We start from the raw sequence: 70,984 nt of genomic DNA on the forward strand, positions 1-70,984 counted from the left end.
GAGAGCCCTTGCTAACCCCTCCTTTCGCCTTTTAAGTATATGGTATCGATATATTAACATGTTAATATCCTTACATGACATGACACGTTATTATGTTGATATCATATTATCAGAATGTATTACGTCAGCATTGATGTCATAATGTTTAACAGTAAAATTAAATGCGATTAAAAAAAATTAAATTAAAATAATTTTTAAAATTAAAAAATTAAATTATTTTGATTTTAAATATAGAAACTTGATAAGTATTTTGATTAAAATCTTTTCTAAAAAATAAATTATAACACGTGTTCTTTATCATTATACTTTTTTAATTAGTAATGAATTCATTGAGAAATTTTTTTATAAAAAAGGAGAGTTATCATTCAAATAATTATTGATTTTGAAATTTTTTATTTATGAATTGGGATAAATTAGTGGGATTATAAGTAGCTCGGTAGCCGTGTGAAGCAAGCTCTTCCGATTGGACAGACTTTATAAGATATAAACAAAACAAAGAAATTACCGAGATGCTGATGTAGGTGTTGAGGTGGCAAAGATGCGGGTTTCCCATGAAATCGACAGTGGCGATTTTAACGCGAGGGAAGGGTATCGAAGCCTGGAGCATTGATTCTGAAATCCAAAAAGAAAAGGAAAGAAAAGAAAAGAAAAGAACAGATAAGAAAAGAAAAAGAAAATGGGAGAGTATGAGAAGATGATGATGATGAACAACAACAAGGGCAAGGGAATTGCAGTGCGGACAAGAGCTAACCAGAATTACGGTGGCGAAGATGAAGACGACGGCAAGATTACGAGTCCCTCTGTCCCCTCTGCCAAATCCAGTCCTCGCAACGCATCCTCCAAATACGACTTCGTCAAGGTTCTCTCTCTCAAATCCATCCAGCAAATGAATTTTAAATAAAAGCTTCCATTTTTATGGTTATGCTTTTTTTTTTGGCGATGTAGGTGAAGGTCTGGTTGGGTGATAATGCCGATCACTATTATGTATTATCCAGATTCTTACTTAGCAGGATGTTAACTGTCACAAAGGTCTCTATTCCATTCTTTTTCGTTTTTTCTTTTTAAATTTTAAATTTTAAATTTTTCTTAACACATGCTAACTTGAAACGCTTAATTTTTTTTCACTTCTTATTATTTCTATGTTATATGATAATATCTTCAAAGTTTCTTTTTGTTTATTTATTTTTATCGCTATGACATGGCGGTTTCAGATTCCAAACCATGTAGCAATTAAAATCGCTCTGGAGCTCAAGAAGCTGCTTATAGACAACAGCCTTCTGGATGTGTATGATTCCCATTTTTTACTGTTTTGGTTGTTAGTTTCGTTATTTAGATTAGTAGTAGTTTTTTTTTTATTAATTCTATTCTTTTGCAGCTCGCAGTCTGATTTGGAAGCGAATCTTTTTAAGGTATGTCTTCATAACATTTATGCATATGTCATATTGGATGAAAAGTAGAGTGGAGAGCATTTTCAGACTTCCAGGAGATTGAATGTAGTTTTGATCATCAAACTTTCTAATCAGACTCTTTGTTCAGCTTATGGAGCGGCGAGGTTATGGGGAAGAGTATATCAATCGGTACAAGATGATGACCAGGTCAGTTTGCTTTTCAAGATGTTGCCAAACAATTTTCTGGTGCTTATTCTGGAACGAAATTTTCATTTCAACAACTTTATGAATGTTTAGCGGCATCAAAGCTAATTCACCTCTAGACAGTCTGCTAACTGTGTGATCGCAGTGGTTGCTTATTTTGTCTAACGAAATTTTTTCCCGTCTTATGTGTATCTTCAGTTTGTTACGCTAGATAATCTACTGGTATCACAGGTCTGGGTTCAATCCATGTCTTCACCCTAATTTAATGATCACAAAGACAAGAGTAATGTTAGAATAGCTTTTATTTTGATCATGCATGGAACCTTTATCAGTGACTCATTGCCTGCACCTGACTCAAAGTAGTAGAGAAAAAATATTATAGGGAACTTCTAAGTGTTGCTTCATTGTGCTAATACTATTTTTCTTGTTTATTACTTTTAGATTTCACCATCAAAGGGTTCCTTTGGTAATTCTTGTTTGTGGAACTGCCTGTGTTGGGAAGTCTACAATAGCTACACAACTTGCACAGAGGCTAAACTTGCCGAATGTCTTACAGGTTCAGCCTTCTGTTTTATCTGCTGAAATTTTTGAGATTTTCTTCTTCCATATTTCCTTGATGGCTCATTATGTTTTTGTGTTTGCTGGTGCAATTACATTTTTGTTTTCAATTGTTTCAGACAGATATGGTTTATGAGTTGCTACGCACATCAACTGAGTATGTCTAGAATCTATTTATTTTCTTCTCTTCTTATGTTATTTAGCTTTTTATTCCAATGTTGAAATTTGATGATCAAATCAAATCACTGCTTCAAGTAAATAAAAGGATGGGTATCAATAATGCATTTTCTGGCTTTAACCAAGGAGAACAGTTGATCTTACCAGTAATTGGTTGTTCTAGTCATATTTTAGGAGTTGGGAACATGGGATTTGTTTTAAACATCATAGGAAGGTTTTCCTAATTGAGTAGTGTTACCTCAGCTATGTATTGGTTACAATATTAGAAGTTTATTTCCCTAATCACTTGCTACTCTATATAAAGGTAGAAGAAAAGGCACTAACTTAAATTGAATAGTATGTCAGATTTAAACCTTTTTTTTTTTTTTATTTTAACATTGTTTCTCTCTATCCATCTGTGTTAGGAAAGCGAGATTGTTCTTAATAGAAACTTTACCTTTGAATGTGCAACTGATTGGCCTGACATCCCCTGCTTTTAACAGATTGTATAGCGTTTAATGTATATTTTTTATGGTGCACACAATGCTTACTTCTCTTTTTTGTTTCAGTGCGCCATTGGCATCCACTCCTGTATGGGCACGAGATTTCAGCTCCTCTGAGGAGTTAATTACTGAATTTTGCCGAGAATGCAGGATAGTTCGTAAAGGTAGTTTCTAAAACTCCCATTTAGCTACTGTGAAATTTCTTCTTTCTTTTATTTGTGTAAAGGTGGGAGACTGCAAAGAGAAATGTAACAACCTAATACATGTCATGGGTATTCTATCATCCTAGATATGAATTTTTTTATTGTATTTTAAACGTATATTTGTCATTGATTTGGTGTTGTGTTTTTTGGTTCCTAGGGTTGAATGGGGATCTAAAAAAAGCAATGAAAGATGGAAAGCCAATTATAATTGAGGTATGGTTTTTCAGTGGATTGCTAACTTCATTCTTTTGCCAACATCCTCCTTACCCTCCATCCTTGAGCCCTCCTTGCTTACTCTTCTCATTTTTTTCTCTTTTTCCGTGGTGCATGCCCATAGAGTGCATTATGTTTTGAGTGCTTGTGGTTCATATATAATTTTATTTGCATTGATTTGTTTACTTTTTAATAAGATTGTTGGTGCTATCTCGAAAACAAATTCAAACAGTTTTATGATGTGGTATAGCATTGCCATTAAGTAGTCTCATGTGTTGTCTGTCTTTGTAGCAGTGATCATGACAGGGTATGACACATGAATTTCTGAGCTTTTGCATTAAACTAAGCCTGGAGTCTGGCCGGTTATGGGCTTCTGTCCATGAATGATTAGATTGTACTGTACATGCTCTGTACTTGGTACTTTTGCTGCATTTTCAGCTATTTTGGCTCAAAATTGAACTTCCATCCTTAGGTTTCTGTTGATCTTCTTGGCTTATTGTTGTCCATAGTTTGATGAATTTAATGGTTAAAATAAGATGATATGGCCGTAATGGATGTTCTAGAGGAGCATGGTTACACGTCTTTGAATACACACGCCTGCCAGATGTGATTTGTTCATGGGGGCGAAGTTTGAGTTTGGATCTGCTACCATGTTACCCTGCAGACAACTGTTCTTTCTGGAATTTGTAGACTGCCTTTATATTTGTTTTTTTTTTTCTGGCTGCAAACATTAAGGAAGGCTATAATCTGCTAAGTATTGTGTTATATTTTTCCACCTGGTCATTGCATGAGATTGGGAAGCATTGGCATGTTCTTGTGCACTTTATGTGTGTCACTTTGAAGTTAGCTAGTTTTCCTCGTTTCTTATGACAATAACAGGGAATACATTTGGATCCAAGCATTTATTTAATGGAAGATGAGCATAAAATTCCAATCAGTGTGCCTGAAGGACATCAAGCAGCCCCACTGTCTAAGGCATCAAATGATAATTCTGCAGTGCAAATGGAAAATAATTCCACAAGTACATTTGGAAGTCATACTGAAGATAGCCAAAACTGTCCTGTGCATTTGAGTTTGGATGAATGTGTGTCTGCTGACCAGGTGAATAAAGTCTCGGAATATCTAGAGTCTATTGCTCTATCAACTGCTTCAGACGATAAAGGTAGACTTTTGCTGTCAATTCTTTGTGTGTGGTATGGCATCTAGCTCCATTTTATAAGCACCGTTTCATGTGCATGCATCAGTATTAGAAAATAAGTGGAGGTGCAAGATGACAGTTTATTAACAGAGTTGTGTTCCTGCAGGTGAAACTGTTAAGGTACCAGAAGTAAATGGAACTACTGCTAGAAAAGAAAAATCTGGCTCTGAACCAATAATAATACCAATAATTCTGAATATGGCTGAATTTGATCACAAGGTATGGTTGCTTTCTCTTTCCACTCTTATATTCCCAGCTTTAAATAGTAATGTGAAAAGATTGTGGGTGGGTTTTAGTTTGTTTTAGTAAATAGTAATATGTCATGCAAATTGCTAAACTGAGCATGTGGAGGAGACGCCACTTCAAAATTCACATTTAGTGAAGATCCAAATGTTGGTGTTCCTTCTGATTTCCCTTCTAAATCTCTCTTTTGATAGAACCTATACTATTAGAACCTTTATTTGTGAAAAAAGAAAAGCCCTATTTTTAAATTCTCAACAATATAGATGGTTCATTCAGTGGAGCATGGAGATTAGTTTCCATTATTCTTGTTGCGGGAAGAAGATGCCATTTGGTGGGAAGGCTAATGTAAATTTAAAAACAGATGAGTTCCTTTGACTGTTATATCCTGCATTAGTCTAAGCTAAGATACTGCTGCATGTTTTTGATGTTAAAAAGATGTAATCAGGTTCATGTGAAGTCATTCTTGATACATTTGTATGAAGGTGGCTACCTTTAATTAGGATTATATGTTACCTTCTCCCTCGTAATGTCTCTTCTCAATCTTGCATGATTTTCTAACCAATTTCATCTATATGCAGGCATTACTAGAAGAGTGGATCCTTACTCGGACATTTAGTGGTAATTGTCCAGTCAAGGTATTATAACAATTCTAGGTTCTCATTCCATACAAACTACATTGCTCACAATATATGTCAAGTAGCTATTGTCTCGGCAGAAAGATAATACCTTTTGACAATCAGCTTAGTGGGGACATTTCATGGAATTATCAAGGATTTTTAATTGGATCAGTGTTGTTAAGGTGCGCGCCTAGGCGCTAAGGCATAGCACCAGACAAGAAAAGTGCCTCAGATACTTTCGCATGGTGCACAAGCCTGGTGCACCTAGGTGTGCTTTTTTCTAAGGCGGTAGGTGCAAAAAAAGCCCACCTGATTGAAGTTCTCTTTAATTTCTTTAATTTTTATTTTTTTATTAGCCATACCTTTAATAGTAAAAAAGGGACATTATCAAACTCTCTAAATCTCAATTTTTGAGTATATAACAACAAACTTGGGACCAGAAGGAAATTATGCATGATGGCCAATAAAAGAAAGAGGAAATTTTGCATGTTTTGTAGGATAAAAATAGACTGCACTTTAAAGTTCATTATCAGAATTATATATCTAAAGCTTGTTTTACACGCAAATGCGCAAGCGCGCACACACAGATATTGCACCTTACTTCAGTCAGGCGAGTGCTTTTTTTGCGCCTTGCACCTCCAGCAATATAAGGGTTCTTGTGCCTAGAGTGCACCTTGCACTCTTGACAACACTTAATTTGATAGCTATGTTAATTTGAAGTGTGTTTTCTCAATCTTGAATGTTAATAATTGTTCTGTAACCAAGGACCCGTTAAGTTACTGAATTATATATGATGAATATAGAGTAACCCTGGCAACATTCAGTGTGTGGAAAGTGGATCCTGGAAAGCTGGTTGAAAGCAGCCCAATTCATTTGCTTTCTTCCCTTGAATATAGATGATTTTCTGTTAACAGTAGACTTTTTGAGCAGTTTTGTTAAAGCTTTACTTTTAGCTTGCCTAGAACATTGTGACATCTCAAGTACAGTGATAGGTTGCCTTATATCTGTGTTGGCAGTATTTTACTCCTTTTATTTCACTATGAAAATGGCTTGAATTTTAGCACATGGTAAATTGTTGAAAATTCTCATAAGCTGGAGAATTGTTGTGTTGTTTATATACCTTCGTCAACTAGGACTGTGTAATGAGGCACCATAAGGCATGAGATGATGCTTCCAACCGTGTCCATGTCTGCCAAATTTTTGCTTTGTTGTTTCTGGTTGAAAGTGCTCTTGCTGTTACCTTGATTTTTCTTTTGCTCACTCTCAGTTCCTTTTCTTCTCACTGATGTTTTTATTGTTTATTCATTTGATCAACTATTTACTTGAATGACTTTTCTGTTTCCTTTTGTGATGAATTTATAACAAAAATCAATTCTTTATTTTTTTATTTTTCATAACAGGATACAGATAGTCTAATAGCCAACTTGAAGACCATTCAAGACTATCTTTGCTCTTTCAAGTCACAGGTATGCTATCTCATGCCTGTTTCTATTGGTTGCTAGGATGAAATATTTGTTCCTATCCTCTTGTGTTTCTGTGCTATTTTATTTCAAAAGTTAATGTGTTGTAGTCTATGGCAATACAAAATCACATTGAGGTACTTTAGATTTGATATAAAACCAGTGTTAGTTGGAAAGGATATGTTTGTATGCCAGACTCCCTGTCTCTAGTCAGGTATGACTGTGGGGTATGAAGGCATAAGCATTAGATGCATCATATTTTGGGTGAACGCGCTCTTAGGTTGCTGATAAAGAAAGTGTACCATGTCTAAAATGTCCATTGGTATATATACAGGGGGCTTCTTGATTGTTTTATTCTAGCATTCTCCAAGATAATCTCATGGGTTTATCTTTGTAAGCAATACCATCTGATGTTGTATGCTTATGCTTCAAATTTCTTGGATTGCCCCATCATTTTAGGTATCTAAAATTTTTAATATGGTATGACGAGTGTGGAGTAATGACTTACCTTACTTTTAAGAGGAAGCAAATCGACAGGGGTTTTCAACTCTCACTTGTCATAATTTTAGAGGTGTAATTTGACTCAACTCTTTTAACTTTTATATGGCTGGTTGTTTCAAAATTGAAGTTTTGTGGACCTTCTGGCTTTTTGTTTTTCATGTATCTATGTCCCTTGGAACAGGGTTTAACAGTTGTCAATGTATCAGCGACCACATTTCCACAGACATTGGATTGGCTGCATGGATATCTTCTTCAGGTATACTTGTTATCTAGTTGTTAATAGTAAAATCCAGAACTGATTTGGCCACCAGACAGCCTCTACAACCTGGAAAACGCGGACGAGTTTGCAAGTTGCAGTCAAACACATTATTGGTACTCCATTATGTTTTCACTGGCCCTAAAGTCAAAGGATTCCTTTAGTTGGAAGATGGGAAAATATGCAACTTGATTTTTCACTTCAGCTAAACAGATTCTCTTATTAATACTAAAACTTAGATTTTGTGATTTATCTTCATTACTTGCTGTTTTCCCCACCACAAGCCAGACACCAAGGATCAATAACCATCGTTTGAAAGACAGCTAATAATTATTTACGGGATGGGTCTGGTGTGGAGTGTGATTGTTTATCTTTGATGGGAAAGAGAGTGGGCTCGTGGTGTATTAGCTTTACTGGTTGGTTGGGGTTTTACTTTCAGATCCTTTATGGTTCTTTGATCATGAAAAATATGGTTTTTATAGCTCTTTCATAATGCGTTTAGGGAGAAAACCTTTGAAGGAATTTTTCAATTTTCTTGGATTCTATGGGGTGTAGATTGGGTAATGGAATTCTTGCTTGTTGAGGAACAGCCACTTCACAGTATCTTTTTCCATATTTTATTTTCTTTTTCTCTTTTTGCAGAGACTTTCTCTTCTCTTTTTCTTGTTTCTTATACCAGATAAAGTTGTTTTGCTGGTTAGAAATATCAGCTACTGGGTTTGTCCTTTTCTCTCATTGCTGTTTTATGTGGCTAGTATTATCTGGTTGGCGTTTGCAGTTATGGTGATGTATCATTTCTGTTTGAAATAGGATGTGAGTTAATAGGAGTTTGTGGTGTTTAATAATAATGCTCTGCTTGTAAGATGGTAGGTGGATAATTATTTAATAAGAGCGGGCTAGAAGGTTGAAATTACCAGGCTTTTTTGGTAGGGTGGGGGAAGGAGGGGAAGAAATTCCAAAACTACAATTATTTGACTTGTCAACTCACTCTCTGTTATCCCTCTATTTTTTTTGTATTTCATATTTATCTTTCTTCCAAAGCTGGGTGTCATTTACAAGCATCATCAACTATCATAGGCATCCCTGTCATACAGTATCTTGAAATGATCTTGCACAATATTAGCACTAGTTGGCTTTCCTATATATCACGACCAGCATAAACTAATTTGTTGTACTCTCTTCTTCATAATGCTTTCTATAGTGCATTGAGCAAGGCATTTCATCAGTGTCCAATGAAAATGGTAGGCGGTCAGCGGAAAAATAGGTTACATGCAGTTTTTAGCTTGAGCAATCACAGGTACGAATGCCTTCTTAAATAATTTTGAAATTTTGTGCAACATAGATATAGAAGATAATGCTTTTTAATGTGTTATTTAAATATAAAACATTTATGTTAAACTGGAAAATTGTTTCAGTTGAGTCTAAACAGATATAGATTAAGATAAAAGGCTGAGCTAAAATCAAAGAAAAAAAAAAGAGAATAAGAAATGAGGAAGAAGATAGAGAATCTAACTGTCCTCAGCACCTGCCTGAATTTTAGGACGATTCACAGTAGTTACTTTGTTTCTTAGCCAAAGCTGATTTTTGTTTAATCTGCCATCTCCTGTTTGAGCTGTTTTATATGATCTGAAAGCCCATTTTTAAGTTTTTCCTTTTCTTATTGGTCCTCATGATGATCTGTTCAGAGCTGGGATGAGATGGATGCTGAAAGCAACTCCAAGGATATTAGGCTGCTGAACTTAGATGATCCAATTTCCGAAATCAAATTAAAGCAAGATTCTTGCAAATACTGGCCTGGAATGTCTTGGGTAATGGAGTTCTGGAAAACATTTGTCTTCCAGATAAGAACTTTTTGCAGGCGAGCCAATTCTCAAACCTCCTCTTCTTGCAAAGTCTGTACTATACTGATTCTGCATAATTTAGGTGATGAACTAATTCAAAATTTGGAGCTAGTTGGATCCTGAAAATTATCATCCTAGCTAGTTGAATGTTGTATTTAGAACAGGAACTCAAAAATCTTTGAAGTGATTGTGTAACGTGCTTAAACCGCATATTCATACTCTTGCTGTTCTCCCTGTATATTTTCTTCTACTTTTTTTTTTTTTTATGGCATTTTTGGTTCAACAGACAAAGATGCGAATACTACACTTGACCATAATCATGATGAATTGATGACAGTTCTGAAGTTGGCCGTTAAAACTCTCATGTCTAGTTCCCAAGTCCAACCCTGAAATCGGAGGAATTTTAGGCATGTATGATTGCGTGAAGGCAATGTGTCTTTTCAGGTATTACATGTCTCAAGCACCAACTCAGTTCAACGACATGTTAGTTTACCTTCCCTGTATCTAACATCTACCAAAGCAAGCACTGTGTCTAACATCTGCCAAGTGCTGAATGAGATTGCTGTTAAATTTTCTCATACGAACAATTCTATTCTTGAGAACTCTTTTTTTTTTTTTTTTTTTTAAAATAAAGATAAAAAAGATAAAGAGGACAAAAAATATAATCTCACAATATATTGGACGGATAGGGATACCTTCAATAGTTTAATTGGCTAAGCAGGATATGCATTGAAATTAAAGGATAAAACAGAGAGGGAAAAGGATATGCATTGAAATCAAATTTCGTAGTCCCATAGGTCTTCAAGAGTCTTGTATGGGCTTGTTGTATCATTAACGAGAAACTCTCCTCTCATCATCTTCCTCTCCTCCAACTTGTCAATCTCAAGCAGATCTTCGTCATCCAATTTGAGGTCGAAGGATGCCACGTTCTCCTTCAATCTATCCGGATTGAAACTCTTCACGATCACGCTTGCTCCCTTTGATAATCCCCAATTTAGAGCAACCTTCATATAAGGGATCAGGATTTCGTTAAAAATTATTTATGTTAACCGCCCCAAGTTGCAACTTGGGAGTAAATAACTACTTAACAACTCAGTGGAGATAGACAGAGTGATGTAAAAAACGAGACTGAAATCAGATTTACCTGAGCTGGAGTTGCTTGATGTTTGAGAGCAATGGATTTGATGAGTGGATTTTCAACGACAGCCGTGGATCCCCATGCATTCCCAGGCCCTCCCAGAGGTGAATAAGCACTCACATGGATCTTGTGGTCGGCGCAGATTTCTCGAAGCTTTCTTTGCCTCCACATTGGATGCATTTCCACCTGCACGTACCCTCATCGACAGTTTTAATCATGATGATGGCTAGTACCCCTGAAACCTTTTTCTTTCTAGTCGGAGGATATCAAATCAACTGGAGGCCTTTGTCTTCCTCTTTTTGCTTTCAGTTTGACTTTTACCGTAGTATTATATTTAATTTGTCTCCGGTTATATTTGAGGTTGTATACACACGCTTTCTCATGTCAAATGTGCATGCAAACATTACTCGGGGCAACTTAACTGAGGGATTAATTAAAGGAGTTAATGTTACTACCAGCAGTTCTATTTGAATCAGTTCATTTCAAACCTGGATTCCTACTATCCTGGCGATGTCTGTTATGACTCAGACTCGATTGTTCTCTGGCAGTTTAATTTCGGCTTTTCCCCCCTCACCGAAAGACCACCTACTACTAGTCATCTTATTCTGGTGAAATTTATGTTCTTTACTTTTGAGACGTACCTGATTAACAGCAGGCGGGACGGAAGCAAATTCTAACAACCGTTCAACCTTCTTGCTTGAGAAATTGCTCACACCAATGCACCTACACAAACCCATGTCTAAGCATTTCTCCATCCCTGCCCAGGTGGACTCCAGGTCTAACTGCTCAAAGTCTTCTTCCTTGGGCACAGCATAGCAAGCCCAAGGCTTTAGTTTCACTGGCCAGTGCACCAAGTACATGTCTACATACTCCATCCCCAGGTTCCTACAACATTTATCAACAGTGAAACACTGAATACAGTTCAAAATTTCCCAGCTCATACAAATAATCCATTTCTTAATTTAGCGTATTTCCTAGATCTTTAAGAGTATTTGCTAAGAAAGAACTTCTTCAACTCATCCTTTTTATCATCCTATACTGAAAGAGTTCCGTGAGATCTTGCTTTGAAGCTGAAAATGCTCCACAGTTATACTACACTCACGTACTTTCATGTGATATCAGGTGTCTGTGAGCCATGTGTGAAGATTTCAATGTTCTGGATATATCATTTCAATTTACTGAAGGGGGATATACAGCTAAATTCAGAAACTACCAGTCTACCACCATATTAAATATAAGAAAGAAAGGCACTTGTTTCAGTTTTACTCTTTTTTGTTTTTTTGGCATTTTCAAATTAGTTCCCATAGCCTTGGGCCAGTGGCCGGGTCGTTTCTGTATGGTAGAATTACCGTAGAGTCTGTTTGAGTGCTGAAACAGGATCATGGTGATCCGCGCTCCATAGTTTAGATGTCACGAAAACATCTTCCCTTCGGATGCTTTCATCTTCAATTGCCAGTCTTAAAGCATTTCCAACGGCTGGCTCAGAACCGTATATTTTTGCTGTATCAAGATGCCTGTATCCCATCTGCAACCAACCATCCCATCAGCATTTCTCATGCTAAAATAACCTCCTCTCCCCCACCCTCCCTCCCCACACACACACCCCTACCACCGCCCCCCCACCCCACCCCCCCCCCCCCCCCAAAAAAAAAAAAAAAAACAAAGCATACATACATGCATACATGCATAAACACATACATAGATATATTAAAACTTGTATGTTTTTTTTTTTAAGGTATTAAAACTTGTATGTTGTTAGGTGATCAGTGGATAAAAACACAATTATGAGGAAAGGTTACTGAGTGTGGGCCAAGAAGTATGTGCTCCATGAACTGGAAATCAATGAATTTTATACTGTTTTCCAGTGGATACAGTGAAGGGCCTTTGGCATCATACTCCTTCCACTGCCAAACCGATACAATCTCAAGTACTTCTAACGGGGTCATGGATTAGGCCTAAACATCGAGTCTTATCACCAGATACAAAAGGATTGGGAGTACAAAAGAATCCACCGGTAGAATGCCATTGAAAGTTGGCCAAAGATACGTGGATTTTTCTCTTTGTTTTTTGAAGAAAGAGAGGAAAAAAAAAAAAAAGAACCCATAGATGATAGACCAAGGACAAGGAGGTGTACGAAAATGTACCTTGAGGGCCACATGGATGGCTTGCTCTGTTGTCTCCCTATCATTGTTAAAAGAATAAGTACCTAATCCAATCAATGGAACTGTTATCCCACAATTCAACCGCACTTCGTTGCTCCTCATTATTGCACTCTCTGTTTTTCCCTTTTTTTTTTTTGGTTTTGTTGGCTCTACACCACAATGCAAGTATACAACTGTGACACTCCCATTTCCCCTATATATACACTTGGAAAAGTCAACTTTCTTAACTGTTTCCCAAGACACTTCATCACATGGGATGTACTTATGGTTCATAACAAAGAACAAAATAGATGATCCTTTGCGAGGGTTAGTTAAAGATGTGTAGTGGGGCTTAAATAATTGAGGATTACATATCAAAGCATGGGATCTTCCATGTCTCTTGGGATTTTATCAGATGCCTCAATCCTCCATTTATTAGATGGCAGTATCTTGAGTTTTAACTTCCTTAATTTCTCAGATTTTCCCAAAGAGTTTTTAAAAATGAAAAAAATGAAGAAATCATAAAAGGATAAAGGGAATTGCCAATGAACCAGTAGTACTTACATCTCGAGGAAGTCTTAATTTGCTAGAGTTAGAACAGTAAGGTGATAGATATTTTTTTCTTGTTAGTTAATGAATATTTGAACAAGTAGAGTCCAAATGGTCGTTAATGATACTTACATCTTGTTACTAGTCACATAATTTTTCATTGTACTAAAACATATGTTTGCAATTTATTAAAGGATGTGCAAAACAATATCTATGTCCTTATGGATATTGTTAGTCGAGTTTGTTGACTTTGGACATAAAAATATATAATAGATAAAATTTGAGTATTTTTTACTTGCTAAGTAGTTCGTCAAATATACATTTCATTTTAACTATAAATTAAAAAGTAGGATTCAAGTCAATGGAAATTTTAAATGCATTGGGTTGACTAAGTGGTGAGCATTACTTTTTTTGTTTTCCTTAATTTTGTGCCTCTCTAGTTGACTTATTGAGAAGTCAAAGGGGAATAGGAAGGACAATCGGAGATTGATGTTTCTTCTTCCGTTTAAGAAATTGATAAATATCCTCTGTTTGGACCGACCAAAACGAAATGGAGTATCTAAAACGATTCTCCCCCGCATCCATTCATGTGCCCAAATCATCCGTGGCTTCCCCAGCTATGGACCAGCTCCCACTTCAACATGTAATAAGGACATTGGACAAAATATACTAGCTACACTGCATTTTGTAAACAAGTAATTAATACATTAAATTATTATAGACATGGGTGTAGATGAAGCGATCATAGCTTCATATATATATATATTGCCAGGTAAATTTTGATCTTGTTTTATACAAATGTAACCGTTACCAGTATTAATTAGCAGAAATATCTTCTTACATATTATCCAAGTCAATCAATCTCATCCACCCAATCTCGACTGTCAAACTCATCTACACAAGAAAAAGAACCAAAGGGAAAGAAGAAGCCGGCTTGTAACAGCGCACCGCCACAACACGTGTCAAGATCTGAAAATATCGAGTCATGCGGAATTGGGATCATGCATGTCCCTGTGAGCACAGGCATGTGATGCCTATCACCAAATAAACCTAATATTTTCCGGCAATTTCTTCTACACCAATCCTGTACTTGTTGGACATATTGATATCATAACATAGATTTTACTTCCTTTAATATCTGGACTTGATATAGATTACGATATGGCAAATTAAGGTCTGTCTGCCTATTTGTAGATTCTTTTTAATTTATTTGGAAGTAATTACTGAAGGAACTTGATTTTTTAAGAAAGTAAAATTTTCTTACAAAGTTTGATAGTTATATACTAATATTAATACAAATCAAATTTAAAACGAGATAGTAATTAAATTCCAGTGAGGGCAAATATTCAAACTTTAAAAAAAAAAAAACTTGTGGTAGCATTGTAATATTACCAAAAGGGTTTTTTTATACTAATTCCAGTGGGGCCAATCCGTCTCTGTTAATGCACGTTGTCAGATATCACGCCGAAGCAGCAAGCGCCAGATCCAATCCACTCGTGCTTCGATTGAAATTGATTTCAAGAGAATGTTCACATCTGGGTTACACTTGATAAAAGCTCGATTCCAGAAGTTGTATTGAGGATTCTGCGCGAAACAAAATGAGCACATTTTGAATAAAAAGTATGCACTACATTCCAATTCATGATATCCATTTTTCCTACAAAAAAGAAATTTGGAAAAAAAAAAAAAAAAACCTACAATGCATGATGAGAATGGGGTAGGGGTGGTCAGTGGCGGCTTTCATACCTTGATGAGCTCAATAATCGTGGTCAGAAGACCCCACGGATGAGGATTAACAACACAGCGCTCCAACAACACTCTTGTTATCTGCTCCTGAATGATTTCCTGCATGCAACAATATATATAATCAAGTTAGAGCAGAACTTGTGTTGGTTGAAAACGAATGTTCACGAGTTTTTTTTCCTTTGTATCCAGGACGTTATTTTCTATAACACGTTTTAGTTGTAATTTGTGTTACAATAGCTTGCAAACAACGACAGTGAAATTGAATGTTCAAGTACCTGTTTTGCTTCATTAAACAAGTACAGCATGACAAAAGAATAGAGGTGTGTGTGGCTGTTTGGGTAGCGGAGCTGATTTGCAATCGCATTAAGGACAAGGTAGCGCCCTTCTGTATCCAGGTCCATTATCAACGTTTGGAAAAGAGCTAAAACAGGACCCATCGCATACAATTGCATGCGATCATTGCAGGTCATCTGTTGTGCAAGGCTAGGTGTGGTCTTTTTCTGTGATTGCTGGATGGTCTGTAAATAGACACAAATGATGAGAAAACTTGATTGAAAACTGATAATTTTTAACTAGACACAGAAAATGGCCCCAGATAACTCCAACCAATCTATCCATCAATGTGTTCATTTATAATTCAATTAATCCATAGAAGATGAACAAAGATCCCAGGTTGTGAAAACGAGCTTTTGGTGATAAACATGAAAGCCTTCTCCAAATACTGCCAATTAATTCAACTGATTCAAGAAGGCAGGGTTTTTTAACTTCACATAGCTCGTTCACCCGCCTCTTTGCAAATCATCATAACCTTTAAGTGAAAGGCCACAAACTATAGGTTATAGCATCTACATCACCTGCATTCCAACATACAGGACGAGGGAGTTTATTACAGGCACATCGTATTGGGTCCCAGCTTGTGCTGCCTCATCCTGTGGCAGCAGTAATTTCTCTTTCAGCTCTGATAAGAATGGAGATGCCTGCCATCCTGTCTGCAGAATAATCAAAATGCTTGATTGTGTTATAAAATGAGAAGGATTAAAAACACAAAATTTCAAGAGATCTCCTCAAGCACCACGGAGAAAAGGTGGTGAGGTTTGGGTGGGGCTGTAAAAGAAAGCAAAATAAAAAGGAAAAATATAAAATTTAGAAACTAGGAGATCCACATCACCTTAAGATACTCATCTACATCATTTTTCATCTGCTTAGCTCCTAGGGCTGCATCAACCTCAGAAAATACACATGGTGGTATGTGCATCTCCTGCAATAAATCAATCTGCAAAGAGAAGTATACAGCAAGTTTATTGAGTCAATGTAATGAGAAATCTAATTATTAAGAAAAAAAGTAGGCAAAGTACCTTTAAGTTTGGTGTAGAAGTGTCAGGCAGCTGCATATTGCATGGATAGGCACTAAGGATAATACTTCGCATCTGAATGCAGCTTGAAGGAATTACGTCACAGAAGCTGAAGTGATAACTAACCAGAAACTCTGGGAAATCACGCAGCAACACAAACAGCACTTTTAACGTTTCTTCGTATAGATGTTTAATCTGCATGGATCACACAAAACATGAAGCCAAAAGATAGAAACTGAAAAGTGTAAAATCCTCCCATATTGAGCATTCCCAAAGTATAGAAGCGCACCGCCTTTTCAAGTTTGGCATTCCTCAAATAAGGCTCCATGAATTTGAGCAAATCAACCAGCAGAAGCTGACCATAAACCCAACCTTTTGGAGCATTGACTGTGAGCAATTTCGGCATGAAGTGCTTATGACTTATCAACTCAAGCCATGCAAAGCTGTCATAGCTTCATATTGTTAGCTACAGAACAACAGTACACTTTAGAATGAAAGCATGAGAAAATTGGAATATTTAGTTTGTTGGGAGAATGAAACACATGAAAAAGACTCGATGTTATCAACCAAAAAGTTCAGTACAATAATATGCTTTCCATCTTTTAGTGGCACGATAATATTCATTCTAGGTAATATCCAGTCCATCACAATTCTCTGTACCTTACCATGAATAATGTCTCTTCATAATAAATACAACAAAACAAGCATCGAAAATGGTATAGCTATTGTCAGCGGCATACTGATGAATTAGTTTTTCCTAATATTTTGGGAACCAATTTAAGTGGCACATTACCATATATAACGCTAAGCTCAAGATTATTAGCCCCCGTTTTGGACGCACAGAAAGATGAAGCGAGGACTACAAAGGGAAACCCATTATTTATGATGCATTAAATCCTAATAAATATGAACAATTCAGATAAAAATATCCTCATCACTGCTAAAAGGCAATTCAGAAGTGAAACCGGGTATTCTCATTTTAATCTCTAATAAATTTTTTTTTCACTTTTTTGCACCTTAAATGTCATGGAACACAATGTTAAAACAAGTACAATTAAAATGCTTAGCATGCTAACCTGAAAGCAGGAACTTTAAGAGGCTGAAATGCATGGAAAGTCTCTGCAAAAGCAATCAAAACCTGGAAAATATCCTATCTATGTCAGTGCGCAAAAAGATACAAGAATAGATCAATAAGACAAATACAGAGAAAAACATACCTGAAAGTTGGCAGCATCTAAGACCGCATATGGTGAAACAAGGTCAAAAAGCCAGTTAACAAACAGCCTGAAATATGGCCTTGGGTTAAAAGATGCCTTCTTCTCCTCAGCATTCCTCTTAATCACCTTAACAGTCAATTGAAAAATCTGCCCCATTGTCACAAATGAAATTGTTTAATTGATGTCCCCAGAAAATAGAACGAAAAACACAGAAAAATCCAAGGCAAACCTTTGACAAAAGATGCTCCGTTGCATGATACTGCAGTAGGAAAGCAAACCATTAAAAGAGGTTGGTGGATGCACGACACAAGCTAACCAGATACACTACTTAAAGAATTTTTCTAAAAACATGATGATACCTTCAGAATCACAACGACAAGCCTTGCATACGCATCAACTGCAAGAAATGAGAGATCCTGTGCAGTTTGAGGAGACTGCAATGACAAACTAGAACCAATTCTCTCAGAAGAGAGACAATGGGCAACAGAGTGCCCCTGAAAAAATATATATAAAAAAAACAAATTAATACATAACCTCTATTAACAATTTCTAAAATTCAGTGCCCTTTTTGTGGGTAAAAGGATTCCAAAAGTAAAGAGATGTTACCATGAGAAATCGAAAAAAACGATCTGACACATCACCACCGTTTAGAAATCCATTTTGCTGCAATTTTGAGACAAAATATGCACAAGCTGCATCATTTGCACCAGGAAGTATATATGTTTGGTACCATTCAGTGAACAGCACAGAAACCTGTAGCTTGAAACAAAAGAAAAAGCACAAAAATTTAACCTTCTGTTTTTTCTGGGTGGCCAACAAAAAACATGGACAGAGGGATGCCCATTTCTGGCACCACTCTCAGAATGACATTGATTCCCTAGACCTGTCCCAAACAGGGAATGTGGTAAATGGGGTCTGATGGATGTTGAGATCAGATATTGCAGAAAAGGAAAAACACAGAATGTAACACTAATAAAACCAATCTAAATATTAAGATAGAAGAGCAAACGATGTTAAATATATTAGGTGAGATTTCAAGGTCACTTTAATCTCTGTTCGCATTTCAGGAATTATCATCCCAAAAATATTTAGATGCTTTAACAAATAAAAAATTAGGATTGTTCGTGGTCTTTAAGATTATTTTGGCAATTGCAACCTATTTCTATTGACTCTAAGATTTGTACTTTATCATGGTCCTACTTGTAAGGTTGCAAGCACTTCAGCAAAATTGAAGGGGGGAAGAGGGAGGGGGGGGGGGGGGGGGGGGGGGGGGGGGGGGGGTTGAGGGTGAAGTTCATAAGAGTGCTTTTTTTTTTTTCAGTATTTATGATTGATTATGCATGAGGTGGACGAAACTAAGAGGGTGTTATTTTCAGGACTAAAGCAACTTGAATGAGATGGAGAACTGAAAGTGGGATTATGTAATTGAATATGCCAAATACACAATAGATACTTGGTAGGAGCAAAGAGAAGACAATTGAAGGAGCAAATCAAAATAGACACATATCCAACCAAACCATAATACAAACAGTAGAAAGATAAGTCCACAACAGCATAAAAGTAAACAAAGGGAAGAGAATATCAGGTAAATCTCTCAAAGAAAGTACATTCTAGATTACGCTATACTAACATACGAAACCACTAGCTGAGTTGGTCATCACTGAGTAGGTGAACAAACTTAGCTAAAAATTTACAAAAAGAAAAAAAAAACTAGAATTAATTAAAGGAACATATTCATTATCAACATATCAGTTGACCTCATACTCTTAATACTCAACTCTTGCTTCTACTTTTTCTATATTACAAAAAAGAAAAAGCAACTTATTAATAACTCCTAATTCTCTCTTCATTTTCTTATATAGTTCACGAATGTTTTAAACCAAATGAAAGAGATAAGAAGTTAATATGACAGAATAGAATACAATTGAATCTTCTGCTCTTTAATTTGGCATGAAAGTATATCTTCAGATACTTCTGAATTTCTTTGATACAACCCAAACAGAAAAATACGCAAGCAGGAAAACTCTGCATTATCAAAGAAATTTATCCGTGGTTCACATATAAATTTATACCAAATTCATGTACCTGGTCATAAAAAGTAGCAAGATCTGCTGATACAGATTCAGTATTGACATTGCCATCCCTACTTGTCATGGAATAATCAGAGTTCTGTTTTAAGTAAATTCATTAATTAAAAAGTGGAAATATCCCAGAAAAAGCTCATGCCTCTATCAGTAAATAAACTACCGATATATCCAGCTACCTTTTTTCCTCTAGCATGCTTGGTCCTGTCCTCCTTGCCAACAGTATTACCAGAAGGGCTTGAAGCACTTTCTGGAGGATTCTTTGCAATCTCAAGCAATTTTTTTAATGATTCAGGAGATCCAGGTCTTGCTGCAAGCTGCAGTTTGGTACGAATGCTTAATTGTATAATAAAAAACAGAAAAAAAAAAAAGAACCGTTGAAAAAATGAACAAATTCAAACCTTCGCCAAGGAATTAATAAGATTGGGAAGTTCTGACAAAGTTAGACTTGATTCCTGAATCAACAAGGTTTCGAGGAGAGAAATTGCAAACTCTGTTGCAGTTTCTGCAGTTCATTCGTTATTAGCAGCTTAATCAAAAGATCACAAGAAAACACAGCTTTGTTCAGAGAGCAGTATCTATAATACATACTATTCTTTCCAGCATCAATGAGCTTTGCCATATGCTTGTTGTATTCAGCAAGATTAAGCAAACCCTTGTGCATAAGGCCAACAATTATATTCGTATTGAACTTCCTATCCTCATCCGAATAAATCACCTTAAAAAAATGATTTCAGGAAGTTAGAAACTGGAAAGGTGCATTAAAATTTAAAAGACATATTTAAGTTTTATCAGATAGCAATAAAAGCTTAGTAAAATATCATAAGCTTCTCAACGGACAAGGCCAACCATACTAAAATTACAATCTTTTTTTTTGAAGGGCACTAAAATTACATATATGCTTATCCCTTTCCCCACCACAACCCTGCTGGGATATGCATGGTTTGCTACATATCACATTCCTGAATGTACTTAAAACACGATGATCTAAAACATTTTCAAGGTGTTAAGACATTGAATGTGTCTTAGCACAAAATTGGAGACACAGCATTTTCATGCATGAAATAGTCAGCTAGTTAGAACATAATCAATACAATTTTGCTGTTTTTACCTTTCTGGCCAAGCAGACTTTCTTTCAATCTTTACTTTTACGAGAAAAAGCAAGAAAAGGGCACAAAAGAAGTGAGGAAAGAACTGCAAAAAGAAAAGAAGGGGAAAGGCATAGATTGAGAACTCCAACAGAAAATCAATATGTTCAGACATGGAAGAAGTAGTTCTCCATCCAAAAAAACCACAATTTGCTTATTGAAGTCTCAGCAGAGAGTTTTCACTGCAATGTTTTGTCATAGGATTTAATCCAATCATTCATCCTTCCATCAGAACAACATGTCCCACACAGCATTTCCTGAACACTAATGAAATCCAGTTCCCAGTCACAAAAAGCTCACCATAACCAAATCTCCAAACAAGTTCCCTGTTTCACCCATCATATTTAACTACTTGACTATCCACTGCTATCATGAAAAGATCAGAGCCATAATATTGTCCCAAAAGAGAACCCTCATTTTTTACCCTGAATACTCAATTTTGTTGCCACATCACCCCAGCTAATTCTTTATATGGCATCTATAAACTAACACAATACTGTTTCTGGTATTACAGATCATCTATCAACCTGGCCCATTTAAATATTACTGCCATTACCTTCCTTATGGAGCAGTCTTTTCAAGTGCAGATCTACATAACTGCTTACATAAAAAGCCCCAGTCAAGAGTCCTGCCCTTTTATGCCTTTAACTCAAACATGAAAAAGTAATCTATTTACAATACTCAAAGCAATCAAACAGCTAAAAAACAACAAAAATACATCAATACCATGCATGATAAACGAAAATTTCAACACATGACCTGGGAAAATAATCTACAGCAACATACCCAACTAGTAACCTCCTTGACAACAAGCTTGCAAACATCACGAATAGCAGCCAGAATTGAAATATGTAAACCGACATGCGAACTGCTTGAAGCTTTCTCATATAAACTTTTGAAAACCTGTCACAAGAATATATCATGGAATGAACAGGAGAAGAAAAATAAAAGAATTCCAAGAAATAAACATGACACACCTTCTGAGCAATTGCAAGGGCTGCCTCATCTCGACTAACACATTTAAGTATGATCTTTGGAATCTGGAAAACAACTCTCTGAACATGCATATTCATCCAAATTAACATGAAGTTAGAAAACAATCCTGTAAAGGTTATTCTTTTGAAAAACATGTTCAAATACAAGTGGGAAGGTTAGAAAAACTAACATCAATCTCTTCCTCTACAGACTCTTTAGTCAACAAAATCTCCAACTGCAATACACAAGCTTCATATAATTATTAAATTCTTAGGAAATCAAGAACCAAACAAGAAGTAATAAAGGAACCATTAAATGAAGCCCAGAAAAAATAGTGTGAAGGAAGAAAAATAATGCATATTAAGAATAGAAGCGAGTCATTATGATGAACAAAACTCCAAAATATAGATGGAAGATAATTACTCAGAAATTGCAGAAGCTTAGTCTGATGCAAAACATTCCTGTGCATATAATTAATTAAAGAGCTACATTAGAGGGGAGATATAATTTGTAAAGACATTAATTACCTTCTGGGAAATTATTTGATATTTTTCCAGTACATCTGACATAGATAATGAGGGTTCCAAGATTCCACTTCCCAGTTGATCAATGGGAGTTGTAGGCAATGATTCTGCAGTAGCTCTCAATTCCTTTAACAAATCAAGTATAGTTATCACTGTTATCATCATTACTTGTAAAAGAGGCTAGTAAATATCTATATATAACAAACAGTTCTAACTTTTCTGGCATAGGACACCTCCTCAGAATGCACTTCAGAGGCAGCAGCAGTTGGGGACAAAGAACTGAGGGAACTTTGGTTTGCAACAGGCCGGTTAGCGTCAATCTCCTCAGAAATGAGATCCAAGGGATAATTAACTCCATCCATCCCAGATAAGCACGAGCCTCGGTTAAGCTGTCCTGGAGCAGCAGATGAAGCATGCACCACATTTGAGTTCTGACCAGCTTGATTTTTCCAGAAGACATGAACAAACTCCTATAGGAGAGAAAGAATAAGATAATACAAATCTGACATGATTGAACATAATCCCAATCACTCATCATCCACGAATCCAGAAATCACTACCTCATATACTTGCTGTTGTGAGTGCGATATGTGCCCTGGTCTGAGGAGTGGGGACTCTGTTGTAACAGTCATAGGACCTTGTGCATTAATGTTTGCATCATAATATGAAGGATCAATACCCTCTCTAGGCTTCCTTCTTACAGAAAGTTGCTGAGTAATTTCACAGTCGATGGTTTGTAATGCCTGATATGGCACCAAATACACAATAAGAAATCACCAATGCTATATGCTATTTGATTTCCTTTTAGAATGATCATCCAAATGAAATATCGACTTTCCAAAACCTGTTGCTTAGCAATGTATTCAGCAAAGAACAATTATACTGATTTTTGGGTGGAAGTGGAAATACAAAAGGTACAAGAATTAAATTGAAAGAAAAGTGCCAAACCCAAGAACAACCCAGAGGTGCAAGAAGCATACAGGAGGAACTTAAAACCATAAAATGAAGAAAAAATGCAATAATAACAATATTGAAGAAGGGTTTGGAAACTAAATACTCAAGAATCTGCAGGAATAACATCATCAAAACTTCAAGAATCCCGTTCTAATTTCAGCCAAGGGCTTGTCATCACCCACTATGAGAGGCAAAACAAAGACCCAAATAGAAAACCTTCATTTTCTGATAACCTATCTAATAATAAATTTTCAGAGTTTCCCCCATATTTTAGCTCATTGATTAACCAGTCAAGCATACATATTCTACATCTTTCATGCCCCACAATCTTTGATTCTCATGTTTTCTGTCCATAATAATAAAAAACAAATATATTTATAACAAACTATGTAACATGGATCATTGCTGAAATTGTTGAAGCAATAAATTGATAATCAATACAAACAGAATTGTTTGCGACTGCATCTGTGTTGAAGAGATAGGTAGGGCAGCATTTAATAACAGATATAACTTAAGAATAATGGTTCAAATAACAATTAGTATATAGAGCACAACTTAATTATATATGCATAATTGAGAAAGTTGGAAGCAAACATACCTTCTGAACTGCAGCATGTTCAATTACTGCACACCCCAAATCAAGGTTATCATTGATAACAAGAGCAACAGCTTGTTCAAGATGTTCATTGGGAGCATTCAAACCCTGAAATGAATCCCTTAGTTGACGTGATATTGAAGTACGAAGAGTTTCCTAGCAATAGGAACCAAGGTTTGACCATTAAGGTTTGAGCATTAAAAGAAAAAAAAATTAAATTTGCCTATTAACGGCGAGATAGTCAAGCTTAAAGTGCATGCCAACGAAGCCAAGAAATTTGAAGATCAAATATAAAACCTTGCATGTCACATGAGCTAGACTTCCAGCCAGACTAGCTACCATTGAATGCGCAGCCTCATATATGCAGGTTTCATCTGATTCCATAGCATAGTCCTAAGGTTGATTACACATAAAGGAAGCAAAAAGTTACTATAAAATAGTAGCCAGAGAAGAAGTCAGTGCATACAAGAAAAAAGAACAGTCCTAACCTTTAGAACAACTTCCTTTGTTGTCTGGATTGCTATGAGAACAATGCGCTGAACCACCAGAGACAGGAGTTCTTTGATAGCCCTCTCCATAGCAATAGGGACAACTCTAAAATACATATGCGGAGTTAAGCACACTGGACACTTTAATTAAATTATAAATATGAAAATGTTGAAAAAGTTAACCTTAGCAAATGATGCAAGCCCAAAGTGCTGAGTTCTTCATTGAAAATAATTTGACTTCCAATATCTGCGATTCGTGAAGCCAGCTGCACAAACCATGGACAGTATATTATTAGTAAAGCAAAATGAACTGAAATTCTTCCAATATGTTACATTTGAATGTAGCAATACAAAATCTAGAGACTGGGATGAAACAACTTGGGAAAGGCCTTGGCTAGAAGGAAGCTGATCACGATACTAATGCCAAAAAACAAGTGCAGCATCAAACACTAAAGCCACAAATTTTCATCTTCTGCTATTGGACCAAATGCAAAAAGAAGCCAAGCAGGATACCAATGCTACAAGACAAGTTCAATATCAAACAATAGAGACAAACATTACTGATCATGAGTAATCAGCTAATAATAAAGTATTAAACCTAACAAAAGGGACAATACCTCTAATTGGTCGTCAGAATGAGATGTATTGACTATCTCATGCTGTAGATAAACTTTATTCAGTGTAGACTTGATTTCAGAGTTAATTCCAGTAACCACTGGCGGCTGAGATGCCCCAACATCTTTTTTGGAAAAATCAGGATTTCCTTCTACTTTACGAAGACGATTTTTCAGAAGAGATGTTGGGTTAGCTTTCTTCATATCTACACCAAGGTTCTTAAATAGAACCTACAAATGGGAGGGATATAGTAAGAAAAAGTGAGAAAATCATATTCACAGGTTCAGACTAGGTAAATATTTCAAAGAAGAACATCAATAGTAGACCTCAATATCGAATTTGAGATTCATTTTTAGATTTGGCAATGCATAGATCTCTGCAAGTAAACCAAGAATTGCCATAGTCCAAGGATTTGGAGGCTTGTAAGCACGACTACTTCGGCATGGTTCCAATATCTGCAGCAAAACTGAGCTGGTAAAATATCAAAGTAGCAAATTAAGATAGTGGAAATCACATTATGTAACTGAAAAACTAATACCTTTGAGGTAAATGGAATCACAGCTATCATCAAGCCCCTCTCATATGCCTGGACAAAGCCAAGCAAGATAATGATGAAGCTGAATGATAAAAGAAACTTAATATTGGACAGAAAAGTTAATCATACAGGATGACAACAGAAGAATTCATTTGAATGGTTACCTCTATTATTAAAGCTTTGGGATCTATTTCTCGGGCCCTTAGTACTTGATTTCTGCCAACAGTGAACTTCCCAAGCCAACTACCTAAATTTTTCAGCAAGGAACGCTCTTCTGAGCTTGACCTTATATGCTCAGATCTCAAAATAACCTGAGATATGTTTCTTTGTATTACAACCAGTACAACTCAAGATCGCAACTAAATCCAGAAAATTAAAGATTTCTAGCACATAACCTTGCAATTATCATATGCAGCCTTGACAATCTCTTCATTCAATATTTTTGAATTGACTTTCTTCAGAAACTCCAAGTACAAGTCATGAAAATTCGGCTCGATGCTTGCTCTGACGAGAGTTTGACGACAAGATATAGGATGATAGGAAGTAAATAAATAGTTAATTATTTAGCGAAAACTCAAACAGCAGTTGGTACATCCACACCAAATATATATAAATTATAATGTGCCAGAAGCTCTCAGGCAGAACTCAATCTTACCTTCTCATCACCATGTACTGGGCAAACCATGGATAATATTGCTCATTAAGAATCTCAGTAAATTTCTTCACTTTAGCATCAACATTTGATGAGGAAATATTATTAATCATGAAAAATATCTTATCCTGAACATTGGATGCAGGAGTCTGTCAAAAACAAAATAAATAAAATATTAAAAATTCCAAAATCCATGGAACCTGTAGAGTAATATGTAACAGAAAAATAAATAAAATAGCATGCTCTTTTTGCACATAAAAATGACTCCAGTAAAGGGAGAGGATAGATGAAAAGATTCCCTAATGCAAAATTTATAACATAAAAAGTAAATTTAAAACCAAAAAAAAAAAGTCATAGTTTGCAATCTGACTGGAAAAAGATCCCTTTTATTGAAATTAATATAAACAAAATTTTCTCTTGTCCCACAAAAAGGAAAAATGATCATGTAAATATATATAGAGATGGGTAATAACGTTCAATGTGAAAGTACGTATACATGAACATGTACATGTATAGAGAGAAAGATACCTTGAGAGGAGTATTCCTCTTCTCATCTGCTGCAATAAGTGTTTCAATATTTAGAGCAGAACCAAACCCTGTACCATATGAATGTTGTTGTTTAAAGAAAGCTAACAGATATGTAATGGTTTAAAAAAAAAATTACAACGCAGTAAAGTGGATTCATCCAGAGGATGATTTTTCACCCATGAACTTAAAGCAATCAGATGTTAAATAAGGTAGATATACTTACTAGTTGAAGTAACTCTCCTAGAAGAATGAAGAAAATCAGAAGCATTGGGTGTAACTGCCATTGCCTTTTGTGATGACACAGTCTGCATGGACCAGAAGTAATCAGCCACAGAAAAGAACAGTTTGAAGAAATTTGAAGATTGATGAAGGAGATGGATTTTATATTACTATAAAAACTAGCAGATTGATATTGGAAAAGAAAATACATTCTGACAGCTAGCTACATCATTCACGAAGCCACTTGAAGGGTGGACGGATTGAGGTAAATCTGGTTTCATGCAAATGCTTGAAGTCATAGATGTCTTGATTCTATCACCTAGAACTTCTTCATATCTCTGTTGCATCTGCAGTGAAGGTGAGTGAACTGTTCCCACAAGACAAGTATTCAGATGTCCTAAAGAACTTAAGCTCTCCAACCTAGTTTTCAATTACTTTACCAATGGAATTGGTCAATAATGACATGTTTTCATTGAAAGACTACAGAAACACATCACTGTTAAGCAATTTCAAGAAAAAATTAAAATATTATGAGGCACAAGGAGAGGTATAACATGATAAAAAGATATCAGGATAGGTAGATATTAGTGTTGCTTATTTATCTAAATTCATATGTGTTAACATCAACTATCTTTGGGGTTTGTTATGTCCTTACATTCACAAGTTAGGCCTCTCTAGCCTCTACCTATAGCCAATTGGCATTTCTCCACCTAATTCCAATTGGTTTTAGGTTGGATACTTAACAATATACAATCAAGAGATTAATATAATCACTGTTACCAAAATGCATGAGGATACCCTGTTCCAGAAGATAACTAGAAAGAAAGCCCAGCCTCTTTCAAAAGTTAAATATCAGGAAACAGTGGTGCTATGTAACTTTTTGGAAAGGTATACTAAAAAAAGGATAATTTAAGGAGGGAGGTTCAATTTACAACTTCAAGTTTGCACTAGTAACCAACCCTCTTGATAACATGGAGAAAGGAGGCAGGGATGATGGTAACTGTTAACCTCGCTAATAAATTAACCCAACAACCCAAAATTTTGGGTTACAGAAAGAACAAAATAAAGAATTAAGTACAAACTGGTTCCCTGAAAGATGCAAAATGTATTCTAACACCCTCATGCCATTCAACATAGAATCTGTAATTCATATTATTCCTATATTTGATTGGATCTGGTATAAGGTTTAGTTTTAGGGTGCATTGAAGTAAATCGGCCCCAAAAAAGGGGAAAATAAAACACACAAGCAAAGACAATACTTTCTGTGTTAATTTGGCAATCACACATTGTTTAATGTAAACAGTCTAGAAGGGCAGCTGGTGTTCGACAAAACTGAAAGACAAGGAATTACTAAAGGAAAAAATTTAACCGAATTCACCTCTGAACTTTCTGAAGTAGCTGCAGTAAAACCATCATGGGGAACGTAAGTGTTCTCTTCATCTTTTCCCAAGGAACTTGACGAAATCCTAGCAAGTGCACGTTCAACAAAATCAACAAGCTCCGGATGAGTTCCATGCAAATGAGATATTTGCAAAATATGACTGCAATACTGTGGCAACTCAACCAAACGGTCCAGAAACTGCTCTAAAGCTTTGGTTCCAAACAAAAATATCTACAAGAAAAAACCAATTATAATGTCAAACAAAAAAAAAGAATCATTGCGGATAAAACAGAATAGCAAAGTGTACTACTAACCTTTGAGTCTGTGGGCTTACACAATGCATCTAGCACACTATTCAAAGCAACAACAAGTCTGAGTTTAGTTACAAGCCGATGTTTTATTAAAGAACCTGCAACAGAGGATATAAGCATTCAATATATGGAAATGAAATTACAAGCATTCGTGAACAAACTAAACAATGCCAGCCATAAGATGATGTTCGAGAATCTGCATAAAAACACAAAGTGATAAAGGAGCAGGGGCACAAATTTGTCAGAATTAAAGCACGCTGCAGTGTGCCTATCAGCAGGAGAATCCCATAGAATAATTTCATGTGAATAACAATTTCATAAATTCTAACCAACTGACATGTTCTAAGACTGTCTCTTCACATGAAAATGTGTTATTTCCCAGTGCCTGCAATAATGAAGCTGAAGTAAATGCATGAGGCATATTTCACCTATTCCACTACATTATTCAGAACAGCAATGCCTCTTACAACTCCTACCACTTAGTCTATGGAAGTGCCTAAGCTTTTTCCAAAGAGGTGCACTATGTCTAATAGAAAAAAGAACTGACTTTACTGATAACCAACTACTTCCCTGCCAATGTAAATTTTCTAAAAAGGAAAAAAGACCTCATTGTATGCTCAACACATGACAAAAAAGATACCTTCAGATAAAATAGGGCATTTACAATTTGTTTTAATATCAGAAATTGCTAGCAAAGCTACACTAAACCAACTAGATATCAGGCCATTTTTACAACAGCTCAGGCTACACGCGAGACTACACTATGAAGTTCAATTATTATCAAATAATCAAATTGCGCTTGATAAGCACACAGCCTTTCACATGGAAACCAAAAGGCAATGGCATTAGATACCCTTTTAAGGAAATTGGCACAAATATCCTAAGCCAACAAAGACAGGCTAGTTTAGCAGATGTAATAGGTTGGCTTATAACCACAATGACTGTAAAATATAAATGAGAACAAAAGTAGGCTTACCAAAAAGGATAGCGACAATATTAAGCTGCTTTTCTGGATACCTAGGGAAGAACCTGTACTCATCCAATAAATTTTGTATCACATGCTCAAAAATCAATTGTTCCCTGTCAATTGAAGCAAGAGCTATTTTGAATATTTTTCCAAATTAAAAAGTTATGTTAAAGTAATGCAAAATGCACCATGAATAACAAAAGTCATTATCTTTCCTATTCAGGTGTATGAAGTGTGCAATAATATAACTTACTCTATGAAATTTCCTCTACTATCATGCCAAATTAGGCACACCTAGTACTAATATGGAAAACAACTCAGACTAGCATAATTCCAACAAGCAAAACTTTCAGTCAGTTCTTGAAACATGTTTCAATCAGCGAGGCAAAAGCATAAGTTTTAAAAGTATATATTTTCATTAGTTCAAATTAGCTGGGGTAACCAGTATCAAGCAGATCGAAAGAAGTATTAGTCAACCTCGAATTAGACTGAAAAAATCCAATAACCTGGAATTAATCCATCAACAAGCAGCTTTAAACACAAACAAATGACATAGCAAATTGTCAAAACCATTTCAAAAGAATCCAGCCATTATGAGACATAACAGATTCTAAACATTGAAAAGAGAGCTGAACAATAACATTATGCAAAATAAAGCTAAAACACCTATCCACTTATAAGGAAAAGGAAAAAGATAATAAACAAACCCTTGCAAACACATCATGATAAGTTATAAACCACCACTAAAGCCAATGTACGCTATCAGCACTGACAACAAGTATACTAGAGGCTAATATATACTCAATATGACATAATATCATTAAGTTTCTAGTGCTTAAATTAATAATGAACCTTTTCTTTGAAGATTTCTTGAATTGTGAAAGCATTTGAATCATAACAGTGATAGGCATCTGACCAGAAAACATCTGATACAAATAAGAACCTGCTTCAGCCTCTATATCATTAGCATATCCACAAGAAATTGATGAATCAGAAGTTCCAACATTCTGAAGTTGAGGCTTGAAATGCATAGAAGCTCTATTCAATCTTTTCAATTCTTTAGCAAGGTGGTCAGAAGTGATCTGTTCAATATTAGCTTGAAAAACCTGCAACACATAGAACACTACAAGGTGAATTAACCAAAGATAACAGAGGAATATAATTTTGAGGCTGTAGAACCTTTAGAAAAGTTGAACTTGTCTTGGAATATATATTCTCAACAGTGCTAGGATAATGAAACAAATCAGGGGACATATCTTCTGCTGCATCTAAAGAAATCTCCTTCCAAAACTTTAGGCATTCCTGAAATTAGCAGTACGAAAATAGGAGTGTTATGTTCTTCGCATTTCAATTGAATCAGCAGAAATGGTTTTCACTTTTGTCATCGCCACAAAGAAGACCAACCTCAACAAAAATGTCTTTATTAGCATTCAGATTATCATTCAACCACTTCTCCAGACACAAGTATTCTTTTTGGGAAGCAAACGCAGCCAGTCGAATACTGAAAGAAAATGGAATTTGCTCCAAGAAAGTTGATAAAATCTGCATTGCATAACAGCAAATTCACCAGAAATAGATAAACCATATTATAGCAAAGTAGAACAAGAGCCAATACCAAAAAGAAGAAATACAACCATACTTCTGATCATAATGAAAATAAGATTTCACATCCTGAAATCATACAGATAAGTCATGGATTCTTTCAAAGCTGTTAAACTTCTCTTGTGTTAGCAACTTAGCTAAAAACGATTAATATGCTTAAAATGAAAAGGAGAAACTAAATGAAAACCTATATAAAACTAATCCTCTGTTTGAGATGATGAGTCCTTGCATCTTTTATGGGGTATATGGGAAGTAAAAATTGCTGCAACAACTAAAAATTAATCTGAAAGCTTAAATAAAACCACTTTTTAATCTCTACTTTTGGACTTTCTTTTTCTTATCCTTGGCTGAACCTATTACAAAGAACTCATAGTTTTTATTTTTTTTCTCTGAGACTTCAATGCCCTTCAAATCCCCATGGATTAGATGATTTGTCCCTTCTCTTTTCTTTAATAAGTTACCGCAGACCACAATGAAGAAAGGCTCCTTTCAAGAGATAGCAAAAATCCTTTGATGCATACCACTTTGTGCCATGCATTGACTTATTGCATGGTTACCCCATGGATTTTAATAAAACAGCAATCAAAACGATTCACAAAAGAGAAATGATATTAAGAGAAAACAAAGGTAAAGTACTAGATAGACTAGAAAGAGGAAACAATGAAGAAGATAGTAAAAGTTCCATAAAAGACAAGAAACATGAACATAATCCTAACCATAGATGAAAAAAAAAAATACAGCAATAGTTGCATTACTAACAGCAATTGATCCTTCTTCAGATTGAGTTTTTATTACCTTCTGTTCATGGCAAATGGCCAACATTCCAATTATGCTGCTTTCATCAGCTTTAATCATGTCCATGAAACCACGTGCCACAAACTTGGAATTAGAATGCCAAAGATGAAGAATCAAGCTACCCATAGATTTTTCAACAACTATGGGGAAAATGGTGGAAGAAACATCATGCTGGAGGAGGTTGTAAGCAGTCTGCAAGAATAACATAATTATATCATCAGCACTAAGGTCAAAAATTGCTACATTGCAAAATATGTATAACTTTAGTTAGATAAGTACAAGCACCATACATTAATTTGAGCAATTCCAAGGAGTAATACTTCAGGGCAGTGTTTGAGAGGGTACTCAATAATTGCTTGAACGGAATTGGCACAGCCCCTCTCAGCTAATTGACACAACACGTCAAACAGGTCAAGGGATAACCATGCATGGTTTCCTTGTATGGCTTGAAGCTTATGGTGATCACACGCTTCAACATATGCCTTCAGGTAAGCGAATATACATTTAAGCCAAACAGAAAACAAAAAGAAAAAAAAAATGAAGTAAGAGGGGAAATGGAAAGAAAAAAGATCAGACATTTATGAGCAATGTGCCATACTAGCTTCCTGACAGAATGTTCAAAGGTAAAAATCTCAAGTGGGGCTGATACAGCATATCTTAGAAAAGATAAATGACCATCAACATTCTTCCAGACAGAGCCGCATACAGCATGAAGAGGGAAAGGATCCTGCATGTTTATTTGCAATAATTCAATATAACTGCACAGAACATTATATAAATTTAAACTGAACAACTATGCTAAACTATGGTACCTGACATGCACATGCATAAATTGACATGAAAATTGAAAATGCTTGGCTGTTAGGAATGTAAAATCCCTCATGATCCAGATGTTCCATAACACTATTCCAGTTGGTTCCAGGAGCCTGCAACTCAAAATAACACTCTCCAAATCAATAGTTTCACTTTTAATCAATAGTGGAACAAGGTAACAAAGATAAATCAAGATTGAACGGGACTTACAAGTTGCTTAATTGAATCCACCAAAACGTCCACATTCCAAGAGCCTGGGCATGATTTATCAAATGCAGCACTGCTACCAATTGCAGAGCAGAAAATTGAATGTGAAAGTTGACTGTCCTTAAGGCCAGTATACGTACGGGCAACAGTGCTAAGTATTCTAGAGAGAGTAACTTCATTCAAAGGTAAGAAATTTGACAAAACCTCTTTGCAATGTGTAGAATCAGTTGTACATCTATATCCAACTTCTCTCATTATATCAGCCATGCTAGTCTCACTCTCCATCTCCACCAGAAGGAAATCAAAGTCATTTTCATTGCAACTTTGAAACATATCCAAATTCCTTCAAAGCAAAAACAAAAAATGAAAGTGGGACAAGGAAATTGACTCCATAATTTTAGCATAGAAGGCACATGATCAGTTACCGAATAAAAACTAAACCAAGACTCAAGGAGTTATGAATACCTTGGAAGCCTATCCTCCTTTACATCATCTTTGAGCCACGGAACTAATATAAGAGGGGTCCTCTCTTTTGGATACTTCAGAGCCACCATTTGCATAAAGGAGTCCACATACTTGATTAGGCCCTCTGACTGATACAAGAACAGACATACATTCTGAATCTCCTCAACAGAATCAACAGAGGCAGGATTTCCGCATAACTCCTCTATCAATCCAATGCTAAAGTCCTGACCTGAAAAAAAAAATAAATAAATGAATCACGTACTAAAAGCAGCATTCTTGGAAGAATATTTGGAGTGGATACTTAGAGAAGGGATGAACTTACCAGTAGTTCTGACCTCAGCATTCTCTGAGTCTGCCAAAGCAAGACCAAGGGCAACTTTCTCAAAGACTGACAATTGCAATTCATTGCAAAAATCCCTAAGGAATTTTTTGCTGATAATCAAGTTTCTGAATGCTTCACAAAACACAGTGCTAAAATTTGGTTGGTCTAATAGACAACTGAATACTGCAGAAAATAGGTCCAACATATATTGCTTTTTTTGCATATCTTCCCCTAGAAGATTCATGTGATCCAAGCATGTCTGTACCAGCAAGATGCTTCCCTCGATCCCATATTCAACAGTCTTCCCAGAACGTAAAGGCCACACAAGTAACCAATAAAGATATGCAATAAACAAGTAACAAAGTTCCTTATTTCAAAAAGATAAACAACCATAAATTGATAAAAAAAAATTACATCATTCTACTAATTAAACATAGGGATCACATAAATTGACAAAATCAACTGTATGAATATAAGAAATAAATCCCCGTTATTAATAACTTAAAGTAGCAGAGTGTAGACACATCAAGTCCCCCTCTCTTAAGAAAAATAGAAAATTAAGTAATTGTTTTTCCCTCTTTTTTGAGGTGCAAAGCTTGTATTGCGCATGCAAATATTTTTTCTCTTTTCATTTGTTTTTGTAGGATGCTTGAATATTTCCCAGAAACTACATAAACCAATTAGCTTTTTTTTGAAATGAAAATGACCTCTAATAGATTTCATTTGAAAACTTATAAAGATCTACATATATGACACCACAACATAAGTATCTTAAATTTCATGGCCAATCCTTTTCTGTCCTTTCTTGCCCAATCAAGGATACAATTAATTATTCCAAAGATCCGCTTAAAATGTGATCAAATGTCCTTACAGTTTCTAACTTTCTATGCTATCGAAATCTCCTTCAACCAACTAACAATTAGTCAACCTTTTGGCAATATGTAAGAGATTTCAAATAGAGAAAAAAGAAAAAGATAAAAGCTTTTCAGATTCAGATTCAGATCAATGACTTAAAAGACTCGCACACCAACCAGCAACATTGTTGCATTTGAGACAAAACCATCCGGATATTTAAATTTGTTGCATTGCTCTTGCCTTCTTTCATTTTCTCCACAACCAAACAGAGCCATTAACAACAATATGCACATGCACGTAAACAAACTAAAACCGCGGAAGTCATGATTAAATCAAGATTTTACAACATGGACACGTTATATTGTATCAAACCCTAAACAAAAGCAGAAAAGGGGGGGAAAAAGAAAAACAACAGAAACATGAAATTATAGGGGAAAAGAACGTAATCTTGACGAAACTAGGTTTTCCGTGGAATATAATATGTATAATACATTGAAACATACTCTATTCCTCACTTCTTTTCCATTTTCTAATCAACCAAACAAAGCCGGTAAGCACGTATGTATACGTAAAAAAAAAAAAAAAAACAAACGGAAACCAAGCATATAGATCAAACTTATTACGTATCGAACGAGATCATTTTCGTATCAAGCCATAACGAATAGCTCTAGAAGAAACGCGAACAAAAGAAAAGAAATAGAGAGAGATGTGGAGGCATACCTGACGGAGCTTGCGAAGAACCTGACTGAAATTGGAGTCGTCTAGACTCCGTAGCAAGAACCGAATATGGCTAGAAAGCAGCGACGAAAATGGTAGCATTTCTTCAAGGATCGTTTCCGGTGATAATTAATCACGAGAATTAGGGTTTTTCTTTTGTTAGATTTCTTGGTTCTTTTTCGGAAATGGGAAGTGAGAGTGTGTTAGGAGCAGAAGAATTGCAGGAGGTAGTAGAAACTGAGTGGCGTTTTCGCCGAGTCGTGCTTGGTTAAGACTCTGAAGAGACGAGAGACGAGAGGCATATATTCTATTGGACTCGGAAGTCCCAACCGGGTTTTTTTGGTAGCTTGGTATTCACGTCACTTCGGCTTACCGTTGAATACTTCATTTCATTTATTGTGTATATATTTTTCAAAATTTTCTTTTTTTTTTAAAGAGTAAAGAGTGTTAACTAGATATTAATCTAAAAAAAAAGGTGTTCATTAAAATGAAAAAGTAAAGAGTGATGAATCAAAATAAATATTTAATCTGTACCTCATGATGTTTCTTTATTACCAAACTGTAGTTAATTTTAGCATTTTACAAATTCAATCGAAAGAAGACATTAAGAAAATTTATAATCTAAAAATTATGTGTTACAATAAATTTTAAAATTTTATTTTTATATATTTAAAAAATCTAATAATTTGATTGCAACCACCCTATTGATATTTTATTCATGTCAATTAAGGATTAAGTAATCAATTTCTAAAATTTTATAATTTTTATTAGTCAATTGGCCTATTGTTTCTAGTTTATATGTACATTTATTTTATCAAGCAAGCACAGTGACAGTTTAATTATATTTGTTCATATTTTTTTCTATTTATGCTTTGCTCTCAAATAAAAGCACTCTTTATATTTTTCCTTCTTTCTCGTATCCAATTAATTAACCCTTAGATGTATAAGAAATTTCATATAGGACTTACAATTTGATTCATTACAGCATATTTGCTTCACGAAATGGAGTAAAAGAAAATGAAATAAATATTATGTGATAATAAATTCAGGTAGAAATAGAATAAGAATATTTATTAGGATAAATTTCACATAAACTCTTTGTAGTATGACATTTCTCACATATCATGCTGAGGTCGTTATTTTTTCACATAAAACATTATGTTTTACTTTTGTTTTTAAAGAGTTAACGGAGTTACATTTTCAATTAATTTTTTATACAAAGACGATAAGGACTTTTCTTTTATAATTTTTTTATTTTTGTTTGTTTAATCTGACAAAAAGATTCGAATGTATTTTGGTTTCTTTTATGACTTTGATCTCACTTCCTCTTTTCACTCAATTTTTTTTTAAGTCATTGCATGCATATTAATGTAGGTTTTTTTTTTTATTTGTAACTTTAATCTTTAGTCTATATCTAATGCCCTGTAGAATACTGCTTAATGTTTGTGTGAAGCTCGTAACTTTTTGGACTTTTAGCCCAAATCATCGTCTAAAGCACAAACAGTTTGCTTTAATGCTAACATTTTTTGTAAAATAGCCGTGCAAATTCGGCGATAGTACGAGCACTACAGCAAATATGCTCGCAAAGAAAATTCTTACGAGGCATGTTACATCAGAGCAACTCTTGGAACAATTTTCTTCTCATTGTAATGCTTTGTGTTTGCCTTAAAAGAGAGCTCTTAAGCTCTTTACATCATATAACAGTAGTTGGGCTCAAAGTTTGATTTTAACAATAACAAATTGACAATTAAATATACTCTTTTGAACTTAGATATTAAGCAAGTAATAATCTACTATTCTATCTATGCCTCCGTAGCTAATCAAGATAGTTATTTCTTCGGAGACAGCACCGGTAATCACACTACCAGGAGAATTTATGGGCAAAATGTAAACACTACTCTCAGTTCACTTGCTGCAAATGCTTCTCTAAGTGATTTCTACATTAATACACATGCAACGACCCAAAAGTTAAAAAAAAAAATGAGTGAGGAGAGAAAGTGAGATAAAAATCATAAAATAAAAAAAACATTTAAATTTTTTTCTTTAATTAAAAAATAAAAAATAAAAGGATAATAAAATAAAGGTTTTTATTTCGTTTTACAAAAAAACTAAATGAAAATATAACACTGTTACTCCTTTTATAAATAAAAATAAAACACAAAATTTTATGTAAAAAAAGAGAAAATATCATACTACAAGAGGTGTATATGAAGTTTACCCTATTTATTATGTTGTTTGATTCATGGAATAAATAGGGTAAGAATTGTTATTATGACCCATTCCAATTTTTGATTAGTAAAAAATAATTTTAGAATATAAAAAAGTATTAAAAAGATAAAAATATCTATTATTATAATTTTTTTTTCTTACTAGGAATATAACATATGTTTTTTAATTTAAAATATTTATTTTTATAATTTATTAAAAATATTAATAAATTTTTATTTAAAACTTTAATATGATTATATTTTTTATGTTATTTTTAAAATATTAATAATTTATAAATAACATTTTAATTTAATTTTTAAATTTAAAATATTAATTTAATGTAATTTATTATTAAAATTTAAACTTATTTATTCGAAATTCTTTTTGATTTTATTTTCTTTTCTTTTTTCTCGATTGGTCAATCACCGAAGATGTGGCCGGTGTAATAAAACGTCAATATGATAGTTTCACAATGAGATCTAACATGCTTCCTCTGTCGGATCAGACCATAAAAGAGGTGCCACCTCGCCTTCTTCAATGGCGGAGGACATTTAGAAAAAGAAAGAGAAAGGCAAGTCACGGAGAGAGAAAAACAACAAGAGGAAAATGAAGGGAAACTGAACTTTCTTAACGTGAGTAGAGGTATTTTTATTTAAAACTTTTTGGACTCTATTCCATATGAGACAAGATACTTAATAGCAAAGAAGACGATATATAATGCTTATTCTGTAATTTTGAGAAATAACCATTCTTAAGAATGACTATTTCATACTATAAAAACAAACTAAACAAAAGAATAATAGCTAGTCACCTAGGAATAGAGGGGAAATATGACTTATTAGCCATTCCCCTCAAGCAGGCGAGTAAGATTCCTTATATCGTCAATTCCTTTCTCTATTTAAGATATACTTTTAATTAGTAATGTTATTTCTTTGGTACTTCGAAATTTCCTTACATTAATCGTTAGAAGTTTACAATAGACATAAACTATGTTTCGTAAACTTGGTGTAGAGGGATTCTTTTATTTTATAACCCCAATACAATGCATCGTAGAATAAGAAAAGATGATATAGTGTTAGTAGCCCATATATATATTGATATGGTAGGATAAAAAATGATAGATTGCACACATTAACTATTAATTTTAAAAATAAACGGTTGACAAGAAAAGAAATCAAGAGCAGTAATACTTTAATGCTATGTGAAATTTGTTTAAATAAGGCAATGAAATTATTGAAATTTTCTTTTGAAATTATTTTTGATTATATTAATAATTATATAGTTTTCAAATTTTTAAAAGCTATTGTTTGAGAGCCAAATAGTTAATGAGTAATAGTTTTTTTCTTTTTTTAATGAATTAATGAGATTGGAAGTATTTAAAATTTTGTCATTGCGTGTCAGAACAAAAAAGCCTCCATTTAACGTAATATTTTAATATCAGAAAGAAAATATATAAAAGAAAATTTTGGTTATCTTCGAAGAATAATTTTATTAATTAATGCATCAAAACAGACTCCTATTATTTGTTCATAAAAGGGAAAAATATTGGATTTTTAAAAGAAAGTGAACGTAGTTATTTTAATCAAAATAAATTATACTTTAAATTAAAATTGTATCAAGCAAATTGCAATCATATTAATTAGAGAAGACATTGTTTTAATTTAGGCCATCCACATGTCGAAGAAGTAGGGCATCCAATTAGGACAACTTCCCTTTTTTACCTGAAATTTTGTTTTTTTTTTATATATATATTTATATTAGATTATAAGAAATTTCAGATTGATAGTGTAAAACAATTGAGTTAATGTGGCATGGTGATTCTTCTTTATTAGACAGTGCTTCAACAAAAACATACATCTGATTCGCCATATATTATCATGTATATAATTTTATGCATGTTTTGTTTTGTGTAGAATTAAATTGTGCATTTAACATAACTTTTATTCATGAAATGACAGGTTTACAATATCTAACACATATTAACATTGTCCAGGCTATGTAGTACAATATCTAGCAAAATACTAGTATTATACATACCGGAGGACGAAACTGGACCAAGAAGCTAAATGCTGAAGCATTAGCTTTTGTTTTATTCACTCGGTACTAGACAATGACATTATTTGATACATCAATACGTATGATCAGCAGGCTGACTAGCTAGCAGTAGATTATGTTTGATCTGGTTTAGTAACTGGAGGGATATAACCATGCCCCCAAGGATCATCCTCCTTTTGAGGTTTATAAATGAGCTCCCTTGCAGCTTTCTCATCTGTAAGATCAGCAAGATGATTAAAAATTGTCGATTAATCATATAACCTTGTAGAATTCCATATATGATTTAGAGGTTTGCCTGTTTATTTCATAGGTAGCATGAATTAATGAGCATGCTTTTGGGTTGATTAATACTAGGACATAAAGAAAAACTAGCTGATTCATGCGTGTGAGCACAATTAATTAAACATTTTATACTCTTTAAGTCTGCATCTAGTTAGGACGAGTAATGAACTAAAGAAAAAGGCTAGCATATATGCTTACAAGTATTGGCAGTCCTTTCGACGTTCCTTGCAGCCATGGCTGAGACTAGAAGGAAAAAAATAACCAAGAGAACCTGGAAGAGAAATAAAAGCTTCTTAGGAGCCATTTTCTTGGTAGTGGGGGAATGTTTGCACCGCAGTATATATATAGGCCCACCCAATGCCGACCAAGTTTCCTCTCATTTTCCTACCAAATTTAGGGAGCCTGCATACAAGAAGACATGGATACCTAATTAAATTTGACAATTTACAAGTCCAAATTGTTCTTTTTAGGTGACTTTCAATGCCTTTGCTGATGTGGGTTATAATCATGATCATCAACTTGCTCCCTACTCCCTTTTTTTCGTATATTTGGCATCTATTATTCAAGAGAGTTTATGTTATTATCTGCCAGATCGAAAAAGAAAAGACAGAGAGAGCACCTATATATATATATATTATATAATGATTTTAAGCGGTGTGAATTTTTTTTTGAAAGAATATAATACTAGTTAACCTTTTACTTCCCGAAGATTCTTGCGAAGTGCACAGGTTGTAATGGATCTTCAAAATATACAATTGAGTTAATACTCAACTTGCTCAAATTGCAAGCATTTCCTAATATACATGGTTACAATCCTCAAGTTATTGTAACCTAATTCCATGGGGTTCTCGAGATCTTTTTTGACTCGGAAGACAACCCTTCATCACGTATAATATGTGGACGTAACTGAACCCATCTATAACATAAGTAAAAGGAAGCCCCAAAGAGACTTCCGCACTTGATCATGTTTGTGGCTTTTACTATCAACATGTGGTTAATTTAAAACAGTTAATTAAAAAAGAATTTTGAGATGGTTTTTGTAGGGTCGGTTGCATTAGGATTGTAAACAAGGAATTTTTTTCTCTTTAGCTTCAGAAGAGGATTTTCCACATTGAGTGATGGTGTTTTGGTTCTCACATTGGTTCATAGGAAATTGAAGCTAACAATGCTTCCATGTATTAAGGAATATATATTTTTTATAAAATATAATATAAAAATAAAATTTTTTGGTGGATATTTGTGGATTTCATCCAAATTTGACATGAAACAAAATTTTAGTTTTTAATGAAACATGATAGGAATCATAAGGTGGATTAATTTTAAATAATTTTAAATGCATCAGATTAAAAAGTTTTAATTAAAATCGAAGATCATTTAGAAAATTTCATCATCAAAACTTAAAAAAAAATTAATAAGTATAATTAACATTCATTTTATTTTGACTTTCAAAAAATATTTATTTTATTTTAATAATTTTATTGTATCAATTATGTAGCTTATCAATAATTACTTTTAAAATATTATATTTTCTTAGTATGAATTTGATTTCACTATTAGAATCATGTAATTATTAAAATATAATTATATCAACATTAACATATATTAAGATCTAAAAAATCAAATGTTTTCAAAAAAAATTATTTAAATAATAAATTTTGCTTAATAAGAGAAGTGAAAATATTTAAATTTTTTAAAATAATTATCTTTAAATTATCATTACAATTATTATTTATATTATTTTTAAATTTCAAATTATTTCTCTTTAATTATTATTATTTTTATTTATAATATTATGTAATTTTAAATTATTTTTAATAAAAAATTTAACACCCACGTGGAAAGCGGTGCACCACTCTAATGTTTGTAATGAGATTACCTCGAAAGATTGGAGATAACACTGTCACATTGCCACCAGACTGATTTCGTCCCAATTAGATGACAATAAATCAACATCTTGTACTAGCTAGCTAGTTGGAAAAGTCAGTGGGACGCTGGGAGCCATGATTCTCTGGTCCACTACATCAGCTTCAATTGCTGACTTTTGCTCCCTCGTTGACAAAAATCAGAAATCAAGGCCACTAACTCACTGCAGATGGTCAAACAAGTTGAACTTTTGGCAAAATTGCCAAATTCACATAATCCAAATTTAGCAGGTGGGCAACTTCCGCAAAAGTCACTCTGTACCCCAGAAAATAGAGTACGTCTATAAATATGGGATCCAATCGAACCTTCCAATCGCTTTATCAGAGCCTCACAGCTACGCGAAATGGTAGATAATTAAATAGCACGTTTTTAAAATAGTTTTAAAAAATAAGATTTTTTGAAAATAATTTTTTATAATTTTAACTGTTTTTAATTAAGAGAGAAAATTTTTGAATAAAATTATCCTTATTGAAACCTTTTCATATTTAAGTACACGTGAAAAAAAAAATTATCAAACGTTATTTTAAAAAAAATTATTACACATTATAGTGAAAAAAAATTATTACATGCAATATTGAAAAAAATTTATCGTTATACGCTATTTTGAAAAAAAAAACATATTGTTACATGTTATATATAAAAAAATTTTGCTATCCGTGATGTTGAAAAAAAAATTTTGTTACGTACGTGTTAAAAAATTGTTGTTGTTACACAACATGTTCAAAAAAATTTTACTACACATCATTTTGAAAAATAAAGTATTACACACCTTCAATATATTTGTTACACAACAAGTGCATTAGAGTTGTTATATGCAAACATGACGTGTAACGATTCATGTAACAACTATGGACACTATTCTAATTTATAGATTTTATTTATAATTTCAATCTATCAATTTTAGAGTTTTGTGAATGTAAACTAATAAATTCAAAAATATATATTGATGTCATCTCTATTTTTTGATCTGTAGATTGATGACAATATGACGAGATGACGAAAAATAGACACAGATTACGATGGTGGTAAAATTAGAGATAGATAAATAGCGAAAAAGACAAACAACATTTAATTTGCTTAGATGCCGAGAGAGAAATCGGCAACATTTAATTGGACTAAATGGTTTAAAAGAGATTTTTGTCGAGTGACAAAAGTTGATAAAAATAATTAACTTTATGTTAAACATTTTTTTAAATGAGTATATGAGATTGGTTGGTTTTTACAATTTTCTCCAGTTAAATCAACCAAGAAGAAACTAAGGCTACAATTGAGAAGAACAAATTTTGCCTAATAAACCAAGTCTGATTTGCATGCGACTCTAGTTTCCTTGCAGCTATAGATGGGACTAAGCCATGGAAACTTATAAAAGCCAAATAACTTCGCAGTTACAGAGGATGGGGTTATGTATACTTGCAGACGTCTCTATCCCTCCCAACTAAACAAATTAACATTCTCATCTATGGAATTTGACCTTTTTATTCTACGAAAACCGCGTTACATTTACAAGTTACCATTTAATAAATAAATAATAAAATCTATTCTTAAGGAATCACTCTCGTAATTAAAATTTAAAATTACTTAAAAGTTTTTAATTCAAAATTTGAGATAAGAACAATAAACTTTAAAAGTATGTGTACACACAAATTTCTCGTCAAAATTTTTTGACTTGAAAATTATGAGACAAATATAAATATTTGATGATGTGAGTGATAATTTCTAAAAATTTCTCTTATTAATTTCTTCACATCGTCTTCAAGAGTCACTAACTCGGACTTAGTCTTAATCACGAACTTTGCTTGATGTAGAAGGAGAAAAATTATGAGCTAACTACGTGCCGCCACATGGACTTGATAACGTCATAACCATGTAATTAATTATGAAATAATTAATTTATTAGTTGGATTATTTCAGAAACACATAGTTGAACAAATTCAACTATGTGTCATATATTTATCCTTTGAAATAATTTGAAGATAAAATTCAAATTGGACCAATAGAAATTTGTACACACAAATTTCTTGTCTAAATTTCTTGACTTGATAATTATGAGACAAATTCAAGTATTTGATGTGAGTTATAATCTTTGAAAATTCCTCTGATTAATTTCTTCACTTTATCTTCAAGAGTCACAAACTTGGACATAGTCTTGATCGCGAGCTTTGCTTGATCTTGAACTACACGACTTAATCTTGATCAAGAACACTTGATATCTTTGCTTCAAGGGTCTTTACGACTTAATCTTGATCACGAACACTTGATATCTTCGCTTCTTGATCACGACCACTTGATATTTTGGCTTCAAGGATCTTTATGACTTAATCTTGATCACGAACTTTTAATATCTTCACGGTCTTTACGATTTAATTTTGATCACAAATACTTGAAGCGAAGATATTATGTGTTCGTGATCAAAATTAGGTCGTAAAGACCCTTAAAACGAAGATATCAAATGTTCGTAATCAAGATTAAGTCGTAAAAATCCTTAAAGCAAAGATATCAAGTGTTCATGAACAAGATTAAGTCATTAAGATCCTTGAAGAGAAGATATCAAGTGTTCGTGATCAAGATTAAGTCGTGCAGACCCTTGAAGCGAAGATCAAGCAAAGTTCGCGATCAAGACTAAGTTCGAGTTCGTGACTCTTGAAGACGAAGTGAAGAAATTAATCAGAGGAATTTTCAGAGATTATAACTCATATCAAATATTCGTATTTGTCTCATAATTTTCAAGTTAAGAAATTTTGACGAGAAATTTGTACACACAAATTTTTGGCACGCCCAGTGGGACCATCTCTGCCTCTCATCTCCTTTCTTCAAACACATCTCCAAATGTCGCCAAATTGAAATGTCTCCGAAGAAAAATCTCTCTAGCAAACCGACTGCCAAGCCTGCTCGAGTGAATCCTGCAATTTTTCCAACTTCATCATCAAGCACGAATGTTCCAACACATCCATATGGTACTCGGAGAAAGACAGAAGCTCTTACTAAATTGTATAACCAAACTTTTCCAATCCTTAACCAAAATCCTTTATATGATGCTTGCTCCCCAAGTTCTGAAGAATTTCTTCCATACAACTTGATCCCTCTAAAGGATCAAGTACCAATCAACTCAAGGAACAAGATGGCTATTCAAGCAGTAGCTCTGTTTCATCATCTCCTCAGTAAAGTTCTTCGTCAAAAGTAAATTTTGGAATGATGGTTGTCATGACAACTGGAACAGCATCTCCAAAAAAACTCGATCTTGATCATGAACTTTGCTGCCACTTTATCTTCACTTCAAAAATTTTCTACTCTTCTTGATCTCTGAAACGCTCTCAATCTTTGAATGCCTCCCAATCCTTGAATGCTTCCAAATGAATGAAAATGGCTTGGAGGGCCCCTATTTATAATCCTAAATGGAAGGCTTTGATGAGAACATAGTCTCTTTGAATTATCTCTAAATTATTTTAATTTATTTAGAGATAAATTATGATGACTCATTGAAAGTTTTTTGATTGGCCAGACTTTGAGTCATTGAATTTTGATTGGCCAAAGTTAGGTGTTATCTCTAAATTATTTTAATTTATTTAGAGATAAATTAAATAATCCAATTTGACTTTTATCTCTAAATTAATATAATTATTATAAATAAATTAAATGACTAATAATTAAATTTTGATTGGTAAAAAATTTGAATATTATCTCTGAATTATCTTGCTTTATTTAGAGATAAATTGGATGATCAATAATTAAATTTTAATTGATCTAAATTAAATATTTTCTTCAAATTATCTCAATGGATAAATATATGATACATAAGTGAATTAGTTCAACTATATGTCTTTGAAATAATCTAATCAATAAATTAATTATTTTATAATTAATTATATTGTTATGACCACATCAAGTTCATGTAACGGTACGTAATTGGCTCATAATTTTTCTCGTTCTACATAATGAAAAAGAATTATTTTTTATTATATAATCTAAATTATATATAAAAATACAAATGATGATCTAATAAATAATGTAATTAGATATAATACATTTTAAAATTTAATCCATAAAAAATTCGGGTTTGAACCCATAAATCGAGCATTTTCTAGTTACATCAAGAACGTCAAAGAAACAAAATAGCTTCAGTTCAATAGCGGAAGGGGTCATTGGTTTAAACTTTATAAAAGAATATTGTCTTTATGTTTGCTTTATTTTATTTTGAAATAAAACTCTTTGATTGGTTTCAATTTTGAAGATTAAGGCTTGCCGAGGTGCAAGTGTGACTTTGTTTACTCTTGCTCCGTCTCATGCATAGCTCAAAATATGTGAAGCTTCTCTTTTATTGATTGATACATACATTTTTATTAATTTGAAAATAGGTTTGATCAACTGATATAACATGAAAAGCTAGTCGTTTCATTAATTAGTCTTTCTTTATCAGACATGTTATAATATATAACCTCAAGTAAAAAAGTTGTTGAAATTAGTCAGCAAGTGATAACAATTGAGGCACTAAAATTATATAAATGAATGATACTAGTAATAAGAGAGAGAGAGAAAAAAAAAAGAAAGAGGTTTTATGAACAGACTGCTGCGACATATATCATGTCACTAGTAATCTGCTTTTATTCATATATATATATATATATATATATATATATATATAGAGAGAGAGAGAGAGAGAGAGAGTGGCATGTTACAACATTGAACACATGATAAGCTATGAAAAGCATCCATGTTTTCCATATAACTTCAGATCGAAATCTTGAATTCTGCAGTCTTTGATAAGCTCCCCGGAATGCATATGTTGAGATAAAAGGCCACAGGGCTCAAGCGTTGAACCACAGGAACAGTCATACGATAGTAACTTACACAATTTTAATATCATTAACACTACATATAATTAACCATAACATGTTCTTACATTTAGAAGCGATTACATGCAACCCGTTATTTTTTTTTATAATTGTGTCCTATAGGATCATCCTTGCTATGTATTGGAGGAGGACCTGGAGATTGAAAATTGTTTTGTTGAAGAAGATCCTCTTTTTCAGGTTCAGAAATGAGTTCCCTTCCCTTTTCATCATCTGTAAGAACAAAAGTAGCTGAATGAATAAGTAGTTCAAGTTTTCAAAGTAAAAGACCAAGAACACAGGTAGACTTACAAGATGAATGAAGCTTGGAAGACCTTGTGCCGACATCCCTTGAGGTCATTGCTGAAGATAGGAGGAGCATTACAATCAACAGAACCTCCCCATTGTAATAAACACCTCTTGGAAGCCATTTTTCTTGATTCACGCATACATCACTATACACACACACACACATATATATGCCTAATTAACTAGTAGTTTCCCTCCATTGTCTCTGCAATTATTTCGAGGTCTTTTTTGATGAGAAGACTTTGAGAGCAAAAGTCAACGACTATTGGAAGACTTTTGCTCCACCGGAGGTGACGTATAAAGACTTTCGCATCAATATATGACCAATTGATCATAACTGTTTAAAAAGAATAATCAATATATGTTAGTGATGATAACAAACTACTTCAAATTAAGAACATCACCTTTTTTCTTTTCTTTTTGGATAAATGAGCTATTTAATTTATCCAAGAAAAACTGGGAAAAAGAATACTGTACAGCAACAAACAAACAGAATTGAACTATACAATCAATAAGCCTAAACTTCAAAATGTAAGAGGGGATTATCAGTAAGCCTCATCAGTATTTGATGCAGTGATGGCAGAAAAAGGTTATGAACTGTGAGGATACCCCGATGCAGTCAAAGGACAGCCTCCTCCCTTAATGATCATAATCAAAATTATACACATCTAAGATTTTGTAACTCTGAAAAAGAAATAAAAAATGATAAACCAACGGCTTCCCTTTTACCTTTATTTTAGCTTAGTATTTGTTCTGATGCCTTAAGAGTCAGACATATGATTTCATTAATTATGGTGGCTGTCGAACATAAAGGGGTAATTAAAGGAGGGAAGAGGGTTGTCAAACAACCAGAATCAATGTTAATTTCTCCCTGCCGCAAAATGAAATATGGGATGAAGCTTCATGTGCATGGCAACTCAGTAGAGAGGCTCACTCTATGAGATTGTTTATACCAGTTGAAAATAGTTGCAAGACAACTAATATTTCAAATTGCTTTGCTCCACCATTTCCACTCTCGGAAGCAATTTCTGCTATTGAAATAGTGCGAAGGAGGAGACGAGGTCTCTGTATTGGAGACAGAGCTATAGAAGGGAAATAATTCTTCATTATTAATGGGGGATCGCGTCCACCTTTTTTCAACACTATCAAAAAGCAGCTGATGAGAAGAAAGGATTTTCTGCTCCCTTTGTCATCTTCTTTTCCTTTTTCCTTCTCTCCTATCTATGGGATTAGAAATACAGCAAATAGTCCGACCCTTTCGAAGTATATTACCTAGGTGCCAACCAATTATGTTAAATACTTGACACAATCAAGGATTTCAATGTAACACTTTGAGGGCAGCAAAAAATAGCAAGATGGGCCAAGTTAAAAGCCAAAATATTTTTTTACTGCTGCCATTCACTTGGGAGGCAAGAGTGCAAATAATCAAAAATAATAATAAAGCCAAACATGAGGAAGTGTTATTCACTTGTTTGTAGCTTAGATACATGCAATGGAATTCCTATCTCTATTAGAAACAGCCTGCTTCAAGCTGCTGAGACACACTACGCATGGTTGGTCGAGATTGGGGATTGGCATGTGAACATAAGATAGCAAGGTTTAACATGAACGATAATTCATCTTCAAGTTTTCGGCCTATAGGAGGAGAGAGACGAGGATCTAAGACATCTGCCAAGCCGATTCTTGGATCAGAGAATGAATGTAGATAGGATATAAGTTCCCCAGGATGCTTTCCCATCAGAACTTCTAGTGCCAAAACACCAAAGCTGTATGCATCGCATTTTTCGGTGACTGCCATAGAGTAAGCAAGCTCTGCAGCAACAAACATTCTTTGAATGAGGATGGGAATTTCCAATTATATTTTGCATTGAATACAGATTTAGTAAATAAAACAAGATTCATCAATAGGTATAGAAAATGATCCTCTAAGTTATAACGATGCTGCTGCTAAGGCCTGCTTGCAGTTTCCTTCCAAGCCAAAACACAATGATCAAGAGTTTCTCCTTAATTTTAAGAACAGTTCATTGCCACATAAATATGCCACTAAAAATTATTAGAAAACATACTGCTATTATGAGCATGGAAGTTTTAAAAATGGGTTTCCCCAAATCAGTAGAGATTAAGTGTACATGGCTCAGAATTCCTAGATCATCAATAGTCAAATTCAGAGAGACTAAAAGAGAAAGGGATAGTGCATGCAGGTTACCTGGGGCAACATAGCCATACGTTCCTGCAACTGCTGTCCAGTTGGATGAATCATGAGTCAACAACCTTGCAGTGCCAAAATCCGATACACAGGCCTCAAATTCAGAGCTCAGTAAGATATTCTTGCTCGATATGTCTCGATGAATTATTGGTGGAACACAATCATGATGCATATAAGATAGAGCATGAGCTACCCCTTTAATAACTCGAATCCTTTTCGTCCAGTCTAATTCCTTGGCTCCGACATCATTGCTCAAGATCTTAGCCAAGCTTCCCCTTTCCATAAACTCGTACACCAAAAAAAATTGTCTTTTTTCAGAACAAAACCCGTAGAGCTTTACGATGTTTCGATGCCTTATCTCTGTCAGAGCTGCAACCTCATTCTTGAAACTTTTCACCTCCCCAATCTCCATCTCATCATGGGAACTCAACTTCTTAACAGCAAATACTTGACCATCTGGCATTTCTGCTTTATAGACTTTTCCAAATCCTCCCACTCCAATGCAGCACGTCTCATCAAAGTTCTTTGTAGCTTCAAGAATGTCTTTGTACATGAATTTCCCATTAAAATGCCCTAGTGAGAAAAGATTTTCCCGCTTTTCTCTGCCCTCAATTTGGGACTGATTTACTGATCTCCGATGGCGAAATGCTAAAATCCATATGCAAACAATTAAAAAGATTGATATACTTGCCAAAGAAGCAACAACAATAACAACAACCTTTTGTTTATCATTTCCACTTTTCTTCTCTGTCGATGTGGGACTGCAAGGTTTTAAACCTTCTCTTTCACCGCATAGATCTTTGTTCTTGCTAAAAGCCTCTGGTTGAGCTGACCGAAAAATGTTGCTGTTGGGAAGAGGACCCTCCAAGTTGTTGTATGAGAGATTAACAGCCACCAAGCTCCTCAAGTTGCTCAGTGAAGAAGGAATTTTACCAGTGAGATTGTTGTGGGAGAGGTTTAAGTTTTCCAAAGTTGTAAGCTTCCCAAGTTGTGAGGGTATCTCTCCAGAGAGTGAGTTATAACTGAAATCTAGTATATCTTGTAAGGCAACAAGATTACCAATTTGATATGGAATTGTTCCATTCAAGTGGTTTTCGTTCAAACGTAAATTCTGCAGCTTGAAGCAATCCCCCAACTGATATGGAATGGGCCCTCTGAGCATATTCGTTGAGAGGTCTAGAGACTGTAAATTTGGCAGTCCTCCAATTCCTGCAGGTATCGGGCCTGAAAGCTTGTTATCTTTCAGGCTTAAGGACAACAATTTCGATAATTTTCCAACTTGTGCAGGAATGATTCCTGAAATTTGGTTGGAAGAAAGGTCAAGCTCCATTAATTGGTTCAACTGAGTAATCTCATCTGGGATCTTTCCACGTATCATATTTCCGGCAGCATTCAGCAGTGTCAAGTTCAGACATTCTCCCCAATTTGGCGAGAGTTCACCACTCAGTTTGTTGTAACTTAAGTCAATATATGTGAGGTTCGGGTACACACCAAAATCTTGGGCTATGTTTCCTGTAAGTTGATTATATTCGAGCCGAACTCTATACAAGGTCTTGCAATTCTTCAGGCTCTTTGGGATAGGACCGGAGAAGTTGTTGAAGGATGCACTGAAATTGACAAGCTTTCCACCTCCACAAACTTCTGGGGGCAAGTGACCACTGAAGTTGTTCTCAGCCAGATGGAGAACTACTAATGAGGAAATATTTCCCAACTCTTCCGGTACAAAACCAGATAAGTGGTTTATGTGCAAATACAGGACAGTTAACTTGCTTAAAGTTCCAAAACTAACAGGAATGTTACCTGAAAGTTGAAGACTGGAAAGCCGTAGAACAGTTAAACTGCTCAAATTACCCAAAGATGGAGGGATAGGCCCATAGAAATGACTCCCATCCAAAGCTAGTAGAGACAGATGCTGCAAATTCCCTATCTCATCAGGAATTCTGCCACTAAGCAGAGTATCTTGAAGGAGAAAACGTTTGAGACTAATGAGGCCAGTTTTTGATCGACTAGTTCCATCCGGGAATAAACGCGGGTCTAGTTCACCCGTTATGTTGTTTCGTGAAATGTCAAGCTCGTAAACTTGAGTGAGATTGGCAAGAGAGACCGGAAGCTCGCTGTTTAAAGAATTTGTGGAAAGATCAAGGAACTGGAGTTTCGAAAGTAAGCCTATGTTGGACGGTATTTTTCCGGAGAGCTGGTTTACCTTGAGATCAAGCCGAAGAAGGTTTGGGAAGGAAAAAAAATCCAAGTTTTCAACGGTACCCTTCAAACCTGTGTATGCTAGATTTATTGCAATAACATTTCCTGCATTATTGCAGGTTATTCCACGCCATCTGCATGGACTTTGAGTAGAAGCATTGGCAGAAGCTGGAGTGACCCATGACTGCAGAATAGATTGATTACCGAGACTTTCTTTCCATTTGAGAAGGGCCTCAGCTTCTCTATTCGGCACTGAAATGGCATTGCAGGGCAATGCCAACAAAGCTATGAAGAGAGTAAGAGATAGATACTTTTCTTGGTAATTAGCCATAGTTCACGAGGGTTTTTTTTTTTTATCTGGTGCTGCTACTCAATGGCATGATTTGCTTATGGCTTATAAGTGGATTAACATTTTAACTCTTGGCTTCTTACCAACCCTTCACGTTGACAAAGTTACGTTCCGATACGTATATCTTCTTCAAGGTAATGCCCATAGTGATTGACAATTGAAGATGGAAAGTGGGAACAGGAACAGCCAAAGTTGAAAATCCAGCCCAGTTGAAGAAAGGCCTAAAAACAAATGGATGATACAAGAAGGAAGGGTATCGGTTGCTTCGAATGGACATCTTCTGTCCCCAGTTTGTGCCCCTCTCTCAGCCCCGCATATTAGATTTTGCCACGTTGCATAATTAACGTTGACGTTAACCTTCCCTTAGAAAATTTCTCCCAACTCAATACTTGATTTTTTTGTCTTCTCTTGTCTGGTTGATGGTGTGTTTTTAGAGTTTGGTTGCTTCAAATCCTGGTGGGAAGTTACCGCACTTTTACAGTTTCAGATTGGATCTTTTGATTTTTTGTTTGCTTGCTTGTTTTCTGCCTCTTTGGTTCTCCTACGATTGCCATGTTGATCTCTACCATCTTGATTTGTCTTCTTTTTTACTGAATTTTAATGCGGAAGTCGGCATTGCTGCATTGTTTTTGTTTGCAGCAGCTATTTGGTGTTTAGGTTATTTTTGGGATGATTTTATCTTTCTGTTTTCGCCGTGATAACCGATGCTGGCTTTTTTGGTTTGATGAGAGAAACTCAATTTTTGGTTGAGTTTGATGGTTAGTCGGTAGGTTTGTTTTGTTGATGATTGTTGTCATGTTGTGCATAAATAGATTTGTGCATGTTCTATTTTGTATGGCAATGTACAGATATTTTGGATTATTTTTATCTAAGTTGATGGAAAGGGTAGGGAATACAAGTTTTATTTTCCATCATCTTTTGTTCAATGACCGGGATAGGGTTTTCTTTTTTGTTATTTTAAAAAGAGTTTTGGAGGGATACGTTTCATTAAAAGAGGAGGGCATATAGACCAATAGTGCGGTCCTGTTTTCATTGTTCTCAAAGCCAAACTTGTTTCTAAGATTACTGGTAAGAAAGAAGAGCTTGCCGTTAAACGTAAAAGGTTTATTTTTCTTTAATTATGCTGCGTCGTAACATTTTATTAGTGGGGCAAAGAGACGGTAGAGACTTTAGGGTAGAAGACTTTTAGGGTAGAAGATTTTTATTCGTTGAGTTTCTTCACAACACGTGATTATAACGTTCCGGACAGGGTATACATACGAGCTTCCTGAAAAGCGGCTTGACTCAGTCCAAAAAAGTTTTGCTTGTCTCCTGCCCCATAGATGACAAACCAAAGACAGCCTAATGCTTCCTGAAGTTCCCCGCAACTAATTAGAACGATTGTCTTAAAAAAATCACATAAATTCAAACAGCTAGGAGAGCTATTAATCATTATTCCTTAAACAGTGTTTTTCTCTCACAAAAGCAATGCTTTAAAATCCGCGCAACGTTTAACAATGATTAAACTTCCATTCCGTACTTAAGTTAGTTTTCATTTTGTTGTTATCCTTCGTTTAAGATTTAAGCCTAAGTATATGCTTAGTTTAGTGGCTGATAGGAGAAGATTCAAAAATTGGATAGGTTAGTAGGAAAATCTGTCTTGTAAAAATCAAGTCTCATGTATCCATGACTTTAGTTTTAATTTTGTACTGGTTTACAAAGTTTTATTTCTTGAATTTTATATGTTTGGAAAATTACATGAGTATATTTTCTAAGAAATCAAATAGAAGTGATTCCGAGTTTCTTAAATAAAGTTATGAATTTCTTTTTCTTTTTCTTTTTGTACAGATTGCAGAAGTTGTCTAGCAGTAATGCCAGGGGCAATTTCAGAAATTTTCTACACTTTTCTTGCTGATTTAGTCTTGGGCTTTGTATGGATGGAAAGTTTATCAACTATAGTTTTCAATGCAAGAAACGGATTAAGATTTCGATTTTTATAGTTTAAGATGTAGGCATTTTAGTGAGTAGTCTGTAAGTTGTTCAAATTGTTGTTTAGGAGATTGAATATGTGATTTGGTTGATATAATGTTTGAAGAACAATATTTATTTGTCAATAATTTATAAATTTAAAAAATTATTTATTTGAATATAATGATTCTTTAACCATTTTGAAAGCATTATTAATTTATTAACTGTTCTTAAATGATTTATATGATATATAAAAAACAATACTTGATTTGACAAGATGTGCCTGATTATACTTATTTATATTTTGCAATAACTAGAGGTAAGAACTTTAAAATTTTTGGGAGATAGGAAATTAAATTAGAAAGATTATTTTAGTATTAAGACATTATTAACTACGTCGAGACTCTTATTATGCACAATTGATATTTGAGTTTTTATTTTATTTAATTTCGTATCTTGGAGATTGTAGATGGAATATAATAGTTTATATAGGTGAATATGATTTAAAAAATTATCAATATAACTTTAATTGAGAACTTTTATATGAATAATAGATAAAAAAGTTTCATATCACTTTGAAACATTATATCAAGATAATATTATCGTATTATATCTCGATTTCGAAACGTCGCAACAAATGCCCCGAACATCCACATGTTGAGCTAAAAGGCCTCAAGGCTTAGGCATTGAACCACAAGAACTGCCAGAGCAAAGTAACTACATAATTTTAATATCATACGCTAAAATAACATTTTCCAACATGTAGAAGCGATTACATGCAACCTCGTCTATTTTTGGCATAATTGTGTCCTACAGGAACATCCGTCTATTGCCCGGACGTCAACGATAATGGTGGCCCCTGGGATCATCCGCTCTGTCAGGTTTAGATACGAGACCCCTACCCTTTTCATCTGTGAGAACAAGAGTGAAAACAAGTGTCAGAAAATCCATAACCTTTTACAAATATAAGTATGGAAGTTCTTCAAAGTTAAAGACCAAGAAGACAGGTAGACTTACAAGATGAATGAAGAGTGGAAGACCTTGTGACGGCATCCCTTGACGCCATCGCCGAAGATAAGAGGAGCAATATTACAATGAAGAGAACCGCCCATTGTGATAAACACGTCTTAGAAGCCATTTTTCTGATTCACACAGATATGTTTACACCAAATCATAATATATATATAGGCCTAATTACCTAGAAGTTTTCCTTCATTTTCTTTATTAATTTGAGGTCTTTTCAATTAGAAGATTTTGATGGTAAAAATTCAATAACTTGTGAGACTTTTGCTTCAAAGAAAAAAAGGAAACACAACAGACTTTTCCATCAAAAATGAACAGTTGATCATAATTGTTCAAGGTTAACAAGGTTACGTTCCAATAAGTATAGTTTCTTCAAGGTAATGCCCATAGTGATTGGCAATTTAAGTTGGAAAGTGGGAACCGGAGCAGCAAAAGTTGAAAATTCAGCTCAGTTGAAGAAAGACCAAATAACAAATGGATGAGAAAAGAAGGGAGGGAATTGGCTTTAACTTTGGTCAAAATATCTCAACAATCTTTGTATTCATGCATTTATTTTATTTTAATCTCTCAACTCAAAATCGTAATAATTTAATTTTTTAATTTTAAAAATTATTTTAATTTAATCCCTCTAATATTTTTCTTCCAACATTATTCTTTACAGAGCTGATGTCATTACTGAAGTGGCGTTGATATGGCACCGTTTACTGACGTGGCATGATAAGAGGGTGCCATATGTCTCTTTCTTATTCTTGTTTTCTCTAAAAATATTATGTGCTTATTAAGTTTCAAATCCAAAACCTCATGTAAGGACCATAAGCTTTTTGAACATTTACTCTAAACCCTTACCTTTGTTTATATATTACTTTTGTTTCTTTTCTTCTTTTATTTTTCCTTCTTTCTCTTTTTTCTTTCTCCCTCCTCTCACCTTCTCCCTTAAGGATCAACTGCCGATCACTGAACACCGCCATCGATCACTGGTCATCAATTATCGAACATCGATCATCAGTTGACAATCACCTCACATACCATGCCATGACCGTGACTAGTGACCATCAACTGACCACCAGCGGTGACATTCAATGACTGGCGGCCAATCTTTAAGGGAGAAGGTGAAAGGCGAGCGAAAGAAAAAAAGGAGAAAAAAAAAGAAACAAAAGAAGAAACAAAACAAAAGCAATAAAGCTAAGGGTTTAGAATATGTGGTAAATAGTTTGTTGTTTTTATATGAAATTTGAGATTCGAAATTTAACAAGCACATAATATTTTTAGAAAAAATAAGTAAAAGACACGTGTCACTCTTTTATCATGTCAATGTCAAATTGATATGATATTACCACGTCAGTATTTTCAATTCACCTCACATTTCACATCAGTAAATAGTGTCATGTCAGCATCACGTCAACAATGGCATCAGCTCTATACAAAGTACTTTTGAAAGAAAAATATTAAAAAAATTAAATTGAAATAATTCTCAATTTTTTTTAAAGAAAACAAGAAAGAGCTTGTCATGCCACATGTCACTTTCTAAACATACCATGTGGCATGACATGGATGGGAATGTGATACGTGGTGTCTTTCTTGACATGTCATGTCAGCAAGTGATGTAACGTGACGTCAATAATGACATCAGCTCCATATAAAATAATTTTAAAAGAAAAATATTAAAAAGATTAAATTAAATAATTTTTAAAATTAAAAATTAAATTATTATAATTTAAAATAAAAAATACATACAAATAGAAACTATTGAGATATTTTAACTTTTAATTTTCTTGGCAGCACGCCACTATTACGATCCTGAGAGGATATGTATACTAGCTTCCAAAAAAGCGGCTTGACTCAGTCCAAAAAAGTTACGTTCCTCCCCTACTGATAGATGACAAACCATCGACAGCCTAGCTTCCCAAAAAAGAAGCTTGACTTAGTCCGAAGTGAAGTGATCACGTTAATTTGAAATGCTACTTGCCTTATGTTTCTATAAGTAATTTTTTGGAAAAGTATTTGATGAAATTTTAGTATGTAATAGATGTATATAAAAAGATATTTCATTTTGATAATATTAAAATAAAAACATTTAAGACATATTTTTAATATAAAAAATTACATATAATCAAACAGAATATATTTAAAATTTAATAATCTATCAACAAGAACAATCAAAATTTAAAATAATATTTTTTTAAAACGCATCAATCTTCATACAAAGTTAACTAATTTACAAAAAATCTCAATAAACATTCTTGCTAGACAGACCTTGCTCTAACTATACATCAATACTTAAAAAAAAAAATCAATTTATTTATTGATCTTGATTTATTGACCAAAATAAAAAATTGTCATCAATTTTTAAATTAAAACAGAAAAATCTACGTAATTTTAATTTCATAGACTACATATATTAACCACAACATTTTCCATCATTTAGAAGTGATTACATGCAACTTTGTTTGATTTTTTGCATAGTTGTGTCCTATACGAACATCGGTCTAATTTTCGGAGGTGTACAATAATTGTGTCCCCAGGGACCACCCGCTGTGTCAGATTCAGACATGAGACGCCCATCCTCTGCATCTGTAAGAACAAGAGCAAAAACAAGTGTCTTAAAATCAGGAAACTTTTACGACTTCATCATAACGTTTGCCGAGTAAGTACTGGAAGTCTCCAAAGTAACAGACCAAGAAGACAACTACACTTACAAGATGAAAGAAGGTTGGAAGACCTTGTGACGACATCCCTTGATGCCATCGCCGAGGATAAGAGGAGGAGCATTACAATGAAGAGAACCTCCCATTGTGATAAACACGTCTTAGAAGCCATTTTTCTTGATTCAGACAGACTGTGTTTACACCAAATTATACTACACATAGACCTAATTACCTAGTAGTTTTCCTTCATTTTCTAAACAACTAATTTGAGGTCTTTTTCGATGAGAAGATTTTGGGAGCAAAAATTTAATAAATTGTAAAAATTTTGCTCCAAGAAAAAAAGGGAACACGAAGACCTCTGCATCACTAATGACCAATTGAGCATAACTGTTTAATGTGATAATCAATATCATTTAATGATAATAAAAACTACTTCAAATTAAGAACATCACATTTTTTTTAAAAAAAATAAACAATTTAATTTATCCAAACAAATAAGAAGAATAAACATGCTAAAAGAACTACCTAGTAGTTTTCCTTCGTTTTCTTAACACAATTAATTTGAGCTCTTTAACAAATATTCAATAACTTGTAAGACTTTTGCTCCGATGAAAAATGAGAAATATAAAGAACTTTGCATCAATAACGATCAATTGAGCATAAACTATTTTCTGCAATAACCAGTATATGTTAATGATCATAACAACCACTTCAAATTAAGAAACTCACTTTTTTTTCTATTTGAAAAATGATCAATTGCAACTTTATAAAAAAATTAAAAAAAAAAAGGGAAATAAACCTACTAAAATGGAAACTACCTTGTAGTTTTCCTTTATTATCATTAACATAATTAATTTAAGGTCTTGTTTTATATATAAGAAGATTCTGAGAGTCAAATTCAATAACTTGTAAGATTTTTGCTCCAATAAAAATAAGGACACACAAAAACCTTTGCGTTAATAATGACCGATTTGACCATAATTATTTAACATAATAATCAATATATGTTAATGATGATAGACACTGCTTCAAATTAAGAACATCACGTTTTTTTTTATTTTAAATGTGCAATTTAATTTATCCAAAAAAGTAAGGAAAATAAACTTGCTAAGAAAGAAACTACCTAGTAGCTTTCCCCATCAATTACGAAGAGATAAAAACACAATCAATTAATTTTAAAAAAGTTTTATCTATTGTCTCAAAAGAATTTTCCCTCGCTGACTATTACAGCAATACACTGTTACTCCAATTTTTTCCATAAATTTGGAAACAACATATTTATTAGTGCCTCTCAGAATCCATGGCCATGAATTAGCGTCTCCACTTCGGAATTTTTTTCAACCAAAAAACCCTTTTTCAATTTTGCGTTCACATTAAACATATATATATACGTATGCATGTACTTCATTTTGCAGGCTAACTTGAAATGATTTTGCACAAATTTATGGGTTATATAAGCATTGAATCCAGAGCCTGAAGCCAGAACCCGCTGTTCGCAACCAATCTCCCAAACATAATCCTGCAACAATATCCCAATAGTTGTTCCAATATATGGCTACTAACCGCGATTCTAAGCCAAGTCACTTAAGTGCAAGCAATTTAAACCAGAAACGATTCTTGACTATATGCTTAGGCCCTGAGTCCCAAGTTCTTAATATTAAGGCACCCACTCCAAGAGCTCACTTCAGAATCACACTAAAACATGATCAGTTTTACGGATCACATTATGAAGCTGCATTAGCAATTTACCATACAAATAATATATCAATCCAGCTCCACTCGAATGTGATTTAGAAGCATGTGGTCTACAAAGCTAGATCTTACACTAGGTAATTACAGATATAAAGTATTGTACCTTAAGTTTAAGAAACTATCCTGGTCAACAATTTCTAGACCATCACTAGCACAATAATTTACACAATTAAGGCATGAGACAAAGAACACTATGACACAGGGATTCAGTTCATAAAATTTTCATCGTTAACCTCAGTAATCATGGTTAACAGATGAGTTGACTCCAATGTGCTCACCACAACCTCCTGGAAAGTGGTTTCACTTGTTTTTTCATTTGTGGCTGGACACACTGGCAATCACCTGCTAGGCTTAGATGCAACAGTCCTCTGGACAGTGGAAACACCATCGACAAATTTTGTCCGGAAAAGAACATTGGCATTATTAAACATGCCCTCTTTCAGTGAAACAACAATAAACTGCAAGACACAAAAACAAAGCTCAACATGAGACCTATAGCAAATTGGGCCATAATAGATTAAATTTTATGTAAGATTTATATATTTTGAACATCTCTTATTACTTTATGGAAACTAGGCATATTCTTCCAGCATTACATGCACTGTAGAGCATTGTGCATCACCATTGGACAATTACAGGACATTGTGATTACATGCAGTACCTATAACTTACCACATTTATGTATCCCGTGGTCCCTAATGAAAACCTCTAAGCATCTTTCATCAGACACCAATGTTGATATAATTTCATAATAAATAGAAACTAATCATTGTCAGCTTCTAGATTTATTATGTAGGTTCAGTCACGGTAATCTACCATCAGAAAAACAGAGTAATTACCAGCCAACACCTCAAAAAATGATTGCATTCCCCGAGAGAAAACTAATTATCAATGAAATATACTTTAAAAGATAAATATATCCCCTATCAATGAAATATACTAATTATCAATTGATCTGATGACCTAGTTGAGCTGTTTGTTTCCCCTATAGGTTTGGAATGGGGAATGTTTGTTTAGGAATTTGGTGTTAGGGGCTTTGGTTCTGTTCATCGTGTAATTTTCAGAGTTATGCCATCTCTAGGATGGAGCATAGGTCTTAAAATTACAGTTCTTTTGTTTTTTCAAAGGAGTTTAACCATTGGTTACTCCTTTTAATGAATTATCTAACTTTCAAAAATAAAAAAAAAGATAAATATATCCCATGTTCTCACTATTGAACTTTTCAGAGTTCATACCAACAGACCCAACTGCAGCTATATTTGAAGGCAGCGGAGGAGTTGACAAGCTGTGTTAATTCCATGCCTACGCAACTAAATATTTCCATTGAGGTTCTAAATGGCATAGTTATGTACAATATTATCTGCAATATGCCTGAGACAAATCCTTGAAAATGTTGATATTCTTTTGGCGAAACCTATGACTCCAGAAAGCAGGAATTTCAGGAAGGAAAAAAAAGGCATGGCAGGGGCCAAAGAATTATCAAACCTGAGAGTGTGGAAAGTGGGCTTTAATCATTCTCCCTATGTTCTGAGTGTGGCTTAGATCAAGAGCTGCATCAACCTGTTGCATACATCATAAAGAAATTAATCACTTTGGCAGTCATTTCATGAAAATAATTTACTGAAAACAATAAAAGTACAATATTAAAATGTAACTGTGAAGTCAACTTTCCAGGAACTAAAGACCTTAAAAATAGAATACATTGATCAAACACGAAATATTCAGAAATTATTTTGAAGTCCAGCTTGTCTAAATCATCTTTCTATATCAGGCTACAACTGCCTATTTTCTAGTTTCATGTTGTTACAATGTCTTTATAATTTTCAAAAAATATAGCATAATAACTCCAAAAACCTTCTATGGACTTGCAGAGGGTTAATTATGAAGATGCCACTTGGAAATCACAATAAAACTAACCAAAGCAGGCTTAACTAAACATATCAGCAAGACCAACTAAAAGGAGGACAGAAAAATATCTAACTTTTAAACTATATTAGAAGCAATCAAACTCAAGTATTTCAATGGAATCATTTATTCAAAAAATGAACCTTACCATCCAAAAAAGAAAATCAAACAATGAACCCTATTGGTTTGGTATGTGTGCAGTTGGTTGAGTGGACAGTAGAGTCAAGTGGGAAAATAAAAAAAAACCAAGCATACCTCATCAAGTATGTAAAGTGGAGCTGGCTTAAACAGCAGCAGAGCCAAGATTAGAGAAAGTGCCAGTAGAGACCTTTGACCTCCACTCAGTTCAGACAAGGACTGTTTCCAAACACCTCCGAATGCAACACAGACCTCAAGACCATCTAAGACGCTGCTTCCTTCTGGTGGTTCTAGCTTTGCCATGGTTCCAGGCAACAAGGTAGAAAAGATGGACCCAAAGTCACTGAAGAAAGAGGGAATTATAAAGAGAAAGCAAAATTAACTTTCAGAAACCCCAAAACCAGAAGAACCATCAGAGAGATGGAACATATCATCTAAAAGAATGAGATTCAAACACTAAGTAAATTGAAGAAAAACCAAAGAACATAACAGAAAATAACCCTTACTTGTTAACTTTGACCCAAGTGACCTTTAGTGTTTCTTTCTTCTTCTCATCTAGCTCTTCAATTGTCTTCTTAATTTTAGATTTGTCATTCTAGGCATAGACAATATAGGATAAGGAAGAGTCAAATGAAAAATAAAATGTTAAGACAGATTGAGAGTAGCCAACCTCCACAGTGTTTTTCTTGGACATCAAATCATTATACTCATCTTCTGCTTTCTCGAACATTGCCATCACTTTTTTGTTCACTCTTTTTTCAAGGCTTCATGAGAAGGGGAGCCAAAAAGATATTCAGATCAAACAAAGGAAAAGTGAGCAATCACCTCTCATATTAGTAGAAAATGATTATTATGGCATTGTTCTTGAGTATATGAATGTGAAAATATTGCAAACAAAAATTATTTAACTCTGCATACCCTGATTGTTCAGCTTGAAGTTTGTCAAGTTCTTCCCTGGCTTTATGAGGATCACGGGATGCAAAATCATAATCCGTCCCACCTCTGCCAAAAAGTTGCCTTTCAGTAGCAATCCAGGCATGCTTCTCAATCAGTTTGTCTACTTTCGTAGAGCAATCTTTCTGTTCCATCTCCATTTGCTTTACCTAAAAGACAAAATTAAAAGTTGTATTTCGCTGCCTCAAGTTATAGGACACCTACGCAGCTGAATAAATAAACTTACCTCATTTTCCAACTTTTTCCTCTCAAGCTTTATTTCACTAAGCTTCTGCTGAAGTTTTTGCTGCTCCTTAAGAATGCTGCTAATTTGAGAATCACACTCCTTCATCTTTAAACGAATAGAATCCAACTCAGATTGCAATTGATCACGATTTTTTTTTACAGAACCAACCTGCACCAGAGAGCATGCAGAAATGAAGTTTATACCACAGAGTTAAACAAGACAGGAAATCTGCCAGTACCTTGGCTATTTGTTCTTCTACTTCCAAATTGACATTGTTAACTTGCGTTCTCAAAGAGGCCAATTGACTCTCTAAAGATGCTTGTTCTTGTATGACTGCTTCCCGTTCCATAACAATTCTCTCTCTTTCATTTTCATGCCCCTAAAAATATGCAACAGCAGTCCCAAGAAGTGAATTAGCCAAAATAAACTTGTTCTACATCTGGACACAAAAGTAAACCAAAATAGTGAAGCTTTCGAGAGGAAAAACATTTATCAATCACAAAAACAATAGTTATTAGGACTGGACCGGACAATGACCCATTCAAAGTGTCAAGTTTCAAGTCACCAATTCAACTGTCAAGTCAATTGGGTCAATCATCAGGTTATAAAAATAATTCATATTCTAAATAAATTCATAAATTAGGTGAAAATAATTCAAAAACTTAGATAATTTCATAATTGAAACTTATGGCATAATATAGTAAAAAATTACAAAATAAATTACAAAAACTAATTTGTAATTAGCCATCATTCTCATTATATAATCAACTTCAAATTCAAATTCAACATAGTAATTCTCAAATACCCAACAATATTAATTTAAATAACCAAACTAAAGTTATAAAGTTATAATTAATAAGTTACATCATAAATGCAAATTTCAAAATTTAAAATCTAAAGTAAACAACAGTAAAATTTTTCAGTTTTAAAAGTTCACATCACACCAAATTCAGTCAATATCCATAGATGGCCAATGACTTCTCATAGAACTTCAATTGGTGCCATTATCTGGCACTGGTGCATTGTTTCAAGTTGAGGGCTCAGTGTCAAGGTTCCCAACAGAAGACATATGATGCATGATAGTTATCAAAAGATCAAAAAAGAAAAAATTGAAAGAAAAACTTATATTGAAAATGAAAAGCTTAGTATTACCCTTCACTTTAAAGACCCAAAAAGGGACGTTGAGACATAGGAAGAACTAGGCCTTAGCAAACTTTCATGTCTTCTTTTTTTTTTTGGTTTTTCTTGAAAGCATACTGTGTTTATGTTTAACTTTCTTTTAGTTTTTACTAGTTTTTAGATTTTTTAGTTTGTAATTGTAACTTATTTTTACTATCCATGATTTATATTTAAAAACTAAATTGATTATGGTCTTTAGGTCATTTTAATAAGTTTATATTCAACTTGTCCGGGTCATCAAAACCCACCCAAGACACCAGTTTTCCTATTGACCTGCAGGGTCAAATCAGTGCTTTGTGCATTAATTACACAAACGGTCCAAAAACAAAACCAACCAAAGTGATGTCCCGAGTCACAGGATCAATTGGTTCGACCGTCTGATAGGTCTGTTTCTGATAACTATGGTGTCAATACCTGTAACCACATTAACTAAAATCCAAAAATATCTATAAACACAAACTCACCACAACTGCTTTCTATCTCAGATATCAAGTGAAAACAAAATGCTGCATAATAAGTTCAAACAACTTATCTCTTTGCTTCCTCTAAATCTCTGAGCTCATAAAAGACACTACAGGCATCACCATAAACAGTATTAGAATATACCTTCAGATCCTTTGAGGCTGACTGCATTCGAGCTTTTGTAGCCTTAATCTTTCTCTCCAAGTCTTTAAGTCTGCCCTCTCTATTATTATCATGCTCCCTAATTGATTTCTCAAGTTCCAAAACTGTACTAACATGCTTTTCATACAAAATCTCTTTTTCTTGAACAGCTGATTTTGCTTCTTGAAGTTCTTGCTCAATGCTCTTTACCATTTCTGCAAGCTAGTCGCATCAAACATACAAAAAATTAGAAATTTATCAAAAACTTGTTGGTACAAAAAGAGGCAGCATGATGACTTAAATGAGTTAAACCCTTTAGTCAAATGCAAAACCAAAAAGACAGAACTGCAAAACCTTATGATGCTCATTTTTCTCGGCCCTGTTCTGAAATAAGGAAAGGTCATGAACTTTAAGTTCTAACTGTGCTTTAAGGTCCATGAACTTTTTTTGAAGAGGCAGAAGGTCCGCCATCTACAAGAGCAGAAAAAGGAAGATAATAAACAATTGCAAACAGTGGAAAGTCAATTTATTGCATGTGCCTAAAAGCCACAAAGATAGGAACAAGCACTTAAATAGCAAGTCTAAATTCAAGAAAAACATAATACAATGGAACCTGAAAACAAGTAGAAAACAGAAATTATTAGAAAAATATATGTTTGAAAATTGGAATAATATAAGCGCTGAACCCTTTACATCAATAACTAAATCATAGGTCCAATTAGATAATAAAGATACCAAAGGATTGATTATGCACTAGGAAATCATAAATTTCCAGCCTCTGTAGTTGATGACACTGCAACAATATTTCCAAGAACGGATTCAAACAACAGAAACTACTCAGTTTAAGTTAATATATCATTAACTCAATAAAACTTTATAAAAACAAGTCTCCATGAAAATGTGAAATACAAATTTTGACAATGACTTCACAATTTTGGTTATCTATAAAAGCAAGGGTACAAAGTAGTGGTTTCTTTATTTCCTGGAAACTGAAAAGACAGGAATAAAAAAAAAAAGATATAGGAGTTGATACAAGACAAAAAAACAACTGTAAAAACAGTTATTCCACATCAGCAAATATCACTCCCTGTCCAAATTCTGACAGTCTTTTTCAGCAAATCAAGTAATTTTTCAACATCAGTAGTAGGGTCATTAAATGGTGAAATATGCTTTAGCGAGGACCCATTAATGATGTTTAAGATATAAGCTGGTGTGCTAAAGTAATATTATGCATCTAAATTTGAACGGAAGTGATATTTGTTGATGTGAAGAAACTATATCATACAATGCTTTCTCTAAATTGTTATATGAAGATATCACCAAAAATGCCATTAGATAGAATGACAAAAAGAGGTTATCAAGCTGATTCAGTGTTTTGAGAATAGAAATAGATACATTTTAGTTCATATATAACTAGTAAATATCTAATATCACACATACATTTGTATCTTACATAACATAAACTAACTATATATCTTTAGATTCAATCAGGCTGTTCACAAAAATAATGCAAAATGAAAAACGAAATATTTTCTTATTAAAATTAAAATCAGATTTAACTGAGATAGTAGTGACTATATTCATATGTCAACAACAATTTAGATAAGTAGATAATTCTTGCATGAATCTGATTAGCAAGAATAGACACATAAATGCACCACTAACAAACCAAATACAAAATAATATTTGATTCAATAAGCAAATTTTTCTAATTTAACCCTTACAATCATATTTGGGAAATAGAAGAGGATGCTAAAGCATTACCTTCGCTTCGATTTCAGATAACCTCTTCTGATGCACTGAAAGTTTTGATTCAGACTCTGCCAAATCATGAAGTTGCCGTAGCAGATCACCACCACCCCTGTGCATAGAGGTATCAATTTTCTAACATCTCTAATATTACAAAAAAAAACAGCTTAATAAACAACACCTCTAATTTCATTTTGTTAAAATTTTTTAAGCATCCAAGAGAAATAATTGCTCTCACCAACCCCATCCAAAGCAAAATAAAACTTCAAATTCAAAAAAAAAAAAGGAAAAGAATAACACATACATTCTACGAGAATGAACAACGATGGAATGCTAACACGCTAGTGATTTACCTGCGGCTTCCACCAGTCAAAAGACCACTAGGTTGAAATATGTCACCTTCAAGGGTGACACTTGGAGTGCGAATTTCCCGATTAAATGCAACCTATAAAATATTTGTTGGGTTGAAAACAAAAGAAACTATACATGAATTCACAGTACATGCAGTTTGCAGGAGATAAAAGATAAAGGGAAAATTTTGACATGAGCTGCAGCCAAAACAAGAACAGAACAGCCAAGTGTTTTACATTGTTGACATACCTCCTTTGCAGCATCAGTAGTTTTACAAACAAAAGTAGCACCAAATACATATTCCATAGCACTCTGCAATATCATTCAAATCTTTCAGCAAAAGACAGCATCATATAAAATAATAGTTACTAATATTTGCATTCCGACTACCTAAGAGGGTTCAAATGTTAATGTAGCTCAACTCAACTAATTTCTATGACTACAAGCACCACAAACAAATAGCAATAGCCATACATCAGAGATTGCCAATAGGCATCATGCAGCATGAGGTTTAAAATAATAAAGTAGCCTCATGAGAGCATACCTCCAATTCCTTATCATAACCAACCAATGAAAGTGCCAGCTTTGCATTCTCCTTCCCAACCTGCAAATTTCATGATGAAATCAAGAAACACAAATGGAAAGAGATTAGAAGATAACAAAAACAATAGAGTAAAGAAAAATACTAAAGGCAAAAGCAACAACTAACCAATCCAATAGCAGCCTGCTGAACCCTAGGGGGAACAGTATTAGGTTGGATTTTATTTAAAGGTATAATTGTTACTCTTCTTCGTAGATCACCATTCTGAAGCAGTTGTTTTCCAGTATTTTCAGTGTCAACAACCACATTAAATAACTTTCCACCTGCAGTAACCTACAAATTAATTTAAAGGGTTACCATATAAATTTGATGGTATGCTACATATAATATCTATTACACGCTGCCAACCTCTAAGGCTGTCATTGTCGAGCTATCCTTCACTTTTATTAGTTTTGCAACCACTCCTTTCACCTTTGACCTATCAAAATTTTTAACAGGATCACGATAAGTGAACTGAACATTTGCTAGCTGGGCTGAAAGATCCCGTACTCCATCTTTCAGCTTCTGGATGAGCTCCAACTCAGATGCACGGTCCTACAAAATTTGTCAGTTTAAACAATTTAGCCAAAAGAAAAGTTCAGACAGTCCACATTGGACAAGAAACATAGAAGGGAGAGCACTAGAACCTTTTGCAAAGCTTCCATCTGGCCTTCTTTGTATGGAAGAGATTCCAACTCAATTTTAATTTTTCCTACATCTTTTCGCCTGGAATTAAGCTCATTCTCCACATCAACTGCTTCTTCACGCTTTGACATTAATTGACGTGTTTTCTCCCCCAGCTCCTTTTCGCAATGGCTAATTTTTGTTTTCAGTTGTTTCAATTCTGTTTCAGCAGCCCCAACAGCAACCTTAGCATCACCTAGTTGATCCTCTAGGCATTTGTCCTCATTGCCACTACTCTTGCCAGCTAGGACAGCCTGCCACGTTAATCACAGCAACTTCCTCATAGCATTTGGTTTGCAAATGAATGCAAGAAATATAAAGTTTATGATTAACAAAGATGGCATGTGCAGGTATTTACCTGGTATTCCTTTTCATGCTCTTCCAAACTCTTGGAAAGATCCTCAACTCTCTTTTTAAGATCAGCTGCTCCTTCTTCACACTTTTGCACTGCAATGGCCTTCTCTTCTATAGACTGCCTCAAATCTTCAATATTTTGAATAAGCTAGAACACCAAAATGTGAAATCCAAATGATCTAAGTGAAAATAGCGAGAACAAAACACTAGAAAGCAGAGGAGGATACAGAGGAAAGAAATTGAAGAGAAACAGCGGAGCTTAGGGAAATATCAATAACCTTTTCAGCATTCTCTTTCTCACCCTTGAGAGTATCCTCTTTACTATTCAACACAGACACTTCCTGCACAAGATTTTTAGATAGCAAGTCTACTTCATCTGACAAGGTTTTAACTTCCCCACCCATAGTAGCTTCCTTGTCAGCTGTCAACTTCGATATGTTTGTCTCCATATCCTGAATTTCCACCTTCGTCCTTTCTGCACCATTATCAATTTCAGTAATCTTTGCCTTCACTCTTTCCACTTCACCAACAGCACTGTCTCTAATCCTCTCTGCTTGAACATACTCAAAAGCAACACAAAACCTTTTAAGTCTATCCAGCTCAGCATTCCCATTAGCCCATTGCATATACTGCATTCGTTCTTTTCTTAACTTCTCCAAAGCAGGCAGTATTTCCTGATCAAGAAGCTTATTAATCTCATCAACCTTACTCTGCTTCTTCTCAAGTGTTTTCAACGCAAACTCTTTCTTTGTTTCATACATTCTTGTCCCAGCAGCCTCTTCAAGCATAGATAAAATCTCGGGAGGTTTCATATTTAGAACCTTGGTGATCCGACCTTGCATTATGAGAAAATGTGGATTATTAACATTAAGTTGAACTGAATGGAAAAGGTTCTGTACTTGACTTGGCTGCGCGAGTTTTCCATTGATCAAATATTTGTTCCTTCCACCAACCACAATCTGCAGAGGTTTCGAATACATTTTCAATTTAAAAAGATAGAATTCCATGAAAGCATATAAATTAAAATTAAAGAAAAGTGACATTTTGCAACAATAATTCAAATTGAAACAAAGTCATAACTGAAATAAAAAAATAAAGATAATTATTTATTTATCACCTACTTGTCGAGTTACAGTGATCTCTGAGTGATCCTCGTAACCGAGTGGACTCCGGGATCTATCCGAATTATCGAAGATAATGGACACCGTGGCCTTGGTAATTCCGGCTTGGCCTTGCTTGTAAACGAGCTCCTGAAGATTGGCAGCGCGAACTTGCTGCAAATTTGTGATTCCTAAAACAAAGCAAATCGAGTCCAGAATGTTCGATTTGCCCGACCCGTTCAAACCCGTTATGGCATTGAAGAAAGGATCGAAACCAGGGACCACCGTCCTTGTCGCGTAGGATTTGAACCCTTCCAAACATATCTCCTTAATGTACATCGCGCCGTAATTGCAGAACTCAAGAAGGAAAACCCTAGAATTTGAAAGAATGAACCGTACAAAATCAAAGGAATCCCTAAGAATGGAGACAAACCGTATAGAAATGTAGATAAAGTAACTGCAGAGGGTACAATTAGCTTTACTTTAGTTGCCAAATAGACAATTCTTTTGGAGTTCTTGAGCCGTTGAGTGAGAGATTGAGAGCTATCAATTTAGAAGAAAAGCGAGCGAGTGAGTTAAAAGAAGGGTTTTCAGAGTTCGGACACGCCGGAATCGGATAACGGAAACGGTGTGGGAGATCAAAACCGTTAAGCCAGAAAATGTAAGACTTTGGAGGTTTTTCGGTTTTTTGAAAGTCTGAAAATTTGAGCGTTTGAGAGACGCTAACGTTTGGCGGTGATGAAAAAACGAAAAACCCAGTAGCGGGAAACTAATATGTACGATTTGTTTTCGAAATTTTACGGACGACACATAATAATGAATCCCTTGAGCCCAAACCATGGCCCAACTGGAAGGCCTTAGCGCTGAGCCTAGTTATTAGGTTTTGGTTCCGGCTGGCTTACAAGTTAAATTACCACGCATTATGTTCTTGCTAAATTATACCAGCCGTAATTTCTCTTTACATAAATTCATTACTAATATATAAAAATTATTTTACTCGGTGACTAAATTGCTAATATTAGGAAATAATGTTTGTTAAACAAGACAATCTATTTTACAAACATGGTAAATTGGTAATTAAAATAAACAAAACATTCAATTTTTTAAGTTAAGATAATTATCACTGTTAAAAACATTTAAAAAATAAATTGCTATAGAATCATAGTAAAATTTTAGCATTTCAACAAAATCTTAAATCTTATAAGTTTTTGGGAGGTTCTACGAAATTTTAAATCTTATAAACTTTGCTAAAAGGTAAGTCAGTTTAATGAATAGTTGACAGCAAATAAAGAGCCAAAACATTGTCCACTATTGATTCAATTAAGTCGGTAAATGTTCTAATTCTATTAACACCAAATTAAGTCTCTCTAAGAGTCTAACCCGCGCCGCACCACCTCTCTCTCTCTCTACCACGATGGTTCCTGGGTTTCTCTCCCGGCCTTCCATTCTCAAGCCGCAACTCCTAATCACTTCCCCTTAACCATAGAAAATTAGCTTGTTTTTGACGTCAACCAAACAAAATTAGCTTCTTTTAAACGCCACATTGCCCAACAATATAAAAACCTGTACCGTAGCTCACAAATTCTTAAATCTCAAATCTCATATATATTTTTTAAAAAAAAAAATTTGAGTTATCATGATTGATTTTCGTCTTCAAAATCTCTGTCAATCTCAGCTCATGAAAATTACAGCTGAAAAAGTCAAAATTATTGTAGAAGAATACTTCAAATTAAAAAACATAAACAAGGCTATCCAACAAGGGTTTGCAGCACATGACTTGAACCCAAATTAAAAGTAGTCCAAAAATACATTATTATCTATCTAATTCACAAGTTTTCATCCATATTAAGTATTTGTAAAAAGATGAAAATAGACGATACTAAAATTCTTTATTCGATTCTCTTTATCAAATATTGTTCTTCTGTTTCTATAACTGATCCTGCTTCCATCAATAAACATTTTAAGGAAGTGATGCTATTGGTTCACCTAAAAGTACTTTCAAGATTGCTCATCAGACTTAAGAGATTTTCTTATCTGACCACAACTAAAGAAAAAAAACAGTTTGAAGAGATTGAAGTTTTTTTATTTAAATTAAATTCACCTTTATATGTATTTAAATTTTTTTATAAATAATATGTAATTACTTTCTGATTTTATTTTTTCTTTAAATTTAATTTGAGTTTGATTCTGAAGATCAGTAT

At 34.2% G+C, this 70,984-nt stretch overlaps 5 protein-coding genes and 2 long non-coding RNA genes across 9 annotated transcripts; 1 reads left to right on the forward strand and 6 right to left on the reverse strand.

The window, feature by feature from the left end:
* The first annotated feature begins 480 nt into the window (after window positions 1–480).
* LOC18605341 (P-loop containing nucleoside triphosphate hydrolases superfamily protein) lies at window positions 481–9,324 on the forward strand. Of its 3 annotated transcripts, XM_018118095.2 has the most exons (16): window positions 481–859; window positions 946–1,029; window positions 1,212–1,285; window positions 1,376–1,409; window positions 1,537–1,595; window positions 2,034–2,148; window positions 2,270–2,307; window positions 2,876–2,973; window positions 3,170–3,225; window positions 4,105–4,387; window positions 4,530–4,642; window positions 5,245–5,301; window positions 6,684–6,749; window positions 7,426–7,500; window positions 8,702–8,797; window positions 9,186–9,324. In XM_018118095.2, exons 1-15 carry the CDS (start codon window positions 677–679, stop codon window positions 8,762–8,764), a joined length of 1,398 nt encoding a protein of 465 aa, XP_017973584.2. In that variant the 5' UTR covers window positions 481–676; the 3' UTR covers window positions 8,765–8,797; window positions 9,186–9,324. The 3 variants fall into 3 exon arrangements, 1 of the variants encoding a protein (XP_017973584.2); XR_001927218.2 differs by lacking the exons at window positions 8,702–8,797; window positions 9,186–9,324 and adding an exon at window positions 5,407–5,571; XR_016025355.1 differs by lacking the exons at window positions 8,702–8,797; window positions 9,186–9,324 and adding an exon at window positions 5,407–5,571 and having other exon boundaries at window positions 7,451–7,473.
* Window positions 9,325–9,995: 671 nt separating this feature from the next.
* On the reverse strand, window positions 9,996–12,771 carry LOC18605342 (NAD(P)-linked oxidoreductase superfamily protein). Its single transcript, XM_007038301.3, has 5 exons — window positions 12,624–12,771; window positions 11,829–12,004; window positions 11,121–11,364; window positions 10,486–10,665; window positions 9,996–10,345 (listed from the first exon to the last, which is right to left on the reverse strand). The coding sequence occupies exons 1-5, from the start codon at window positions 12,741–12,743 to the stop codon at window positions 10,118–10,120; spliced, it is 948 nt and encodes a 315-aa protein (XP_007038363.3). The 5' UTR covers window positions 12,744–12,771; the 3' UTR covers window positions 9,996–10,117.
* Window positions 12,772–14,403: 1,632 nt separating this feature from the next.
* LOC18605343 (uncharacterized) lies at window positions 14,404–35,497 on the reverse strand. Its single transcript, XM_088804962.1, has 49 exons — window positions 35,240–35,497; window positions 33,665–33,965; window positions 33,343–33,571; window positions 32,881–33,220; window positions 32,670–32,783; window positions 32,456–32,584; window positions 32,148–32,339; window positions 31,858–32,049; window positions 30,865–31,002; window positions 30,640–30,762; window positions 30,313–30,566; window positions 29,470–29,573; window positions 28,497–28,591; window positions 28,143–28,413; window positions 27,011–27,168; window positions 26,806–26,887; window positions 26,583–26,650; window positions 26,058–26,203; window positions 25,798–25,906; window positions 25,567–25,713; window positions 25,406–25,453; window positions 25,194–25,322; window positions 24,870–25,097; window positions 24,436–24,518; window positions 24,253–24,358; window positions 24,062–24,157; window positions 23,768–23,920; window positions 22,776–22,958; window positions 22,431–22,685; window positions 22,219–22,341; window positions 21,882–21,926; window positions 21,694–21,771; window positions 21,503–21,619; window positions 20,160–20,286; window positions 19,970–20,073; window positions 19,748–19,885; window positions 19,570–19,653; window positions 18,091–18,237; window positions 17,844–17,978; window positions 17,714–17,743; window positions 17,485–17,631; window positions 17,344–17,405; window positions 16,557–16,710; window positions 16,271–16,462; window positions 16,084–16,188; window positions 15,770–15,904; window positions 15,191–15,433; window positions 14,916–15,014; window positions 14,404–14,753 (listed from the first exon to the last, which is right to left on the reverse strand). Exons 1-49 carry the CDS (start codon window positions 35,336–35,338, stop codon window positions 14,622–14,624), a joined length of 6,969 nt encoding a protein of 2,322 aa, XP_088661088.1. The 5' UTR covers window positions 35,339–35,497; the 3' UTR covers window positions 14,404–14,621.
* A 3,867-nt stretch (window positions 35,498–39,364) lies between these two features.
* LOC108661243 (uncharacterized) lies at window positions 39,365–40,091 on the reverse strand. Its single transcript, XR_001926992.2, has 2 exons — window positions 39,980–40,091; window positions 39,365–39,713 (listed from the first exon to the last, which is right to left on the reverse strand). It is a non-coding gene; the product is annotated as an uncharacterized LOC108661243 (long non-coding RNA).
* An 8,125-nt stretch (window positions 40,092–48,216) lies between these two features.
* LOC18605344 (uncharacterized) lies at window positions 48,217–51,592 on the reverse strand. The gene is made up of 2 exons (XM_018117103.2): window positions 49,046–51,592; window positions 48,217–48,651 (listed from the first exon to the last, which is right to left on the reverse strand). The coding sequence occupies exons 1-2, from the start codon at window positions 51,573–51,575 to the stop codon at window positions 48,350–48,352; spliced, it is 2,832 nt and encodes a 943-aa protein (XP_017972592.2). The 5' UTR covers window positions 51,576–51,592; the 3' UTR covers window positions 48,217–48,349.
* A 2,531-nt stretch (window positions 51,593–54,123) lies between these two features.
* LOC18605345 (uncharacterized) lies at window positions 54,124–54,708 on the reverse strand. Its single transcript, XR_001926996.2, has 2 exons — window positions 54,558–54,708; window positions 54,124–54,451 (listed from the first exon to the last, which is right to left on the reverse strand). It is a non-coding gene; the product is annotated as an uncharacterized LOC18605345 (long non-coding RNA).
* Window positions 54,709–58,891: 4,183 nt separating this feature from the next.
* Window positions 58,892–69,496, reverse strand: LOC18605347 (structural maintenance of chromosomes protein 2-1). The gene is made up of 21 exons (XM_088804695.1): window positions 69,266–69,496; window positions 68,805–69,156; window positions 67,962–68,642; window positions 67,688–67,831; window positions 67,293–67,583; window positions 67,015–67,200; window positions 66,775–66,939; window positions 66,610–66,669; window positions 66,315–66,377; window positions 66,068–66,159; window positions 65,730–65,826; window positions 64,320–64,436; window positions 63,969–64,187; window positions 62,422–62,562; window positions 62,184–62,351; window positions 61,922–62,106; window positions 61,674–61,767; window positions 61,510–61,598; window positions 61,121–61,346; window positions 60,446–60,520; window positions 58,892–59,418 (listed from the first exon to the last, which is right to left on the reverse strand). The coding sequence occupies exons 2-21, from the start codon at window positions 69,120–69,122 to the stop codon at window positions 59,299–59,301; spliced, it is 3,531 nt and encodes a 1,176-aa protein (XP_088660821.1). The 5' UTR covers window positions 69,123–69,156; window positions 69,266–69,496; the 3' UTR covers window positions 58,892–59,298.
* Window positions 69,497–70,984: the final 1,488 nt, after the last annotated feature.

This window comes from Theobroma cacao, chromosome 3 (assembly GCF_053813885.1).
Source record: "Theobroma cacao isolate CCN51 chromosome 3, ASM5381388v1, whole genome shotgun sequence".
NCBI lineage: Eukaryota > Viridiplantae > Streptophyta > Magnoliopsida > Malvales > Malvaceae > Theobroma > Theobroma cacao.

Bases quoted from the DNA above. Each gene is read 5' to 3' on its own strand.
- LOC18605341 (XM_018118095.2), top strand. From the start codon at position 677: ATGGGAGAGTATGAGAAGATGATGATGATGAACAACAACAAGGGCAAG. The intron at 1,410-1,536 runs GTATGTCTTCAT...CTCTTTGTTCAG, and splicing joins TGGAAGCGAATCTTTTTAAG to CTTATGGAGCGGCGAGGTTA. The intron at 2,308-2,875 runs GTATGTCTAGAA...TTTTTGTTTCAG, and splicing joins TTGCTACGCACATCAACTGA to TGCGCCATTGGCATCCACTC.
- LOC18605342 (XM_007038301.3), bottom strand. From the start codon at position 12,743: ATGAGGAGCAACGAAGTGCGGTTGAATTGTGGGATAACAGTTCCATTG. The intron at 12,005-12,623 runs GTACATTTTCGT...GGTTGGTTGCAG, and splicing joins CCATCCATGTGGCCCTCAAG to ATGGGATACAGGCATCTTGA. The intron at 10,666-11,120 runs GTACGTCTCAAA...GGGTACGTGCAG, and splicing joins TCCCGCCTGCTGTTAATCAG to GTGGAAATGCATCCAATGTG.
- LOC18605343 (XM_088804962.1), bottom strand. From the start codon at position 35,338: ATGCTACCATTTTCGTCGCTGCTTTCTAGCCATATTCGGTTCTTGCTA. The intron at 17,406-17,484 runs GTATGTTTTTCT...GATATTTTCCAG, and splicing joins TAGATGCTGCCAACTTTCAG to GTTTTGATTGCTTTTGCAGA. The intron at 16,189-16,270 runs GTACTTTGCCTA...TTCTCTTTGCAG, and splicing joins CTTCTACACCAAACTTAAAG to ATTGATTTATTGCAGGAGAT.
- LOC18605344 (XM_018117103.2), bottom strand. From the start codon at position 51,575: ATGGCTAATTACCAAGAAAAGTATCTATCTCTTACTCTCTTCATAGCT. The intron at 48,652-49,045 runs GTAACCTGCATG...TTGTTGCTGCAG, and splicing joins GTATGGCTATGTTGCCCCAG to AGCTTGCTTACTCTATGGCA.
- LOC18605347 (XM_088804695.1), bottom strand. From the start codon at position 69,122: ATGTACATTAAGGAGATATGTTTGGAAGGGTTCAAATCCTACGCGACA. The intron at 66,670-66,774 runs GTTAGTTGTTGC...TGAAATTTGCAG, and splicing joins AGCAGGCTGCTATTGGATTG to GTTGGGAAGGAGAATGCAAA. The intron at 59,419-60,445 runs GTTTGATAATTC...TGTGTCTTGCAG, and splicing joins CCCACTTTCCACACTCTCAG to TTTATTGTTGTTTCACTGAA.